The sequence below is a fragment of the Furipterus horrens genome, unplaced genomic scaffold, assembly GCF_987537825.1.
Source record: "Furipterus horrens unplaced genomic scaffold, mFurHor1.1.pri manual_scaffold_7, whole genome shotgun sequence".
NCBI lineage: Eukaryota > Metazoa > Chordata > Mammalia > Chiroptera > Furipteridae > Furipterus > Furipterus horrens.
In genome coordinates this window covers 39,966,767-40,038,855 of record NW_028327177.1, presented here as the reverse complement: position 1 = coordinate 40,038,855, position 72,089 = coordinate 39,966,767, and positions in this window count along the sequence as shown.

Here is a 72,089-nt window from a genome sequence, read left to right as displayed (position 1 = left end):
CCTAAAGGAAGAAAGCATGCACACGTGATTTAAATAGAAAAGACAACTTGGGTCAGTTCTCCACCATCCTCCCGAGACTTAAGCATTGGTTCAGGTTTACATATCTTTCTGATGGAGGCAGTGTAGGAGGCCTGCTCACTCTCACCCACAGTACACTGCAGAAGCCCCTGTAACTCCAGGCAGCCCAAACACACTTCCACTAACATGTGTCAATGTACAATTTCTCTTGCTAGTCTCTCCTTCATTTTTTTTTTTATTTAGAAAAACTGCTTAGTATAAAATAAGGTACTCAATATATATTTGTTAAATAAATTTCAAATACACAAAAGCAGAAAATAATACATGATATATACCCATGGATTCACCAGAGATTAAACAGATGGTACCAGTTTGCCATTTTTGCATCAAATGACTCTCTTTCTAAAAATTAAAAAATAAGATAGAAAATATTTCAGGAGCATCTGACCCCACATCACATTTGTTCTCCCCTAGGTTAGCCACTACTCTGAAATGGGTGAACATTATTCTTTTTCAAGTGTCCAAATACACATGCATGTAACCATAAAATGTACATGTACTGATGGTTTGCCTCTCATATTTTCCATGGATATTAGCATATTACATACATTTACATATGTTTTACACTTAAAATCATGCTTCTTTATGAGACTTGTTCATGTTGATATCTTCAGATCGAGGTTACAATTTTAATTATTGTATACTTTCCCATAATTTCAACAAACAAAAGTTTACACAATCCCCTAATAAAGGACCAGTAAATTATTTCATATTTTTGCTATTATAAACAATCCTGCTTGGAACATCCTCACTCATGTTTCCTTATATACATTGGCCATATATGTTCAAGGGTGGACATCAGGAAGTATTATACAATTTCTGAGTCCTAGACTCTCAGCATCATCAGTTTTACTACATTGACAAACTGCTTTTCAAAGTAATTGTACCAGTTCTAGTTTTCACCATCAACTATAAAAGTTTCTGTCTCCCCACTTCCTTGCCAACATTTTGTGCAATCAAACTTAATGACTTTGGCAAAAATGGCATGTAGTTTGGTTACTTTTAAAAAATTAAAAGAGAAAGATACAATTTTATTATACCACATAAGCAAAGATATAAAAAATTAAAAGTACCTAGTATTGATGAAGTTCTGAATAAACAGGTAGTCTCATAAACTGCTACTGGAAATACAAATAGCTACAACTCAACTAGCAGAAAACTGATCAATACATATCGAACCCTTAAAGTACCCTTTTGTCCCAGTAATGGTACTTCTAGACTAGAAATTTATGTTAGGCAATAACTGGATAAGTGTACAAAGATATATGCAGACATATTAACAAAGTCTCACCTATAAGAGTAAAAAACTCCAAACTTATATGATCACCAGCAATAGAAAAATTATTTAAAAAATAAAATGGCATACCCATAATAGAATTTATGCTATTAAAAGTAACTATATATATATGTAACAATATAATCTATATTTATGAACATACAAAAATGTCTAAGATTCAATTTAAAGTAGAAAAAGGGGACACTATAAAACAGTATTATAATAGGAGTACATTTTTATGTTTTTAAAAACTGTGTTTTGTACATAGAAAATACCTAGATGGTATACAATAAAATAGTAACAGCAGTTGTTTCTGGATAGTAGCATTACAGAGAAAGATTTCATGTTTTTAGTTTTCTTTTTTCCATATTATTGAATTTATTGGGGCAACATTGTTAATAAAATAATATAGGTTTCAGATGTACAATTTCACAGCACATCATCTGTATGCTGTATTATAGGTTGATCACCCCAAGTCATCTCCTTCCATCACCATTTAGCCCCACTATACGCTTTTTGTTGATTTAGTGTTCAGCTCCCTAATTATCAGTGGGGTAGGGTAGAGCAGTTCTTCTTAGGCTTATTAGACATTTTTTTTCTTTGTAAGTTGCCCATTTAAGAAAAATTGTTTGCCTTTTTTATAATTGATTTATAGAAGTTTTTCTAAATATAAATATTATTATCATCTTCTTGAAGCCTTGACGTACCTGAAACATCTGCCAGCCACTTCAGTTCACAGGTATGTCATGCCCACCCACATCTGGTGTTACTTTCCATGACCTTTCAGATAACCATCTTCCTATATTTCAGGATAACTCACCAGTTGAAACTCCTCTGATGACCATTCCACAGACAACCTTTCAAGTTTTTCAAGGTAAAGTGCCTTATCTACTGTAATATTTATGTATTTTGTAACCATCAAACATTTGAAAATTTGTGCTTCCAGATTTTTCCCAATATTTCATTTTTGTGTGTCAATAGTAAAGTTTATGAGTATTGTTCTCTTAATCTCACTTATCCCCTAAGCCTTGTGCTTTTTATTGAGTTTATATGATGAGGTGATTTTCAAGAACACATATATTTCAGAATAACAGAACTCACTTATGAGGTGTATAGTCTTGCACTTTCCACCTAGCTCTTTAATCCATCTGCTATTAAATGTCATTAACATTGTACTATCAGTGTAATTTTTTAATTTAAAAAATGACAGCCTCCATTTTAATTATTACATGTTTCTTTTATTTTTCTTGTCTCAACTTCACTAGCTAGGCCTGTCAGTAAAAAGTTTGATTAAGACTGAGAACACTGGTATTGGTGAATTGGAATGCTTCTTAAGTTTCATGATTTAAAATATTTGCTGTAAGTTTTTGGAGGATATATTTTCTCAGGGAAATGAAATTTCCTTTTATTAATAATTTACTAAACAACATTACCATGAACCACTTTTGAATTTTATCAGCTACTCTTTCTGTATCTATTGAGATTATCATATGGTTTTCATCTTTAATCTCCTAATATAATGATCTATATATATATATAATAATGGCTTTGTTTAATATTAAACTATCTTTGTTTCTTTTGAGATAAATCCATATGAAATAGATATATGTGATTGACATTTATAAGTGTGTATATCTATATGTGTGTTATAAGTTGTATAGTACATTATTTTTTATGCAGCTTTATTTTAGTATAGTCTATAAAAAATAAAAATTATTCATTTCAACTATACTGTTTGAAGAGTGTGGGAAGATGCATATAGTTATGTGACCACCAGCATAATCAAAACATTCCATAACCCACAAAATTTTTGTCTTCCTGCATTTTACTATAAGGTGTTTTGTTGTGGGTTTTTTTTAACTTCATCTTACATGAATTCACTGAGCTTCTGGGAACTGTAAGTTAATGTTCTTGATTAAATTTTGGAAATTTTTACCCTTTATTTCATCAAATAATTTTTTACACAATTCTTCTGAGACTCCAGTAACATGTATGTTGTAATTATTAATATTGTCTCACAGAGCTTGAAACTTCATTTATATTTAAAGTTTTTTTTCTGCTTTTGCATTGACTAGTTTCTATTAAACTATCATCAGGGTCATTGATTTTTTTGTGTAATATTTAAAATATCTTTTATAGTCCATTTGGTGAATTTATTTCAATCATTATAGTTTTCAGCTCCAAAATTTCCATTTGATTCTTTTCACAGTTTTCATTTTGCTGTGGTGATTTCCTACTAGTTCTCTCATTTTTGTAATGTTTTCCTTTAACTCTTTGAACATATTTTCATTAACTCCTTTAAATATACAAGGTCTGTCCAGAAGGTATCCAGCCATGTAATATGAAAAATAGACATTTATTGAAGAAGATAAAAGATATAAGAAACATTGTACATAAGATAATGATGCCTCAGTCCCCTTCAAAGCAGGTACATTGGGACCTCACACTATTCTCCCAGTTGTCATCAGCTGCCCTGTTATATTTTCCTGAATCTCATCAACAGTATGAATTTTATTCCCATTCAAAGGTGATTTTAGTTGTCAGAAAAGCCAGAAGTCACATTACCAAATCTAGGCTGTTGGAGGATCAAGTCCCCTGGGTGATTTGATCTTTCACCAAAAAGTTTTGCACAAGACATGATGAATGAGCAGCTGTGTTGTCATGATGAAGCTGCCAGTCACCAGTTACCCATAATTGTGGCCTTCTGAATCATATGAATAGTTTCTGCAGAGGAATGTTCAAGCACAACACAAAATTTGATGTAGATTTGTTGCTCTACTTGTTTAGCCGTGTTGAATGCAATGGCCACACAGTACACATGCTCACTCAATGGCGCCTACAACCCCCACTAACTAGGACAGTGAAGTCATCATTGTTCATGCTCCTTGGCTGTCAAGCTACATTGGTTTGTGCAAACCGTTCTCATTATATTAACAATGGCTGGACATCTTCTGGACGGGCCTCATATTTTTAATTTGCTTTGAAGTTTTTATTTGCTAACTCTAATATCTAGGCCCACTCAGAGTAAATTTCTATTAACTATATTTTTTCTCCTCAAGTAAGGGTCAAAGTTTCCTATTTCTTTGGATATCTAGAAAGTTTGGTCAAAACTCAAAATTGTAGCTAATATATTGGAGAGACTATGGATTCTGTTTTGTTCTTCTGACAGTTGGCAAATAACTTCCTGGATTCTAATTTAAGAATCTATTCCTCCTATGGTAGACAGTCACTGATGTCTATGCTTAGGTTTTTTTCTTTTAACTTCAGATTTTTAGCCTGATTCCCTAACCATCTCCACTGTCCCTGGGTTATTTAGTGATCAGCCAAGGATTTGTGAAGATATACACTCAGCCTCAACTTTGTGTTGTGTAAGGAATTCAGTCTGTCAAAGTCTCAGCAAACTCACACTTTTTTCATGAGCTGTCTTGCCTTTCTAAGATAGACCTCTATTTTGCCTGCTTTTTCTCTGGGATCTTGGGGAATTTGTCATTTATGTGAATAATTTAGCAATTAGGAGATAACAGAATATATATATTCATCTCTGTCCCCAGTTCTTACCACAGACTTCCCTATACCCTTAAAAGTTTCTAAGCGACAAGAGTACAGAACCATGTTTTGTTCTAATATTTCATCTTTGGCCCTGTCCCTGACACAGATTCCTGAAATTTCTAAGGAAAGAGCACTAGAAGCACCTATTTCTCTGTTGAGGCAACTCTTGGTGGGATCCTGGATGGTCAATGGAAAGCCATGATTAGAAACTTGGAATTTTCAGCCCTGCCACTCATTCTCTTGAGAAGGTAGAAGGGCTAAAAATGGAGTTAAGGATCAATGAGGCCTACATGATTAAGCCTCATACAATCTCAGAAGTATAGGGTTCAGAGAGGTTCTAGGCTGGTGAACACAGCTTGGTGCTGAGAGAGTAATATACGCCCAGAATGGGCATGAAAGTTCTATACCCCTTTCCACATACCTCGCCGTTTACATCTCTTCCATCTGGATGTTCATCTGCATTCTTTATCATATCCATTTATAATAAACCAGTAAATGTAAGTGAATAGTTTTCCTGAGATATGTGAGCTGCTCTAGCAAATTAACTGAACCTAGAAGGGGTCATGGAAACCTCTGATTTATAGCCAGTTGTCAGAAGCACCTGGACTTGTGATTGTCATCTGAAGTGGAGGAAAGCACAGCCATGTAGGACTGAACCCTTAATCTGTGGTATCTGACAGTATCTTCACACAGACAGGGTCAGAGTTGAGTTAAATTATAGGATACTCAGCTGGTATCACAGAGAATTGCTTGCTGGGGTGGGGGGCACACATTTGGTAACCAAAATGGAAAGAAGTGAACTGTTCTGTGTAAAAGTAAAGGAAACATTGGATAAACTGACTACAGGATTTTTTTTTCTTTTTAAATAGAGGTCAACTAGAGATTTGGGCAATTTTTTCTTATTTTCAGGATCTTAGTCTTACTAAAAATATTTTTATTTTACCCCAAATCTTGATTTATATTTTAAGTATATGTTAAATTCTAAGTTGACAGTTTTTTGACAAAATTTTAAAGATGATATTCCTTTGTCTTCTGTATTATACTGTTAATAATTAGAAATCTGCTGTCAGTTTAATATTTTTTTTTTCTAGAAAATCTGTCTTTCTCTTTGGCTACTTTTGTAATCTCTTTGTCTTTAGGTTTCTGCATATTGACTGTGATATACTTATGTGGACATATTTTTATTTATCTTGCTTGGAACATGTTGCATTTCCTGCACTGGTACTTCATGTCTATATATCAGTTCTTGAAAATTCTCAGCCTTTGTCTTTTTAAATAATTCCTTCTCTCTTCTAATCTCCTTTTCTGGGACTCCTATTAAACTTATGTTGATCTTTCTCATTCTAACCTTCATAGTGTTGAAACTTTCTTTCATATTTGTATCTATTTATATCTCAAACTATATTCTGGGTAACTGCATTATTTCATTTGCTAGTTCAGGTACATATTTTTGTTTTCTAGTTCTTCCATTTTGTTTAGCTAATAACTTATTAATGGATTAAATGTTACTTTTGTTTTCTGGTGATTTAAATCATGCTAATCTTTCCCCACAAAACTACAGCCTCCATGAGAGTGAGGATAGGATCTCACAATTATGTCTCCATTACAGAGCACACAGCTACCCACCTGAAAATGCAAACCAACATAACATTGTTGCAAACCAACAATAAGCCAACAATTGAGTCTTTAACAAGCTAATTTTCATATTTAGAAATTATGTTTGATTTTCTTCTTATCTGCTTATTTTTCTTCGTGTCTTATTCTTTTCTTATGTTTTAGATGCCTTCTTTTATATTTTTAATTATAATAAATAACAGTCTTCATCTGCCATCTAATGCCCCAATCTTCCTGTTTATGTGTGAGTGTATGCATAAATGTATATAGACTGACTCTTGTTCATGATGAATTATTTTCTTATATATTTTGTAATTTTGAATTATGAGCTCATCTATATTGAGGCTTTACCCATAGAAATCTTGTGTGATATGGGTTGAGAAAATGTTCTTCCAGAGTTTAATGTTTGCTTCATCCTGATACCAAATTTCATATTGATTTCTTGGCCAAAGAGTTTCTAAATAATGCTAATAGTATAATTGTAAACCCAAATCCCTCACAAAGTTCAGTTTGGAAGTTTTAAATTCTTATCGGTTTTATTATTATTATTGCTATTATTATTATTGCTATTATTATTATCATTACCATTATTTAACTGATAGTACAGGTTGAGCTTTATGCAGATACCTTAATTCTAACTTCCCACCTCATCTTCTGTCCTGCATGTATATTAAAACCAAAGCCCCTAGATGATTAAGACAGACAGCCTCTTCCAGGATAGCCACAAAACCAGCTCACATGCTTATTTATTTATTTATTTATTTATTTATTTTAATTCTCATACGAATTTCCAGCACTTGATAATTTCCAATTCATTTATTGAAAGCTCAGTCATGTGTGTAAGTTAATGTTGCTGCAGTCCATCCGGCATATGTAAGTGTTTCAAGCAAGAAAATTTTCTGATGATTTTGGTTTGTTGTCTCACCAGAATTCTCATTCACTCTTCAACTCACTCCAGTTAGTTTCCCATCCATATCATGCTCTGAAACTACTCTTGTTGGGGTCACTAATGGCATTCATGTTGCCGAATCTAGTGGACAGTTTTCTGCCCACTTACTCAGTTTTTCAGCATTACTTAGCAAATTTAACTATACCCTCCTTTTGAAAGATCTCTAGTCCTGGGTTGTTCTTTGCCTTCTGTGTCATCGTTTTCTTCTCTCCCTGGCTCAGTCCTGGGTACTTGAATCTTTCTATATTTTCTCCCTAGATGAGCATGCATATGTCAATAATGCCCAAATATAAACCTCTAGCTCAAACCTTTCCTTTGAATGTTATACTCATATATATAATGGCTTTTCTTAAAGTGTAAATTTAGATGTTTCATGAGCATCTCAAACATGTCTAAAATTGAATTCTTGATCCTCACACCAACAAAATTAATTCCTCCTTTAATCTTCCATTTTAGTAAATGGTTCTTCCCTTCACATTATCTTCAGAAGCTCATAGGGAATCTCCCTTGATTCTCCACATTAAATATATCATAAGCTCCTGTCAATTCTTAATCTTATATACTTCTCTTTTCTCCAGTTTAACTGCTATGGTCCAAACAACCATCTCTTCTCTGAACTCCAGCAATAGACTTTTATCTTGTCTTCTGCTTCTACTCTTTCCCTTTTGAATTCATTTTCTACATAATAATCAGAGTACTCATTAAATTTTTTAATTGAATTATTTTACTTCCTGATTAAAACTCTTCAGTGGCTTCCTACTGCATATTAGAAAGCATGTAAATGCCTACCTTGGCCCCTACCCTATGTAATTTGTCCCCTGCTGCCCTCATAAACCCCTCTCGTTATTATTCTCTGTTTTAATTACTCATTATGCTGCAGCATGCTAACCAGCTTTAAGTTCCTTAACTCATGAAGTTCTTTTCCAAATTTAAGCACAATGTTCCCATGTCCAAAATGGTTTTACTCCTGCATTATCATGGCCCTCTTCTTTTTATCTGTTAGGACTCAACCATAATGTCGCTTCTTCCATGGTTCAAGTGGGACCCCAAAGAAGAGGTCTTTTCTGTAACCCTATCTAAATGAGGTTTTCTTCATTAATATCTATTATTGTCTCTTATTACTTTCCTTTTTGGAAATTTGCATAATTTTAAGTTACACATACTTTTATTTGTTTTCTCATTCATTCTTTGCTTTTCCACTTAACATTTACTTTCATGAAGATAGGTATCATACTATTTTGTTCAACAAACAACTATCACAGCAATTGACACTTATTATCTTTAATAACTATCTGTGGAATGATGATGACATTTACTAAAAAAGAAAAAAGAAAAGCATTTGTAATGGTGGCTTTCAAAGGCAGAAGACAGAGCAACTCCCTGAGATTAACTCTCAGTGTTTGTTTGCAAATGTACTTGATGAATGAAGGAAAGCAGAATTTTTTTCTGAGTGTCCAGATGTGCCAGATTTCTTTACATATGTTCTCACTTAATCCTCCCACAGTTATTTGAAGTAGATATTATTTTGTCTAATTCATAGAACTTAGTAACTTGAACAAGAAGCACTGAAATAAAAAGGAGAAGGTGCAGAGTTAAAACTAGTTTCTTGTGTCTCCTCATTCCAAGTACAGAACTCTTTCCATAAGGCAATACCCTCTTTTGAAAACTTTAGTTAAACTGGAAAAGGTATAAGCTTCCTGACATCTAGAAATTGAAAGCATGGGACACATTCTTCTGATTGTCATCTCCATGGACCACCTATAATTTTTATTGAAGTATATCAGAATAACACATTAGCTTGTGCCTAGACATGAAGGCTGCACTAAAACAAACTTGTGAGAGAAAAAATATTTTTCTAACAGCTCAATATTTCCTGGCTAAACTTCTCATTTATTTTTAACTTGAATATATTTTCTAAGTTCTTGATATTGTTTATTTTGTAGATACCCAGATTGCTAAAATTACCAAAGAATTTATAGGATTTTTGATGAAGAAGTTCACAGAGTTTTGACAGTGTGTGAAACAAAGCCATCAAGGAAGAGCCTCCAATGGCAAAACAAAAGGCATATCATGTCTTGTCCAAGTCCAGCCAGTCCATGATAAAAAACGTACACAAAGAACAGAGTGAGTTAAAAACCAGAACTTATTTTCAGGAATTGCACAGTCTATTAACTTGAATATATTGGACCTCTACTTCTTTTTAAAATTTCTTATATGAGAGGAAAAAAGAAAAGTAAAGGAAACTTATTTAAAACCAATAACTATAATAATCACAAATCTTCTCAAGCACTCTAACAGCCAAATCAGTATCTCCTATCAGTATATTTATCCTTAGGATTCTTAACTAAAAAAATCACTTTTGTTGGTATTTTTTGCCCATTAAGCATTTTTGCAAATGTGTTGAAGTTTATGGTATGTTGGGTTTGTTATACACAGGAAAGGCTATGAAGGAACCAGAGCCGCACTGCCCTCAACACTCACCTCTCACCACTTGGGGAAGTTGTAGATCCACACACAGATCACCATGCACCACTGTCTGCTTCCAGCAGTTGCAGTTTAGACCTGTTGTCCCACTGAAGTTATTAGGGTTCCCTTTCACACTCAAAACTTTTCCAATTTGGACAATTTGCGTGGAAATCCACAAATACCATCTTAGAAATTATGTTCTAACTCAGTGCCTGGTAAGAAAAACTTATCATTTTCTAAGAAAGAAGACACCAATTAACTGCTATGCCTTCAGAGAAGCAGAACATCGTCTTGGAGGTGATCCTTTTTAATTCATCTGTACAGATAAATGGCCTTTCTTGGTTGAACACAGGTAAAGTGTGAAGTCACCTATACCCCCAGGGGGAGGGCAAAATGGAACTGACTCTAGAGATTATCAAAGGCTGCCCCTCATGCTCCTGAGTAGACAAAACTGGCTACCAAGGCAACAGGCAAATTTATATTAATGTTAGGGGGAAAGAGAGTAAAATTTTGACCTCTTCTTTTTTTAGGTTCAATCACATGATACTTCCTTGACAGGTTAAAATGTTTCTAGCTGAGGTTTGCTAACAGGAAATAAAACCAAGGGTCCCAAACAGGAAAATTCCATAAAGTGTAAGGAGTCTAGACTTGGGAGCTAGAATCAAAGCCAAAGCATAGATGTTCACAAGGGTGAAGGTAGTTGCCATACAGTTTCCTAATGTACTTTGGGAATGATAACAGAACATGTAGTATATAAATTGATAGCTTTAACCATGAAAACCTAAAAGGCAGTCGATCAGGACAGACTAAACTAGTCAGCATCAGCTTTCAACATCCTAAAATTAAGAGCTATCTAGAACTGGATCTTACTGGTAGACTGAAAAGACTTTCACATTCTCTTCTTGGAAGCACAAGTCATGTCTTGAGATATAGTGAAGGTCTAGAGTTCTTAGATAATTAAGAGTCAAGAAAAACTACAAGAGGCAGAAAGCAAACTGCCTGCTAACATGAATAGATGAAGGGGATTTAGTGATTAATTGGGGAAAATAAAAAGGATAGGACTGTACTGTTAACCATAAAAAAAGATACCACTCCAAACCATCATAATTCATATATAAGACAGTCAATGCATTTTTAAATGCTTGAAGAATAATCAGTTAGTTGTAAGAAATGAAGGAAGCCTCTCATACAAGGTATCTGGAGCAGATAGGCCATTGCTCTAAACAGCCTGCTTAATGCCCAGCTCTCCCTATCAAAATCCATGGACAGTCTGACTTAGAAACAGCCATATGGAGAGAAAAACGCTGTTATAGAGACATTTTCAACTCTGACAAGAAATCTACTCATGGAAGAAGATAAGCAAGCAAGGGCTAATTAGTAAGTGTAACACTGGCTCCTTAATTAAAATCTCCCTTTAGATTCAATCTATTACATGCAATGACATTTCATAATATTGAGTTATAGTTATGAATGAGTTTGCCCAAATGTTTTCATCTTTGATTAAGATAAACATTGCCGATAGAGAAACAACCTTCCCAGGTTAAGTCATCTATGAATAGAGCTTTAGCAAATCTTTTTATTCTGGAGCTCCAATCTCCTGTGAGTATTGGCTACCAAAGTGAGTATACAATTTTCAAAAGCTACCAAGAAAGATCAGGTGTACAATACAATTGCCACACACTTCAACAGTAAGAATATACATATATTCATATGTATACAGGAATATAGTCCCTGGCTGGTTTGGCTCAGTGGATTGAGCGTCGGCCTGAGAGCTAAGTGTCGCTGGTTCGATCTTCCAGTCAGGGCACATCAGAGAAGGAAAACTCTGACTCCAAAAAACCTCCGCTGCCTTGCGGCATACCTCTTCAGGGGAAAGGCTAAGGGAGTAAACCCTGACAGAAAATCCGGAGCCGGAGTCCCTAAGGCGGTTTGACGTTGTAGTCAACACCGGCAACTCCTGCGGCGCACCTGAAACCAAACTGTATTGACTCCGTCTTTCCCTTGGACCCTTCAGCTGCGAAGAGAGGGGGGGTCTGCTGCATGGGCAACAGCAGACCCTCCATATCACCCTGCCCAGGCTCTGTAGCTTCAGCTTCACTGGAGAGGACACTACAGCGTCATCGCAAGATGTCGATTTAACACGGGAGGAGACAGATACCGTGTCACTCCCGAGTCGGACTGCACAGCCATTCTCGGCGGTGCAGATAGACTCTTAAGAAGCTACACCATCGTCTCTCGAGACGGACGGCTGCCGACGACGACATGAATATACAGCCACAAAAGATATCCCTCCAGTTAGAGATCTGTAAGAGACTGAGAAAGAGTAAGTCATATTGAAACATAAGACTGCCATTCCCCATGACATCTTCTGAAACCCTGGTGGCCAAGCTGCTCTGGCTTCCACTAAAGATATTTTGTTGAAGATAGGTAAAGAGCAAAAGACAGAAAGAAGTAGTAACAAAGGTTTGGATTAGAAGGATTTCCTTTTTCTGGGATCAGTTGCTCTTAAACAATAATATTAGTATCCAGACATTTGTATCTACAGTTCTAGTCCATTTCACATCCACTGTTGTTCATGTGGACCAGTTTACAGAAGAACCAGGATTCTATAGAACAATAGTGACAATTGTATTTGCTAATAGCCATATGGGTCTGATTTTTTGACACAGTCAAAACTGGTAAGGCTGGAGCATCAATGATAATTTTTCCTGTTATAGTTAGTTGTGAATGTATCTAGTTAATGAGATTTTTTTTATTAATTATTGTATCCCAAAATAAGCATCTGTGGAACTGAAACTGGACCATGATGTGATCTTCTAACTAGTCTCCAGTTACAAGCAACTAACCCAAATAGCTTCTACAAAGAGGCAATTTATTGGTTCATAAAAGTGATAGTCTGGTAGTTGGATTAGTTTCAAACTTGGCTGAATTCAGGAGCTCAAAGGATATCATCATAACTTGATCTCTTGGTTTAGTTCTCTTTTCCTCTGTGTTAAGCATTATTCTCTGGCAAGTTCTAATGTTTTGAACACAAGATGGCACCTGCACCTTTAGTTTCCTGCCCACTGCCCACCCAGATTAAAGTACAACAAAATAGAGGGAGCATGTTTTCTGGTACCCCATGAAAAGCCTGGAGACTTATTCTAATTGCATAGATTTAGGACTAATGTTAATTCTTGAATTATTCAGAATAGCCAGAGATAAGCATGATCACCACTGAAATCAAGGCCACATCCTGCCCAGAGGTGTCAGGTTGTCTGTTAGCAATTTAGCACCATTTTCCCTCTTTTTTGTTCTCTTCCTTATTGCAGATCTGGAAGCCTGGGAATTACAATCCCTGCAAGCTTCCAAGTTCTGTTAGTGAGAAAACTAGACTTATTTGGAAGTCAGAGGAAACATAGCAGCCATGTTGCTTCTTGGGTACTGACAGGCAGGTGTGTAGGTTTTGACAGAGGGCGGACATAAGGTTTTGAAGGCAGCTTCCCAGTGTCTTCCTGCAAGTAATTAAACTTGATGCCACAAGTGGCTGAGATCATCACCAGAATTTCCATGATTGTGGTGCTTTCTGATTTCCTGTCCACAAGTGACAGCTTCCCTGACAGTCACTTCCCCCATTCTTCCATTGGGTTCATAAGCCTCTAATCCTTGCATTAAATCCTTCCCGCTTGAAGTTCCTCGAGTGGTTTCTGCATGAATCCTTATGGCATACATGAATTCTTACTATCTCCATCAGGTCATATGAGCTGAGAGTGGAGGCTGGCACATCCACAACTCTTGACTTGTAAATAGGGCAATGGAGAAGAGGTGGGAAACAAATGTTTACTCCACTTCAACAGCATCATCCTCACTTATTCTATACATAATAGAAATCAGTCTTTGGAAACACGCCCTTCAAAAAATAAAACACTGAATCTCAAGGATTAAAAAAACTAAGGAAGCACCTCTTTGTCCACCAGTCATATGCTCCAAGATCCTCAGTGTATGCCTGAAACTATAGATAGCATCAAACCCTATATATATTTTTTCCTTTACATACATACTTATGATAAAGTTCAATTTACAAATTGGGCACAGTAAGAGATTAACAACAATAACTAACACTGAAATAGAAAAATTATAACAATATTCTGTAATAAAAATGATGTAAATGCGCCATTATTAAGTAAGCTAAGGATTACTTGAACACAAGCACTGCCATAATGCAATCGCTACTAAGTAATGGGCAGAGTGTCTACAGTGAGGTTATGCTGGAAAAAAAGGGATGCTTCACATCCTGGACAGGCAGAGCAGGACAGAAAAAGATTTTATCATGTTACTCAGAACAGCACTCAATTTAAAACTTATGACTTGTTTATTTCTGGAATTTTCCATTTTCTGTTTTCATTCCATGGTCAACCATGAATAACTGAAACCATATAAAGTGGAACCAAAGATAAGGACTACTGTACAGTATTTTCCATTGTTCACCAAGCTAGAGAGAGGGATCTCAGTCTCTGCCTCCTGCCCCTCATACACTTACCTTTCATCATGCCTGCCATCATGCCTAGCTAGCCTCTCCAATTTAAGAGTTCTATAAACCCTATATCCTCTTTTCACATGTCCCTCAAACTTCATATTAACTAAATGGTAATTTCTTGATTCTAGAATATTCTAGTCTTTTTTCTTTTTTCTTTTTTACTGCTGAAGCAGTTATTTGATATATGAATTTTTCCCAAATGACTTTCTGTCAGGATGTTTAAGGATACAAACCCCACTGAAAGAAATCAAAGCGCATTCCTAAAGATGAAGCCAGTCTTCCAACAACATCACCTGTGATAAGTGGGTGGGTCAGGAAGTCTTAGAAAGTAAGTTTCTAGAAAACACGAATCTACACAATGTGCATCAACTACACACAACTTATATAGTGTGGGGACTTTTTAAAAATATTAGCTCACATTGTGACTTTAGCATGCTGAAACAATGTGTGCACAATGCCAAAAACATCCAGATGGAAGTGGAGAACTCAGCTGCCACCACATGCTTCATCTGCACCAATGTCTTATGGAAGCAGCCAGCATGGATCTCTGGGGCCTGGAAGAGTTGCTGGGCAAAAAGCCAGAGGGGAGGAATATTGCCAATATATGTTTAAATTAAATTAATTAACATTTATATAACTTTCTACATGGCATAAAGAACTTCTATCAAATATAGTGTCTCATTTAATCAGAACAACCACCCCATAAATTGGTATCATTATTTGCTTCATTTTACAGATTTAAAAAAAACAAAAGTAAGTCTCAAAAAAGTTTAGATTACATAGTTAGTAAAGAGTGGAGCCAGGATTCAAACCCTGCTCTTCTTCTCATGGAATCTATAACAATGACTGAGTGCTTGCCATGTGCCAAGAACTTCTGATGACAATGAATCCATATCCTTGTACTGCAATTGATGTCTGCTATAATATATGTATTGTCATAGAGAGGGAGGGCAAACATAAATGGTTTGTATTACATCATAACCCTGGATTACATCCTTACTTTTCTATGTTCCTACAAACTACTAGGAAGAAAAGAAAAAAAGTAATATAAGTGGAGGAATAAATTGGACCTATTTGAAATTCAATGGATTTTGTTCTATGAGGCCCTAACACTACAAACATGAGCCCAGACAGGTTTTGCATACCTTCTTGGATTTTCCACACCTAACATAGCATATGCTTCAGTGAAGACAGATAATAATAATCCAATATGTTTCTAAGATTCTCAAGTTGACAACGTGAGGCAAGTTGCCAATTTTACATTCCTGAAAATTATTCTAAGTAATGGCCCTAGTTTAATGGTATTATGCTCCAGAAAAAGAGTTCTGGGTTTACTCTTATTTCTAAAATCACCCAGATCAATACACCCACCCTATTTGCACTTTTTTTTTACCAATATATTTTTAATCTTACTAGGTCATAAATAGTTATCCATAAGAGGAGCTTAATTCTGGAGGCAAAAATAAAGATATACATAGAAAACACAGCACTGAGTTTGGAATCACCAGTTTCTCTAAATGAAAAGAGGAGAACTAACTAAATTCCTTAGGAAAGAACAAAAAGTGCCATCAGATCAGTGACACCACAGCCAGGTGCAATAAGTTTCAGAGGTTTCATAGCAACTAGGAGATAAAAATGAGTGGCTACTTAAAGGATGCAGCCATGTATCTGTGTCCTGAGACAACTGTAATGTCCGGAAGCCTTATTATACCTCAAAGCCAAATTTCATATTCAGGATGAACAGATTTTTGTACAACATCGGTCACCTCTCCACAACAACTTATACCTCCACCTACTAGAAGATGATTTTTTATGTCAACAGCTATTTATGGATGTTTATACTATGACCCCAGGCTGGCATTCAAAATTCCTCCTATTCAACAGTTTCAGAAAAAAAGATTGTGAGTTACACCCAAACAGTCAGATTTCAGGATAGTTATGTATTCCCTAAGACGCAAAGTATATAACTTGGTAAGGACATATGAGTCTTACCCTTGATACACAAACATTATATTTGAGTATCTAATGTAACATGAATTATATGTTAGAATTTCGTAATTTTATATACTCATGCACATGAAATAGGTGTCCAATGCCGTTTTTCCTATCTACTAAAGGTTTCCATAGTAAACACTATTATAACCTGTACATACCTCAAAACATGATGTTTTACTTCAGGGTCAACAAACTATGTATGGCCAGTGGGCCAAATACAGTCAGTAGTTTGTTTTGTATGGCCCATGAGCAAAGAGTGGTTTTATAGTTTTAAATTTGTTTTTTTAATCCAAAAAACAAGACTATGCAACAGAAATCACATGTGGCCTACAAAGCCTAAAATATTTACCAGCTGGCTCTCTGTAGAAAAAGTTTGGCGACCTATTTTAAATGATGAGTTTCAAATAAATATATTTAGTTTATTTACTTTATTTTAATTATACATTTATTTTCATTTTCTTTAATGTGGTATAGCAACACCACATACCTGAGCTCAGGGATGGGGCTACTGCCTAAACTGTTATGTACAGAACTCTGAGGCTGCACTCAAATGTGGCAGAAAAAATGCTATTATCAATTAGTAAAGCCTCCATAGATGCAGGAGGGTGAAATGGGGGTGCAAATCTCATACATTGCTCTCTTTGCCTTGCCTTCTAAGGAAAGAATTTTTATTTATATATGTAACTAAATATGCAGGGATAAGAAACAAACTCACTAACAATTCAGGAGTATATGAGTAAAAAGCCAGTCTTGGCCTGGAATATATCATGCTACATGTTTGCAGGGTAACTGAATTCGCTTTACAGAATTGCATAAAGGACCTATTAATACTTGAGCCCAGAGGTTCAGATCATCTTTTTCAACTGCACATCTCCCCAAGTGTGGGTTGCAGCTTAGGTACCCTAGAACCCCAGAGAACCTACACTTGAGCTTTACAATCAAGCATTTAGATCATTTTCTCAAATATTCATAAATACTGAAGGAGTATTATGGTAGCCAAGCATGGTCTGGCTGGCTGCTTCCTTACAGCAGATTATATATTTTCATGTGCCGATTTTCTTCTTCTACCTATGAAGGAAGAGTAACCAGTCTCCAAAAGAAAAGGCTATTTCTTGGATCTGCTATAGTTTGGGACCAAGAAGTACACTCCTTCTAACTCTGACAAGGACATAAGCCAGAAGCATAACCTTGTTGTTATACTTCAGTTTCAAAAGCACAGCATGCGGCATTGCTTCAAAATGTATTACCTCATCAATTCATTTCTAAAAAAGTCAAAATAGTGGAGGCAGTCTATTTTGCCAACATTTTGAATCAAAGCTGTTTTGAGTTCTTCAGGCACCAGAACGCAGCATTACTTAATGAGCCACATCCTTGCCCAAAACTGGTGCAGCTTTGAGGTCCAGAGCAGCACACAACGTATCCATTCACCTGTTCATTTGTTCAACAAATGCTCATTGAGGGAGGACCAGTAGACAGATACTTGGCTCAGCTCTGGAGACACGAAAGTGATCAAAACACAGTTTCTGGACTTAAAGATCTAAGAGAGGAGTAGTAAATGTATAAGCAAACAATTAACTGTCAATGTGGAATGTGCTGTGAGAGGAAAAGTTTAAGGTTCCATGAAAGCATGGAGGACGGGCACATGGCCCAGACCTGTGGGGACAAGAATCCAGGAAGGGCTTTCCAGAGGAACTGAAGTCTCTCATGAGCTCTGAAAGTTGAGAAACTGGACAAAAGGACTTTACTTGTGCCACCACCTGCATGCTCAGGGTGTAAAATGGATAGGACACTCTGGGTTTCCAGCGGGTAGCAGGGACTGAAAGGGAAACAATACACACGAGATGACTCAGGACTGGGCCACACCCAGGCATTTAGGGCCAATCAACTTAATGGCACACTTGTGTATGTTCTCCTCAAGAGACTGATTTTTAGGGTTGGGATATAAAGACAATTGCAAATATAAAGACATATAAGAAGACTATGACAAGTTTGGGGGAAAGTATGTTCCAAGAAATCCATCTATATTAGCTTGCTAGTGTTGCCATAACCAAGTGCCACACACGTGGTTGCTTAAAATACAGAAATGTGTTGTGTCACAGTTCTGGAGGCTAGAAATCCAAATCAAGATGGTGGCAGGGTTGGTTCCTTCTGAGGGCTATCAGAAAAAAAAATCTGTCCTCCCCCCAGCTTCTCCTGGTTTGCTAACGATCTCTGACACTTCTTGTAGATGGTGTACGCCTATGTCTCCACATCACTTTCAACCTGTACATGTCTTTTTTTCTTCATACGACATTCTTTTTATAAGGACACCAGTCATATTAGATTAGGGCCTATCCTACTCCAACATGACCTCATTTTAACTAATCACATCTACAATGACCTTATTTTCAAATAAGGTCACAATCTGAGGGATTAGGAAAAAGAACTTCAGATATGAATTGGGGGATTGACACAATTCAATCCATGCAACAAAGTAAGAGGACTTCCTTCCTGCTTCTCTCAACAAAGCAGCAGCAGCAACAATGACAATCTAATGACACCTACAAGTGGAAGGGACTGGGTTTCAGTCCTTGGAACCACAACCTCAGGGTGCCTGGGTGGTAGAGACAGGAAACAGCGGGAAAAATCCTAGCGTGAAGATGAAAATCTCCCTATCTCAGTTCCAATTCTTTAAATCATCAGTTTTCCCACCTTGGCATTTTACCTGTCCTAGTCACTAGACCACAAAAAAATGGAATGAGGCCCCATGGAGGTGAGCAGGTTCCCATGTGCCCCTGTCCCCAGCAATGAGGTCAGGTAGCCCTCTTTAACCAGCAAAACAGGCTCTGTGCTGGAGTCAGGTCAGGAAGCACAAAGCTGCATGCAGGAAGCCGAACCTCCAGCTTATGTGAGGAAGGGAAAGGAGGACAAGGGAGAAGAAAGAAAACCAAAGGTCACCTGGTTGTGTCCCGTTTAAGAGGTTGGAGCCCACGGCCAAGTGTTATTTTAGAAGTTGGTATGTCACACCAGCACAGCATCACCGGCCTGCAGCCACTCTCCTACCAGTGGGGGAATTAGGCTAATTATGTCTCCAGGCAGGTATTCCCCTAGTTTTGGGGGAACAGAGACCTAAGCAGGAAAGTTGCTGTGGAAAGGAAACTATGGTTACAAAAGGTGATGAGTGAACAATGAATGAATGCCTCCAAGCCCTGTCCTCCCCAGAGCCTCTGCATTCACATTTCACAGTGAACTTCCAGAAGCAACAGGACAGAGGAGACCTCAAATGGGGTCAGTTAGGGGGCCTGCATGTCACAGATGTCAGCTCCTATAATCCCAACCTCCTTATTTTACACATGATGAAGCTGAGGACATAAGACATGAAGAGATTTACTTAAGGCCCCCCAGTGGGAGAATAACAAAAAACACTCTATTGCTAAACTTTCCATCCAAAACTCTTTTGACAGCACCATTATGCCTCAAATTGCTTGCTACCCTGTATTATTAGTTCACTAGGGCTGCCATAACGAAGTGCCACACACACTGGGTGGCTTAAACACCCAGAAATTTGTTTTCTCACAGTTCTGGAGGCTAGTAGTCTGAGATTAAGGTGTCAGCAGAGCTGGTTTCCTCTGAGGCCTCTCTCCTTGGCTTGTAAATGGCTGCCTTCTCCCCTGTCTTCACATGGTCTTGCCCCTGTGCCTGTCTGTGTGCAGATCTCCTCTTCTTAGATAACCCATCATAGTGGTTAAAGGCCTCCTCTAATAACCTTGGTTTAATTTAATTACCTGTTTAAAGGTCCCATCTCCAAATACAGTCATGTTCTGAAGTACTGGGAGTTACAGTCTAACTATATGAATTCGGGGGTGGAGGGGGGAGACACACTTCAACCCAGAGCCTTTTCCCAGGAGTTCTTGCTCCACAGCTTGCTTTGCTGGTGCTGGTGTCACAAAACTCTGCTCTTTGACAAAAACTGAACAGGGCGCAGTGAGCTCCTGGGGTTCCATCTCCTGGAAGCCCAACAGCCAGAAAGTTTGTTGTGACAGCTCTGCCCAGTGGGGACAATGGGCTGGACCAATTCAGGTTCTTTGGGGACAGTTTGAACACAAGACATGGATTGAACAATGATCAGGATCTTGGTGAAGCAGAAGCAAAAGGAGCAGGCAATGAGAAGCTGAAGCTACAGGAAGGTGAGTTCTAGAACAGAACCACAGTGCCTACCGCTACTGAAGAGACATAAACACTGGACTCTAGAGCCAGGCTGGATTCTGGACGAACTTGCAGCAGCCACACTGCTTAGCCTGGGTAAGGTCCCCATGCTGCACGTGGGTTTTGAGGCTGACAGTCTATGATCTCTCTTTTATTCAAGAGTATCTTGATGTTAAGAGCCAATCAACAAATAAACATAACCAATACCTAAAGTAATCATGGTAAAAAGCTTTAGAGGCAAAGCCACATTGACAGTAGCTGACATGACGCTGCAGGGTTAGCTGCGCAAATATATACAGAAGCTCCAAAAGAACCCTGATCTGGATAACTCTTTTATTTCTTCTTTGCCTAAGAAATGTGTGTTCCCTCTGGCAAACAAAGCACTGAAGCATGTGCTTTCTTTTTTCTCTGAGCCTGTGACAGTCAGGAGGGGCTGACATAGAGGGGCAAGGGGCCTGCTGCTCCCTGAAAGAGGAGTCAGTGGAAAGCAGGGGCCTGGAAACGCAAGGCCTATGATGGTCACAGCATAGGGGGCTGCTTACTGCTTTCATTCCATTTGTATCTTGAGTTATGTATAAGATAAATCTGATTTCAAATGCAATAAAAAAAGAAAGAACGGAAAGGATGTGATTCATTCAGCAAACCTCCCATGAATAATCTCCTCCCAAATTGTATTCTTCACTTCCCTTTGGAATACATTCAAGACAGATTAGTTTCAAGAATTTCATGTTATTTATCCCATTGCTCCTACATCTCATCCCTTTACGTGGCACTGAATCACTTATCTGCCCTCTTCAGGATATTTCTTTTGAAGTTTTAACAGTTAGAGTCCGTCCTTTGCCATTACATTCAAATGAATGATTTTATTTCTTTATCTTTTTTTTCACTTTAAATTAAGCCCTCTGTTCCTTTGCCAATTTCCACTATTCACTTTAGACTTACTTCTATCTGTGTTTATCTTTCTGATAGTCACGATCCCCAAGTACACTACAAGATCTCAGAGTCATTAATGGCAAGCCCCTCTGGGGTGGAAATCAGATCCCTGGATTCTGCTCTGTTTCTCCACTGTGTCTGAGCAGTGACCCTCACACAGGAGGCAGAAAACAAACATTTCCTGACTCATTTTTATCCAGGCTATTTGTGGCACGAGGGCCATTTCTCCCTCAGGGTAGTGGGAATATTCACATATCTCACATGAAAACACCAGGATTCTAGTCCTCTCTTTCCTTCTAAGTGATAATTAGTTACATCACTATCCTTATAATCTCTTCCCTTGTAGTCACATTGAGGCTACCTATTTGCTTCTCATCCCTGAGTCTTTCCAGCAGCTCTAGAAGAATCCAGATATGTACCCTAAACTCTTTTCTGACCCTAAAGTTGTCAAATTGCCAATAGAGGAATTGGAAATTGGTCAAAACAACAACAAAACTTAACTTTGGTACTATTTCCCCCAGCAACTTAGATACCCTGAACCAAGCCTTCCTTCTTAGAATTAATAATTTCTTGCCAAGAGATGCCTCAAAAGGCTTTAGAGGCAAAGCCACACTGACAATAGCTGACATGATTCTGCAGGGTTAGTTGAGCAAATATATACAGTATCTCCAAGGGCTGGGGGAGGGGGAGACGCCTGTGTTATTGAGGGAAAAAAAAGGTGACTTATTTCTAATCATGCCTAAGTATCCTTTTTTTGTAAAACAGTTGAGCTGTTAACTTCTATGCTAAGGCACGTATGCACTTTGGAAAGGTAATTTGAAAGTGAGTTGAGCCATGACAAATAGGGACAGCTGGCCTAATTGAATCATTTGATCTAAGACAGCTCAACTTGGTTATCCTCACTGCAGCTCACGCTGATATTAGCGAGTGAATCATTAGCCATGAAATCATGTCTACTTTCTCAACTGCGGCATCTTGACATGATAGCGATCGCAATCCACCTTTCATTATAGCCTCAGTAAGTTCTTTTAGTCTTTCAGGAACACCACAGAGCCACTTAGAAAACTTTTGGGCTCAGCCTCAGAGAGTCCTTTGCTCCAACATGCCACATAGCACACATTTCAAAGAAAGATGGTATGAGCTAACGATAGGAGCAAGCGAGGTGCACCAAAGCAAAGTGCACCCAGGCTGGGCGCATTCCAGCCTCTATGGCATACACACCTGCAGCTAGAAGGCAAGAGCTGTTCTATTTTGTAAGCACCCTTTGTGGTCACTCGGGGAAGTGGGATCTAATGGAGTAATGATGAATACTTTAACACTTGACCTACAGGAATCCCTATAGTAGGTGAATCTGAAAAGCAATGACAGAACTTCCTTAAAATAAATATAGAGTTGCAAAACTCCCCCCACTCCAACACTGTAGGTGTCCCCAACACTGTAGGTGTGTATGTCTGCATCTATGAGAACAACTATCAGTCTGAGTCACAAAATTCCAGAGCCGGAAAGCAACTTGGAAGTCATCTCCAGCGTTTCAGATGAGAAAATCAAGCACACCAGATTCCACTGCTAGGTGGTGGCAGTGAATTCTGAACCCAGACCTTGCTTTGCCTGTGAACCTGAACCACTGGACCAGCTTCACCATCTGATGGGAGTGTGGCACACCAAGTGAGAGTGATTTCACATCTAGAACCTGTCGTTTTGTAATACCCCACTGCTCTACATGACAAAAATATTTTCATAGTAACCATGACACAAAATAAATAAACAGCCAGAAAAGAATCACCAACATAGAAAAAAAATTGTAATATACTGCTTAATTATAATTATGCCAGGAAAAACATTAAAAACTTTCAATTTAAATAAATATTATAGGACAAAAAGGGAAAAAATCCCAACCATTTACTCAATGGTTTTTAAATATATCTAACAATTTGAACTTTGATGCATTGGTTATGATTTGATATAATAATATTTTATGTAAATCATTGTTTGGTAGCTAATTTACAAATTTTGATAAAACCAAAATGTACACTGTAGGTTTTATTAAGCAGGGCAATGTGTAACTTTTTATTTTCTTAATTTTTAATAGCTATAAAGCAATTAACTATTTTTATTTTTGATCCTTTTTAGTATAATATATTGCATTCTTTAGTTAACAGAATAATAGCTTTATTATTTATTTATTTATTTATTTAAAATATATTTTTCTTGTATTTTTTTCCATTACCATTTATCCCCTTTATGCTCTCTTCCACCTCCACTCACCACTTTTGCCCTACAATTACCTATTCTCAAAGAATATATTTTAATTTTAAATGCATTTTTAAATTCAGTAAAATATTTCATGCAGAGCTAAAATTTGTCTTTACCAACAAAAATCTTGATTAGGCTGATCTGTCTCCAACACCCCGGCTTGTTTGGAAACTCCCTGTCTGGCAGAGGTTTCATGACCATGGTGGAACAAATTTAGCCAGGACGCTGTATTTTTTCTGGGGAGGATTGGGAGGTGGCTAATCTCTCTAATGGAGAAGAGCACAGAACTTCCATCTCCCATGCCTTTTACTGAGGAGGGGATTCAGGAGATACAAGCTCAAGACTTATGAATCATCAATAAGCTTCCAGATGCTTGGGTTACAGTTGACAGTTACTGATTACAGATATCAATATAGAGAACAAAGAGTCCAGTCTGTGTCAGGGTCTGCTAAATATCCCAATGCCATGCTGACATAAGTACAAGGCTTCATACATTTTTAGCTACAGATTGTTTATAGTTAACTAAGAGGAGATAAGAAAAGTGGAGCAAGCTCTAAAGCATAATATGCATTCTTTAAATCCAATTCCCATAGGACCCCTATCCGTGGCCTTCAGTCCGGTCTGCCTCTCAGCCTTTTGGTTTTCCACTGGGACTTCCAGAGGGGGACCTGGCATGAGCTACAAGTCCTGAAACCACAAGGAGCAGTCCCCTACACACTTGCCTTTTGCACTTAGTTTTAAATGCTAATAAAAACTCCAAGTAGTCACATTAAATAATAGAATTGAAGAAACACAAGTTTTCTTTATCTTAACACCAACTACACTATTGTTGATTGTTTCCAACCTATTGTTTAAACTCCGGGCTGTGTCATACCCCAGGGGCTGGTACACACACTACACCCAAGGCAACACAGGACAATTCTGAACCAAAGAAGCTCTCTCCTGAAATGAACACATTGTAAAATCCATGTGTATTGGGGGTCAACTGTATAACTAGGAATTCTTTAAAATAAGTTCTGTGTAGAATATTATGTTTATAAAGAATAAGTAATTACAATACCCTAAATTAAATTAAACTCAACAGTAATCCCAACAACTGTTAGATCACAACTGGCTTTTTTCAGAGAGTACTTTCTCACTGATTTTGTTTAGAATTGTTGGCAAACGATGATGATGGTTTTATGATTGTGAATTCTCTACAGATTCACCCATTACTGCATGCTCTGGTGGCCTCTGGATTGTAAGCACCATTGTTGAACACAGTTACTGACCTGCTTGACAACAGGGCCGCTCTGGTTTAAGAGCACATAATCCAAGCCTTGTTCTTTTCTCCATGTTTTATAACATTTCTCACAGTGTCTAATATGTGTAGGTGTAAAAAATATGATGTCATTAGATTAAACTTGGGGGGTTTATGTTCCTTCTTTGCAGGGCCTGGGCTCCCCCAAACACAACATTCTAAAGGCAGTGAAGCTCACAAACAGTCATGCATTTGATGTCCTGGCTTACTCAGATGTACAAGTAGAGTGTAGAATCCTATTCATTTCTAAATCAGAGAATATGTTTATGGGGTAGTGTAATTCTTCTAGGAACGGGCCAGAATCATGCTAAAAAATCTGGTAGAGAGAAACAGCATTGCCTCTGCCATGAAGAAATCAGGCTTAAGGAAAGAATCTCATTTTAATGTCAATCTTAAAATGCTGCAACAGAGACCCAGCTCTGTGTAAAGTGAGATACAAAGCTATTGCTATTGAAATAAAACTGGAAAAATTCTATCATTAGGTTGATGCCCTCTTTTATATTTGAAAGAGTATTAATATGCTGACCCCACTCTTTCTATGCTCTCTGGTTGGCTTCCTTTTGCACTGTTACAGGTCTGTCTGAAAAAGCAAACTTATGAATCAAGATGCTCTAGACTGAACATCTGTGTTCCCTAAGAATTCACTAAGTCCTAACACCCAATGTAAAGGATTAGGAGGTGGAGCCTTTGGCAGGTGCTTATGTCTCCAGGGTGGAGCCCACATTAATGTGATTATTGACTTATAAAAGAGGTTCCAGAAAGATTCCTTGCCCCTTCCACCATGTAAGGGCACAACCAGAAGGTACTGTCTATGAACCAGAATCACCAGACACTGAATTTGCTAGCAGCTTGATCTTGAATTCCCAAGCCTCCAAACCTATAAACAACAAATTTCTACTATTTATAAGCCACCCAGCCTGTAATATTTTGTTAGGGCAACCCAAACAAACTAAGACACAGGGAGAGCAGTAAGGCTTCCATACAAGCCCCTCTAAAAGCCATTATCACTAATCAAAAGTTGGTAATAATGGAACCCTTGGCAATGGGACTAGTTGCTTTCAAATTTGTGATTTTGTTTCCATTTTTTAGAATGTAAATACTCCACTGATTTTTCAGGATTAAACAATTTGGAAGGGAATATGACCACTTTTTCAAATAAGTCCAATGTTTTCCCAAAATATTTTCATTCTTTATTATTCCCTGATTTGCACACCATTTTCTCCTGGACAGACAGGATGTCATGTGCCAGCTGGACCTGGACCATAGCAGGTTTGTTTCCAAATTAGGTTCATGTCTAGAGCACTGATGAAAGACCAAAGGAAACTGACCAGAAGAAGGTTTTCTAAAAATGTGCAGAAAAACAATCCAAATCTGAATTGTCATTGTTACACAATAGATGGTGAAAAAATGTTTACAATGTCAAATGCAGATACCCTGTGTCTACAGTTTTTCAACCTAGTATTCCTATTCATTTCTGCCCTTACTCACTACCTCCTAAAAGAAAGAAAGGAAAGAGGGAGGACAGAAAGGAGAGAGGAAGGAAGGAAGGAAAGAAGGAAGGAAGGAAGGAAGGAAGGAAGGAAGGAAGGAAGGAAGGAAGGAAGGAAGGAAGGAAGGAAGGGAAAAAATGAGCTAATTTGTAAAAATGGTTTTAAATAAGACCAACAAGTCCTAGCTGAATCCCTCAACCTTCACAGCATGTTTTAAACATCACTAAATGTTTTGTAATTAATAATGTAAGACCTTTCCTTCAATCAACAACACAAACTATTCCAAGCATTGTCAGTCACTTTTAAGTTATTTTCTACCCAGCTTCTATAAAAAAATCCTGTTGTTAAAAGTTATATAAACACACAAACAAAAAAGTCATGTGCAGTCCACTCAGAGATCTTGCCTTCTTGTTCTATTCTTCAACTTCTGAGAACTATATTATGTAAGTTCTTCACAGATTTGCTCTTCCTGCTCTGTGGTTTCACAATAAGGAAAATCCAACTCTGCATCTGTCATTAACGTTATATTGCAGGAAAAGGCATTGTCCACTGTTGTATGTGGGCCCTCTGCCTGTGCAGTGGTCTCCTGAGAGTGGCTTGCTTTTAATTCAAGGGAAAGAAAAGCTTTGTTTTATCTGGGGATCAATTCTGGGGAATTCATGCTGGGGAAGTGGGTTGATGACTAAAATGAGAAGTCTGATTCCACTTCTGATCTTTGATAGCTGACAGCTTTTCAGACTCTCTTCTCCCTCATCCCCTTTCGCCCACATCAGGACAAGCTGATAATAAAGCTTCTTCTTTGGTGTCTGATGGAGATTCAAATCACACAAGTGGCCAGGAACCTTCACCCAGGCCCCCCACTTACCAACAATCAAAAACTCAGGCCAGCCCTGGCCGGTGTGGCTCATTGTATTGATCACTGGCCCACAAACCAAAGGGTTGCCTGGGTTGTGGGCCAGGTCCTCAGTTGGTGGCACGCAAGAGGCAACCACACATTGATGTTTCTCTTCCTCTCTTCCTTCCCCTTTCTCAAAAAATAAATAAATAAAATCTTTAAATAAAAACAAAAACCAAGGCCAAGTTTCTCTCCTTTCTGCCTCTCAGGCCGCTTCTGCCCAGCTCTCCCCAAAGACCTCATACGTGAGTCACATATTTTTTCATATCCTTCATCAGTTTTGACATTCCAAACAAATTTCAGGTGGGAGTTCCTTCTGCTTTGGCATCACCACTACCTTCTTTCTTAAGTGAGAACTTGATAATGTCACCCTTTTGATCTTGACCAATGTAAACACCAAGTCATTACAGCAGGACAGTGTGGTCCGTAATTTGTGGACACCTCCAAGTCAAGTGAATGGGCACCTTATGATTATTGAAAAAAACTTCAAGACCCAGTTGGAGGTCTCTTCTTTGTGCCCTTTTAACATCCTCTACTCCCTAGTCACTAAGGTATTTGCCATTGTGACTCTCCACTAGACCATAAGCATTCCCAGTACCTAGCACTTAACAAATGTTTGATCCATGAATAATTAAAAGAATTAAATTTAGGTAGAGTAATGATTTGTATAGAAGCAGGGCAAGGATTAATGTGTCACAGGGAGAAAAAGAAGGGTTTCCTCTGGAGCTTAGAAAATTAGAAATACCCGATAGAAAAACTATGTATGGCATTCTAATACAGTTAAGCAGCCACCACAGCCACCTGCATTGACATACTGGTGCAAATCACAATTTACTTCCCAAAAGTTCAACTTCATTAAGTATTAGTTTAATTTAATATTTTGCAGATTAATTCAAGATTAATTTATGTCCAGGAATTTGCACAGCCCAAGCAGTATCTCTCTTTTCTGTCATTTGAATCAGCTCACAGACAGAAAAAAAAAATAAAAAAGGAAATGTATGGTTAAAAAGTTCTATGATAGAGTAAATAGGGGGAGATTTAATTAAACTATTACATATCTTTTACTTGAATGTGAAAAAAAAAAACCCATAAATTTGCCAGTGAGTAGAGTGGTATGCATATCAGAAAGCCTGATAAACAAATCTTTGCAGATATGAAAGTTGTGCTTCAAAATGACTTGAGCTAAAAATCTGATACTATGTTTAACCCTACATTTTCTTCTTGTCTAATAATGTGTATTTATGCCAAAAGAATCTTTTATCTCTTGTTGCTAGTATTTGTTTTTCAAAGAGAATGAGGAAAAAAAGAAAAGATTCCTCATAAATATTCAGTAAGTCTCTTTTTTGTTCATGATTGTCTTTTCCCAAATCATAGGATCTTAGAGCTCAAAAGAACCCTGGGGATAATCTAGTCCCATGGAACTCACACCTATTTAACAAGGTGCCCTCAATCAAATGACATCTTATATGGAAATCAATGTTTAAAACAGATCAAAACAAACTGTTGTGATGAAATTGGGGATAGGGAATTTGAGTCTTCCCCCCAGCAGTGGTACCAAAGGAGACTTCTTATAGCTTTGGGGACAATGAGAAAAATGGGCTTGGTCCTAGTGAACCCCCTTTGTAGTTCACTGTCTTGTTTCCTAAGCCATGGGTAAATTCCCTCTCAGTTCTGAGCTCTGTTTCTTTGTATTGAACTCACTATCTAGTTGGCTTTCCAGTTCAGGGCTTAGCAGGTCAGCTGGAGCTGGTAGAAGTTCCATCTGGAACCAAGTTTCTAGCCCTTGGTTCCATTTATAATTCCCCAGTTGTTTGGAATCTCTTTCCACAGTTCCAGTCCCAGTTCTTACCTACTAGAGTCCGCTGATTTAATCCATGCTGGGAATTTCTGGTGGTGTTCACAGTCCTTCCTTGCCTTCTCAGTCCACAATAACATCTTTTGGTTATGACTGGTATATTAAGGTGCACATGTCTGGCTGTCTTGTTTTATGTAAATAAAGACAATTGCTAGCAGGTATCTCAGAGGCTAGAAAACCTCGAAAATTGGTTGACATGGGTCAAGCATTTTAAGGCTTAGAGCACTTGCCACCTCAAGAAGACTCCTGAGAGGATAAGTTGGTCACAGAATGAGTTAGATTGACAGTAGGTCACCTGTCAAACTGAAGAAAATTTCCAGGCAACAAACTACACTGTAAAACACCAAACAATTTCTAACCCTGCTGCATGTTCCTCTTAGGTGTTAGTTTGGCTTTGAGAAACCCAAAGGCCTAGTTACAAGGAATGGATCCTTTAAATCCAAAGAACTGGGCATGCTTCCTTCTGGCAAACCTGCTTAATTTATGTCTAAATGCTATAGTCCCAGAACCTGCAGCTATCTAAAAAAATGGCAAAATCTGACTAAAAGCAACCTAGAATTACAATGGCCATTAGGGGAATGTTCCAGTTAGACAAGATTATTCCTATAAGAAGTAAACTTAAAGGCAAAGGATTCCAAATTAAACCAACAGAATAGATTCCTCTTTTAATTGATATGCAGAAGCTTTCAAAAGCAAACTTCTAAAATAGGCTCGTTGCAAAAGGCTAATGAAAAATTAAAGAAACAGGAGATAGTAACAAAAGATAGTAAACTGACATGACTCTTACTGATCCCCTCCATCCTTCTTTTCTTCATATTCATGTTTTAGTAATTCTCTGTCTAACCTGCCGTTGTGCTCTGAAGAAACTATTAAATAATTACTTTTTAATGTAAAACTACCCAAGTTTGCAGATAAGCCTCAAGAATGCTAAACCTGTTGGTCAAAGACCAAACTAATAGCCATAGTTAAAAAATTTCCTAAGGCTAGGGAGGAACCCCAAAGATTTTGAAGAATTTAGAGTCATTATGAGGCCTATGCCCCCAGGCTGACAGATCTTTATCAGCTTGTACTCAGTTGCTAGGACCTGGTGAAGCCCAAAAATACATGCAGGTAGCAAGACAGCAAAACTATGAGCATGTGATTCAAGATCCTTGATTTTCAGTATCACAGGGACCAGAAAAAACTCTCAAAATAACAACTGAACTTTTACAAGCCATTCCTAGAGATTTCCTTGCCTGCTCCAACTGGTCTTTTATGCAAACAAGCAAAAATAATACATGAACCTGTGGCTGCCTTGAAAACCCATTTGGAAGCCCTCTTTCTATAGCATTCAGGGTTGCATACATTAAATGAGGTCACTCAACCTGCTCCTGCTGCCCTATTTGTAAATGGATTATTTCCTGAGATAAGTGGACTGATAGAGGCAGAAGATAGGATGAGAGACCTCCAGCCTGTCTGAATTTGTGATTATAGCTGAACATTTCTAAAGGACCATGGAGCAAGACCACAAACAAAAATCCACCAAGCTTTATTCCTACAACAGCTCCAAGGCCAGAAACCTAAAATAACACACAGGCCTTCCATATCACATGTTCTTGAGGCCATCCTCAAAAAGCTGGTCCAGAAGCCAATGTCTCAGTTGTAATCAACTGGGCACTGGAGAAAAAATTGTCCTCAAAGGACCTATACAAATTCTTCAACATTCAATCAAATGCCTCCAAAGAATGTTACCCATCTGGGCTTCTCCCAAACTGTTGGGGTTTCTAGGGGTTCTCTGGTAAACTATTATCAGTAATTCCTTTAAACAGCCAAGGGAAAAGTAAAATTAAATTTAATGGAGAACCCTGTCAAATTTTATTTGATACCAGAGCTATACTTTCTGCTCTAAAGCCTACCCTTATAAGTACAGCAAATCCCTCAAGGAGTGAAAAAGAGGCTTCCATTGTGGAGGTGTCTAATAAAGTGCAGAGAGAATTTCTCTCTCCAGCAGTACAAATAACCTTGGGACTTTTACTGAAAAGCATTCCTTCTCGCCATATAATATTGTCCCAGAAAAGGGCTAATATGTTTTGCTTCTAATGGAGGCCTCACATTAGAATTTTCTGACCAACCTAAATCTGATCTTTTATGTTTTATATAGTCTAGCTTTGATACAGAAGAGGAAGAATTCCAAAAAGTCTCCTAATTTAATCGAGGTGCCCAAAATTCTGTGGGCTACATCTAATACTAACATTGGGAGAGTAAAAACTACAGAACCTATAAAAATTCACATATACATAACTAAACCTCTCTCTAAATTACCTTGATATCTATTAAAGCCTAAGCCATGCAAGGTATCACACCAATAATAGGTGACCTAATTGCCTAGGAGTTGATTATTGCCCATGTGTGCCCCTGTAACACCTCAATCTTGTCAGTCTGAAAAAGGATAGCAATCTGTCCAGAATTTCAGAGCTATAAATATTTTCCAGTTAATCTAAACCCAAACATCTTTTCCCATAAGTCCCACCAGATTCAAAATGGTTCACTGTTATGAGCCTTTGTTCAGCCTTTTATAGTATCCCTGTAGAACCCAACAGTCCATATCTATTTGACTTATTTTGGATTAATCAACAATATAACTAGACAGTCATGTCTCAATGGCTCACTGAGGCCCCTTCTTATTTTTCCCAACTATTCCACCAAGATTTAAGTACCCTCCAGTTCTCTGGGAAATTGACCCTTTTACAATATGTAGACGATCACTTACTATGCTCAGTTATCCAAGAGATGTCTATAAAAGATTCCACTTATTTGCTGCAAAACAGTTAGCTGAAAAAGAACATACCATTATGTCTAGATACTGTTTATTATCTAGGCCATAATCTAAGGGCTAAAGAAATTCCACGATCTCCAGAAAGAATTAAACTAATCCAAGAATGACCTAGGCCCACAACTAAGGGACAGCTTCATAGATTTCTACGTCTAACTAGCTATTGTTAATTGAGTTTCTGATTTTTCTCTATTGGCTTCCCTACTTTAGAAACTTATTAAAACTTTAGTCCCTGAGCCCCATCCTTGGGAAAATAAATCTGAGCAGGATCTTATAAGACTAAAACAAGCCTAGAGGAGCCACCTGCCCTAGGGCTAACTGTTCAAAACTGTTCAAAACTGTTCATCTCATTTGTACATGCAATAGATAACTAAGCCCTGGGAATGCTCACACAATAACATGGCAATAAACATAGGCCTTTGCCTAATACAGCATAGAACTTAGTTCAGTTGCTTGTACATATCCAAGCTGCCTTAAGGCTATAGATACAGTTAGTAGAAGCCTCAGAAGATTTGATCCTAGAAAATAACATTTATTTACAAACTCCTCATGCTGTCCAAAGTCTTCTTAACTCTGAATTAACTCAGCATTTTTCTGCAAGCCTACTGACCTCCCATGAGTTCCTTCTGCTTTCACTACCTAATCTACATCTTAAACATTGAAATGCCCTTAATCCTCCTAAATTACTACTTCTGCCTAAGGAAGGTGAGTCTATATGGGGACCATTACATCCTGATGTACAAGACACCCATTTAACTAATCCTGATTTAATGTTGATGGGTCATACTGTAGAAATGAACAAGGGAATTTCTAAGCTAGTTATGCTATTACTACTCAATAGAAACTACTTACAAGAGGAAACCTCCTTTAAACTAAATCAGCCCAACAAGCAGAGCTCCATGCTCATGCCAAAGCATGCCAGTTATCAGAAGGACAAACTGTAATTATTAATAGAGATAAATAGTGTGCCTTTTGGATCATCCTTGATTTAGAGATGTTGTAAAAACAAAGTGGTTTTCTTACATCCTCTGGGACCCAAATCAAAAATGAACAAGTAAATAAACTTCTTACTACTGTTCTCTCACCTTTAGAAATTGCTGCCATCAAAATTATGGCTCACACTAAAAGAATGGAACCTGAGTATTAAGAGGATGCCCTAGTAGCTGAGTTTCCTGCAAAGGCAGCAGTAACAGAATCCAAAGATTGTAGCCCATATGGATGAAGCACATTCTGCTTCTGCAAAAATTGACCCCTTGCAAGCAGGCCTTTGCCATCCCAATGTCCTTACAACATGGCAACAGTTTGCTCCTGAATCAGAGAAATTAAGATTGGTAAACAACGGTTGGAAATTAAATGAACAATCAGGCTATGGAAAATCCAGGATGGTCAGTTGGTTCTTCCAGGCTCCGCAGCAAATGCCATTTTTTGGTTTTTACATGCCTTCACCCATCATGATGCAGTTAAGATTATTCAAATTATACATAAACACAGGTAGGAAGACTTCTCTAGAATTGTGAGACCAAATGTCTATCAAATGTCTGACCTGTCAGATCCATAATCCTAGAAAAATTATTTTTGTTCCCAGAAGCCTCAGTCTCCTTCCTCTGTACCCTTTGAACCCCTTCAGCTGAACTTCATTCAGTTGCTACCCAGTATGGGTTATCAATATATCCTTGGTATTGTATGTATGTTCTTCAATGGGTTGAAACAATCCAATTACAGAACAGACAAAGGATCTGAATTGATATTTTTCCAAAGAAGACATATAGATGGTCAACGGGGACATGAAAAGATGCTCACTACCACTAATTATTAGAGAAATGCAAATTAAAATCACAATGAGATATCACCTCATGCCTGTCAGAATGGCTATCGAGAAAGAAAGAAAGAAAGAAAGAAAGAAAGAAAGAAAGAAAGAAAGAAAGAAAGAAAGAAAGAAAGAAAGAAAGAAAGAAAGAAAGGAAGGAAGGAAGGAAGGAAGGAAGGAAGGAAGGAAGAAAGAAAGAAAGAAAAAGAAAGAAAGAAAGAAAGAAAGAAAGAAAGAAAGAAAGAAAGAAAGAAAGAAAGAAAGGAAGAAAGAAAAAGTGTTGATGAGAAGGTGATGAAAAGGGAACCCTTGTGCACTGTTGGTGGGAATGTAAATTGGTACAGCCTCTATGAAGAACAGAATGGAGGGTTCTCAAAAACTGAAAAATGAACTCCCATTCAAGCCAGTAATTCCTCTCTTGGATAGTTACCTGAAGAAAATAAAAACACTGATTCGAAAAAATATGTGCACCACCATATTCACTGCAACAGCATTTAGAATAGTCAAGATATGGAAGTAACCTAGGTGTTCATCAATAGAGGAGTGGATAAAGAAGATGTGGATGGGTGTGTGTAAAGCATATATTTTTTATATCTAAGTTATATGTAACTCAGCTATAAAAAAATAAAATCTTGCCATTTGTGGCAACAAGGATGGACCCTGAGGAACTTATGCTAAGAGAAATAAGCCACACAAATACTATATAATTTCATTGATATGTGGAATCTAAAAAACAGAAAACAAAGAAATGAATAAACATAATAAAACAAGACTCATAGATACAGAGAATAAACCGATGGCTGCTAGAGGAGAGGGATGTTGGGGAGTGGATAAAGCAGGTGAAGGGGACCAAAAGATAGAAACTTCCAGTTATAAAACAAACAAACATGAGATGTATAGCATTTATAGACAATAATATTTTATCAATTTTGTATGATACATGGTAACTGGCCTAATTATAATTATTTATTTTATAATGTTTATGTGTCAAATCACCACATTGTATACCTGAAAATAATATAATATCGTATGTCAATTATAGTTCCATAAAGCTAATAATACATAAAGCTAATTCCATTTTTCCAAACCCAGGCAAAATTAAGCAATATATTGCTTAAAAGTACCTACAATCATAAAGAGTGAAACTGTAAAGAAAAGGAAGAGACTAATTCACACAAAATTCATTACGATTATAACTCTGGGAATGAGGAAAGAGAAGGATGTGATTTTAGAGGGGCATGTGGTAGGCCACAGAAGAACTGGTAATTTTTTTATTTCTTAAGCTGGGTAGAAGACAAATGGGTTCTTATTCCTTAAAGTTCATGTGTTATATGTGCTCCTTTGTATATAAAATATTTAAATTTCATGTAAAAATTATTAAGTTTAGTGTCCATAAGAAGTCCTGTTTAAAACATGTATTCACAGACCCAACTCTCAGAGGATTCATTTTAGTAGCTTTTGGGAGCAAGGGGACACCTCAGGTTCAGCTTTTTAAAATAAACATTCCAGGCACACCTGCAGGTGATCGATGCAGGGCCATGTACCACATTATGAGAAATACAAGAGTACTCTTCCTGAGTTACAATGTTTTATACCAAAAATTTATAGACTTTCTTTTTCAAGTAAAATGTTATTAAAAAGAAAAAACCCAGTTTGTAAAATATGTCAAAACAGAAGTGTTCTGGTTAGAGTTGAAAAAGAGGCCCCAAGACTTATTTATTGGGCCTTCCTCTCTCCTCTACAACTGCAGTGTCAGAAGCAGCTCTAGAAGTCTATAACTTTATGGCCAATGCCAACAATACCCTCGTGTCAATCCCGCTGAATACATTTCAATTTAGAGAAGTAACTATGTAGACTTGACTGTAAGTCAAAGGGAAGCTGGAAAATAAAATATTGGTATCACATACATTTTTTTCACAATAAAAAATACAATGTCTGGCACATAGTAGGTCTGCAGTACAACTTAAGTGAATAGGTGCCTGATTCATTCAGAACTTTGGATAAAATGGAATTTAAGGAAAGAGACTTAACATTCTGTGATTCTAAATTTTCAGTGCAATTCACAACATAGTTAACAGCCACAATGTCTTCCACTGGAATACTTCCAGGCAACAAAAGTAATGAATTTGTTAAGTAACCAATGGCAAACCACAGCACCCTGAACACCTGCTGGAAGAAAGAACTCTCTAGTTACAAGCATACTTTGAACATGCTGTCTAGAGCACACTGACTCTGCATGAAACACATAGCCAAAGTGAGAAAGAAATGTAATAGAACATTCAAATAGGAATAAATAGGTGGGTGGCTACAACTTGCTGTAGATGGAACATCATGTAGAGAAATGTGTGCTTTCTTTTCTAGATTTACATTTTATACACAAATCACATAATTAATGCTTGGCCATGAGCAAAATTTCATGAAATGGCTTTGAGGATAATTTACTAAATTGTTGCCACATTCAGAGCTCCTCTCTCCCCAAGATTTATACTATCTATACTGGCAAAAAGAACACAGAAGTTAGCATTCTCTGTGAAAACCCTTCTCCTCATAAGCCCATTGGTTTCTGTGAATTTTCTCAGCTTTTATTCAAGAGAAGCTGGCATGGGATGTTGCCTAGCAACAGCATGCAGTGCACTTCTCTACCAGTCCCTGGAAATGCTGTTTCTGGACCTCATGCCATTCAACACCATGGTTTTGTAAATAGTGGATATCTCTTAGGAACTTCTCTTCCCTCCCTCTAAATGAAGGCCTGAAGAAGTTTATTTTCATACCGATTGCTTCATTATAAACATTGAACTTGGCTTAACAAAGACCAGGAAATAAGAAGGCAACCCTCAAATTCTCTGACCATTGACAGCAGAAACAATAGGATTATATAACTTACTGAGAATTGCAATATATTTGCTTTGAATGAACTGTGACTGTTTACTATCATCCATACTAATATTTAATTAATGCCCCTATGTGCCAGATATAGTTCTAAGTGTAAACCATGGTTTATATTTTATCTGTAACATCTTTTCATATGATTATATTTTAATAGCATCAATTCAAATTAGTCACTTACATTTTCTGTCCTAGTGGGTGGCCCATGGGGTAAGGAGGAAACTCGAAGACATGATGTCAATATTCCCCACCTTATCATGGGTAGCCAATACCTTACAATAGTTGTTAGGTGTCCAAGTGACTATAATCAAAAGAAAAATAAATGTTGTTGGAGTCAATTGTGAGGAAGGTACTGAATGGAATAGGACTGGAAGGTGAAGTTAGCAAAACCAAGGAAGTGTTTTAATGATGGATTCACTTTTCAATGAGATGAGCTTTTCCCAGGCCCTACCAGGTGTTTCTTTCAGGTACCATGATGAGTCATTGGTTTTACAAAGCCTTCTCCCACAACTTTGAGGCAATAGAAGGTTGTCAGAAAACTCACACTTGTGGTGGAGATCTGTTTTTGAAGTTACAGAGAATTACCAGTTAATGAGTTCTCATATTATTCTCTTATAGCTGGGTGCCTCTGAGTGAGACTGAACCACAAAGGAACCCAGATTTGTATATCATTAATTCTAACTTCCATAGATGGTTTGGTCTCTATTATGTTTGTCTTTCAATTTTGGAGACCTGATAACTCCAATTAATAATCTGATTGGCAAAATCTTTAACTCTTCTCAAGTAGCTTTTTTTTTTTTATTACTGTAGATGCATCAAATCCATTAAGTGGTGCTATAAAGTATTTTGGCTGTATGTCTGTAAAAAAATTTGCAAGACAAATGCCTATGTGCCAGGCCATGGGCAGACATGGAATTATAGAATGGATCACAAGTTCTGAAAGCTATTTTGCTGTTAGTAAAGATCCCCTTGGAAAAAAAAAGACACTTGGTCAATGTATAATACTCAAAGGGTCAGCTTGGCACCTGGCAGGTAATAGATGCTCTAAAAATATTTCTCAAGTAAATAATGCTGTTAATAAATCCTCTACCATGACATCAGTTATGGTATTCTTCAACTTGCTCTCAAGTTCCCACATGACAGAGATTGTAGAGAATAGATTTTCTTTTATCCAGAATAATTTTTAACTTTGCCTAAAAGTGCAGAGTATAACATAACAAGTATCCATTATTTCATCCACTCATAATTAATCAGTGTTAATTGTTTGTCACACTTAAGATTTTCAATAAGAGGAATATTGATAATTAATATTTATTGAGTGTTAACCATGGATAGACAATATTCCAAGTGCTGTGCATACACTAATTTGATTAAATCTTACAAAAATCCTGTGAGGTAAGGTTATTATTATCTCAATTTTACAGAAAAAGAAAACCAAGGTGTAGAATTTTAAGATTATGCCAAAACACACAGATTTAAGAAGTTGAATTAGTCTTCTAGGGCTGCCATAACAAACTACCAAAGGCTAGGTGGTTTAAACAACAGAATTTTATTTTTTCATAATTCTAGAGGGTAGAAATCTAAAATCAAGTTGTCCGCATCTTTTTTTTCCAATGGCTTCTCTTCTCAGCTGGTATAGATGACTATTTTCTCCTTGTATCTTCACATAGTCTTCCTTCTGTGCATGTCTGTGTCCTAATTTTTCCTTTTCTTATAAGGACACCAGTCATATTGAGAAAGGATAGTGAGAAGCTAGGAAAATTCCTTGGCAAGAGGAATAGGGAAACTGAAACAGATAGCTGAATACAGCGGTGGAGCAATTTACAGCCAGGTGTAAGTGGTCATCATGGAGGAAAAGATTCTGAGTGCCTGGCAGGGGGCAAAACTGGGTAAACAAGGATCTTGCCCATGGGGTAACTTTTCCTCCATGGAGATAACACCTAGGCTTCAGTTGTGTTTCTGCTCCAGTCCCAGAAAAGCAGAAAAACCAGGTGGGCTATGTCAGGACCAACTGCAATGACCAAAGACCCCCTGCCCTGTCACTGACCAGTCAGTGGAGACCATGACCCTAAAAGGGCACACCTGGAAAACTGATGAATATTCTACTGAAACCCTCCCCTAAGACCTCCCCTAAGATTGCCGCCTGCAAGAAAGAGATAAAAGCCTCAAGCCAAAGGACCTAGCATGTGTGTTCTCCCTCTGGGGAGAAGCCAGTGCCATTTCCTTTTCCTTCTTCCCCAGCCCACTTCTTTCTTCACAGGCATGGTCTCCTAAAATCTAAGTCAATGGGCAGCTGGCAGCTTGTCCCAGGCTAATCCCCTGAACCTGTCCCCAAAGCCCTTTTCTCTCACTTCCCAGTGAACTCAGGCAGCCCAGCCTAGGCTCTCCTGTTGCTTCTTCTAGGCTAAGCCTTTCCTTGTTTCATTCTCTCCAGCTTTAATAAATGTATCCTCAGAGTCACATGGACTCGTGTTGTGAAATCTTTCCTACACGAAGTCAAGAACCCACACACTATAGCTGGCCCTAGGCAGACCCATTCAGTGCCAGGCCCCTGTCCAGTAACAGTGATGGATTAGGATTGAATTAGGACCCTAATAACCTTAACTTAATTACCTTTTTAAAGGTCTTGTCTCCAAATACAGTCATGTTCTGTGGCACTAGGGTTTAGGACTTCAGCATATGAATTTCAGGAGGACACAATTCAGCCCCTAACAGAGGGAGAGAGGGCATTCATTCCTAGAATACTGTGACCCAAAACCCTGTACTTACTGGTCACAACATAGTTTCCTCTAATAACAGTGACATCCCCATTGCACACTTTCTCAACCTCCAGATCCCATGCCCTCCTCACTGAGGGAACACTATCACAAGGTTCATGTTTCTTTTAGAAGTTACTCTATATAACATGCATTTTTAATCATATGTTTTTCTAACAAGTATTAAGTTAAAAATATACCACCTTTCTCCCAAACAAAACAAGAATCTTTTAAATGTTTTAACTTATCTCCAAATAGCATCACTTGCTCACACCTTTTATATTATTGGTGTCTAGTATCTTAACCATCATTTTAACCATCTCCCACGCAAATTAGCTAATAGTGTGACTATTCATGAGCTACTGTGTATTTAGGTTTACCAACATGCTTGACTGATTTCCTTGGTCATGACTTTTTTTTTTCCCATTTGGGCTCATTTTCCTTGTTACTGAAGTGACTGCATGAGCATTTCTTTCAACAAGAGTCTGAAAGTAGGAATGTACTTCATCTAAGTATATGTGGAATTGTCTATCACTCTTACTTGATAAAATTTAAGTTCAAGTTATTTTCCCTCAGTGCTTTGGGATAGGATTCCATTATTTTCTAGGATCTGTTGTTTCTGGTAATTAACTCCTATAATCCTAACTATCATTCGTTCCCACATTTACCAGTAACCTGACTTTTCTCTCTGGTGTTTTTAAATGGTTTTACTTTTTTTCCTTAAACTTTGACAGTGTCTAGATGTAGATTTATTTCTATTTACCCTGTTTAGGACACGTGTTATTTTTTCCATTCTAAGAAACTCTCAGTCATTACCTCTTCAAATATTTTCTCATATATTTATTCTATTGTTATATATCTATAATATAAAAAGTAGTAGGTGTGCATTGTATTGTCTGTGTTCATTTTCTTCAACTCCTTATGTCTCTGTAGTGCATCCAGGTGATTTTCTCAACTTCGTTATTCACTCTACTTTACTAATTCTCTCTCTTCCTGTACCTAAACAATTGTTTAACCTGTAACGTGAACATTTCCTTCCAGACACAAGTTCTTTCCAAACTTCTCACTTCTCAGCATCCTGCTATAAGCTAAAATTCATGTCAAATAGTGTTGTTCACAAAGCCAATAACACTGTAGTAAAGTGCTTTCCCCATAAACAAAAACAATAAAAAAAAGCCTAAAACCTAATTCAAGTAATCACTTTTAAAGTAGTTCATAGATTATCTATTGCATGCATTGCAGTCATTGAGAATTTGTACTAAGAATGGTGCTATAGTAAAGCAAGCATTTCCCAGAAATGGTAATAAAGTGCAGCCAAAATAAAGATAATTATTTTAATTAATGGTAATGATTTTAATAGTTGAACATTTTAACTAATTAATTATGATTGGTTGCTTATTACTAATCAAGGGATATGATTCAAGGTTGTAATTTAAAAACTAGGAGCAATAGGTTCCGCAGAGAGTATTATCACAGCCCTACTGAGATCAGGAGCATGACTTTTGCCTTGAAACTGCACTCTGGAGCATTTCAGTCCTCTTTCTTGCATATATTCCTTGTGATAAACTGCTAGGACATTGATTTTAGTTCCATGTTAGGATTCTTTATCAGAAATGGAAACAAAATATGAAATGTGAATACGTTGAAGAAATGCATGTATTATTTTTATAGCTACAGTCTTTTTTAAATTTTTATTATTTTTCTATTACAGTTGTCCCAATTTATCCCCCTTTGCTCTCCTCTGCCCAGCCAAGCCCCTGATCCCACAGTCAGTCCCACACTGTTGTCCACGTCCATGGGTCATCATAAATGTTCTTTGACTAGATACTTCCCCTTCATTCCACCATTATCCTCTTCCCCACTCCCCTCTGGTCACTGTCAGTCTGTTCCTGATTTCCATGCCTCTGGTACTATTTTGCTCATTAGTTTATTTTGCTCACTAGATTCCTCTTACAATTGAGATCATATGATATTTGTCTTTCACTGTATGGTTTATTTGACTTAGCATAGTATTCTCCAGTTCCATCCATGATGTCGGAAAAGGTAGGAGTTCCTTATCTCTTTCTGCTGCATAGTATTCCATTGTGTAATGTACCACGGTTTTTTGATCCATTCATTTACTGATGGGCAGTTAGGCTGTTTCCAGCTCTGCTTTGAACATAAGGGTACATAAGTTCTTTGGAATTGGTGATTCGGGATTCTTAGGGTATATTCTCAGCAGTGGAATCACTGGGTTAAAAGGAAGTTTCATTTTTAGTTTTTTGAGGAAATTCCATACTGTTTTTCACAGTGGCTGCACCAGTCTGCATTCCCACCCACAGTGCACTAGGGTTCCCTTTTTTCCACATCCTTGCCAGCACTTGTTGTTTGTGGATTTCTTACTGATGGCCATTCTGACCAGTATGAGATGGTTTTAATTTGCATCTCTCTGATGGGTAGTGATGTTGAACATCCTATGGGCCATCTGTATATCCTCCTTGGAGAAGTGTCTATTAAGATCCATTGTCCATTTTTTAATTGGATTGTTTGGCTTTCTGGTGTTGAGTCATATGAGTTCTTTATATATTTTGGAAATCAAACCCTTGTCTGATGTATCATTGGCATATATGTTCTCCCATACAGTTGGTTCCCTTTTCATTTTGATAATGGTTCTTTAGCCATGCAGAAGCATTTTAATTTTATGTAGTGCCATTTGTTTATTTTTTTTTCTTTATTTCCCTTGCCCTAGGAGATACATTGGTAAAAATATTGCTACATGGGATATCTAAAATTTTATGGCCTATGTTTTCCTCTAGGACTTCTATAGTGTTACAACTTATACTTAAAACTTTTACCCATTTTGAATTTATTCTGGTGTATGGTGTTAGTTGGTGGTCTAGTTTCATTTTTTACATGTACTAGTCCAGTTCTCCCAATATCATTTATTGAAGAGGTTATTAATATTCAATTGTATGCTCATGTCGCCTTTGTCAAAATATAGCTAGAGTTTTTAATACCATATTTTTTATCTAAATTTTATTCTTGCTAGCCTTTAAATGTAAGCCTTCTTTTCTTTGGGTAGAGATTTTGGATACAAGAAGGTACTCAGTTGACTTCCAGCCAAGATGGAGGCATAGACAGAAACGCTGTGTTTCCCTCCACAACTAAGAAGGAATACAACTACCTCAAAACAAGAAACAACCAGAAGTTCCAGAAAATCAAACTGCATGGAAGTCCAGCAAAAAAAGATATAAAGAAGAAATATCCAGACAGGTAGGAGAGGGGGAGCTGGGGTGGAGAGGATGTGGTGTGGTGGCGGTGGCAGCGGCGGCAGTGGCAGACAAGCAGAAAGTGCAGTCACATGTTTTAAAAAGTCAGTGGGGGACACCTGGGGAGCATTCCCAGCTCCTCACCAGACCTTGCAGCTCACGGTCCCAGCACCAGGAAAAATCAAGCCTCATTGCTTCTGACTGAAGACCAGTGCGCATTGGGGTGGAGGCAGAAACTGCTGGTCTCAGCAGAGTTTGCTTGTTTAAAGGGCCCTCATGGTCCTAGAATGTCCACAGACCCACCCACTGAGGGAACCATGGCCAGAGCAGCAGCTAGAGGGGCACCAGTCTGGTGCAGAAGTGGGAGGGGTGCCTGGAAAAGGGGCAAAGTCTGGGCAGGTGGCATTGTTCCCTCTCAGACCCCTCCCCCACTTACAGTGCCACAATGTGGTGAAACAAGTCACCCTGTACTGATGAGTTCCTAAGGCTCCGCCCTTTACAATATAACAGGAACAACAGCTCTACCTGGGATGCAGAGGCAAACAAACACAGGAGCCTGTCAGAATGAGGAGACAGAGAAGTATGGCCCAAAAGGAGAAATGGCTCAAGGTTCCAGTAGGCGAACTAAGTGATGAGGAGATAGCCAGCCTCACAGATGAGGAGATCGACAACCTAACAGATGCAGAATTCAAAACACTGGTGATAAATATGCTCACAGGCTTGACAGATATGCTCAAGTATGGCAAATGCATAAGAGAAGAAGCGAAGACTATGCTAAGTGAAACGAAGGAAAATCCACACAAAACCAATGGTGAAGGGAAAGAAACCAGGGTTCAAATCAATGATTTGAACATAAGGAAGAAAAAAACAGTCAACCAGTGCAGAATGAGGAACCAACAATTGAAAAAATGAGGAAAACTTCCCAAATTTTACAAAGGAGAAGGACATACAGGTCTAGGGAGCACGTAGGGTCCCAGGGTGTGGACCCAGAGAGAAGCACACCAGGACGCATCAGGACTGAGATGCCAAAGGTGAAAGATAAAGACAGAGTCCTGAGGGTAGCAAGAGAGAGGTGGAGAGTTGCCTACAGAGTGCCTTTGGGACTATCAGCTGATTTCTCAGAAGACACTTTGCAGGCAGGAAGGGACTGGCAAACAGTATTCAAGGTAATGAAAGGCAACCTGCAACCAGGATTACTCTATTCAGCAAAGCTATCATTTGGAATGGAAGGGCAGATGAAGTGCTTTCCAGACAAGGTGAAGCTAAAGGAGCTTATCATCACCAAGCCATTATTATATGAAATGTCAAAAGGACTTATTTAAGAAAAAGAAAATCAAAACTATGAACACTAACATGACAATAAACTCACAACTATGAACAACTGAATCTAAGAAATAAAAACAAAATCCAACTAGGCAAACCAGAATAGGAACAGAATCATAGGTATGGGGATCATTTGGAGGGTTATCAGCTGGGAGGTGGGAGGGGAGAAATGGGGAAATGGTGCAGGGACTAAGAAGCATAATCAGTTGGTACAAAATAGACAGGGGGATGTTAAGAATAATATAGGAAACGGTGAAGCCAAAGAACTTATATGCAGAACACATGGACATGAACTAAAGGGGGTGGGATTGCTGGAGGGAAGGGAGTTACTGGGCAGAGGGGAGCAAAGGAGAATAACATTGGAACTACTGTAACAACATAATCAATAAAATATACTTAAAAAAAAAAAGAAGGTACTCTGTCTATTCAGACAATGTGAAACTTATTTTAATAAGCATGTTGAGTGATACTTAGTTTTCCATATCATTTATATGTAGTACTTTAGGCATTGAATTGTAAGCCTTTTAAAATCTGACAAACTAAAAATATCACAATAATAAACCTCCGAGACAACTGAGATAAGCTTCATTTCACTCTTAGTCTATCCCTCTAATAGTTCTAATTGAGGCAAGTCAATGTCTCGACATGACCTGGAATTTATCTCGTGATTAAGTAGCACTCTTTTTTTTATAAGGTGGCTATTTTTATCCTAAATAATTCTTTCATAATAAGGAAAAAGTCATGTTGTTCTATTTCTATTTGGTAGATAAAGAGAGGTAGAGAAAGGAACAGAAGAAACAGTAGAGGGATAACAGAGAAAAGCTGGTTTGGAAAAGGACAGAGGGTCTGTGTGTGTAGCTGTTGTGCAGAAAGTAAAGACAGCAGTGGCAAGAAATAAGACCAGAAGGCCAAATTGTAAAATCCCTTTGTCTTGTTGTAGTAATTAACAAGTTCTATGGACAAAGAGGGACTACTAGAGGTCACTAGGGAGGGAATGACATAATCACATTTATTTTAAGGAAGACCATACCAATGCACCTCTTGGAAAATTAATGGGAATGAGGACAGAAATTAGGAAGGAGGCTGTTCCTAGAGTCCAGGTAACAGACAATGAGAACTTGGACTAATGCAATGACAGGGGGCATTCCTAAACAGAACTACTGGATTTGGTTAACAATTAACTGTGTATGTATATAACTAACAATTAAATGTATCATTACTACAGAGGAAATTTAAGTATCAGGGAGAAGATTGAGCTCAGTTTAGGACATGTCAAAGTCAAGGTGCTGAGCACACTCTGGTTACTTATGTTGTATCCTCTTCCTTTTACCTGTCCCTTCCAACTGCACTTCAACAACTTGTTGTGTGCAGCTGTGGTCGCCTGAATCACATGTCTGCCTTTCACAGTGGACTTCACCCAGAGACAAAGCCAGGTTCTGCTACCAGGGGAAGCAAGTCTGAGAGCAGGGCCGGTGCATTGATTAGCATCGGGAGCAAATGCACAGAAGTTTGCCAACATTAGACTATTTTTTCACACCTCATAGTCTGATCACTGATTTTAAATACCTTGATTTATATTTTCTCTTTTAATATTACTTTAATCATAGTTTTTTTAAAAACATTGGCTATGAGTCACTTTTGCAGAGTGTGTTCAGAAAGAATGGCTGATCTCCCTTCTTTTTTTCCTAGTAAATGTCCATACCTAATTATCTATAATTGTTCTATCTCCCATTGCCCAGCCCATCCTCAGAAGAGTTTACTTCCAAATTACCAGACTTCTCCTCATTTTCTCCACCCTGCTGTGGCCCAGTTATGGAAAATTCCATCATGCTGAGGCCCCCCAGAGGACTAGACTCAAAGTCCCTGAAATTCTTCCTGTCTATACTCAGAATTGCCTCCAGGGACTCTAATATCATGTGGCCTGCAGGGTCAAGTGACCTAAATGTGAAGAGATGGGAGTTCTAGGATGTAGAAACAGGCAATTCTCCAAAAGGTTTTATTTTTGTAAACATGTCTCCTTTTCATAATCTTGTGCTGAAACTCTGGAGACATAGAAAATATTTTTATTCCTCTCAGGTATTATCAAGGTTAAAGTGCATTGTTTGTATGTCAGCCAAGAATATTTTTTTTTTGCAAAATCAAGGGGGAAATGGACACAGATTGAAGGGATAATAATATTCAGATCATCAGCTCTTTCTTTATCTTGTTGCAGATTGTCCACTCAGTAATTTACCCTTGGACATTTTTAGTCTCAGGTCAAACTTCCTCCTGCCATTTGGCATTCTCCCAGGCACCATCCTTTTCCATCAGTCAGTGTAAACATTAGCCAAGCATAATTAGGGAGGTAAATCTGCTGTAGAAATGATCATGATTTCATTTAGATTTAGCCAATGTTAAACAATGGACAGTCAGTTAATTTTCTTTTCCTGAAAATTTAAAAACAAATAACAGACTAATCATCTAGACACAGCTAACGTGGGTCTAAGTCATCCACTGCCACTTGTTTTTCTGATAATAATACTTTCAGTTATGCTCTTCTTTCAGTGCTTAGAAATGAGTCTTTGGGCAGTAAGAAAGAGCACAGAGTAAAGGGAAAAGTTGAAAAGGACAGCAATAGAGACCATTGTGTGTCTTGAGCCTATCAGATAATGTAAGTATGTCAGCTGTACACAAAACTTACTACTTATATTGGTTTGCAGAACTGACTGTCTGTTTTGCCAGAATGATCAACATTAGCAAGCAGCATCCCACTGTTCAGCTGTGGATTTAGTCTGGACTCATAGAAGAGGATAATATGCTTATGAATAGCACCTCTCAGAGTGTGAAGTGCCCCTCCTGGGCTGGCAGTCTAACCCTGGATCTGGCAGGGCCCCAAGCAAGGTGAAGGAAAGGGAAGGGGAAATTAATGAATAATATTTCCTCTTATACTTCGGATTTGCCAAAACTAAAACCTGGCATTGAGTATTCAGAGCTGAAATACTCCACAGATAGTTGCTTTCACAGGCTGGATTGAAATTAATATGGCTTAGTAAAATACAAAAATGAGCACTGGATCCTCCAGCCATATGGTAAAAGTAAGAGCCTGACACCATTTCCTTTTCTTCTCCCTCACCAGGTTTTGCATGTTTCTAATGTTCTGCTATCATAAAATATCTGTACCTGAGATCCCGGTCATTGAGTTTTTAAAAGCTCCTATGGAAATGTCTTCAAGATCATGACATAGGCTAAAAGTCCCCAGAGAGAGTGAACAGCAGTATTCTCTTATTCAGCTAGCCATATCCACTAACCACAATGAGTTAAGTATCTCACAGTAAATAATCCTGCTGAAATAAAAGTCTTAATTTTCTCAGCCCCAAGTGAATTATAAAGATAATTCATTTATCAGTTACAAATATGCCCAGTGGAAACTATTATGGTATAGCAAATATGTATTGTCTATCCAAAGATGATGTTATTGCTATATTCTGTGATAGGGTTTTCTCTTCAGATCATCTTTCCAGCAGTCATAATGAATTTACATACAACTACTCACATGCTGTTTTTCTTGTTGCTGGTGACCAAAATCCTCATTTGTTAGATAGTTGGTCAGAATGGGAGCCATTATAGCAAAATAGGTTAAAACTTGTGGATTACTATTACTATCTATGTTAATTTTTTTACTACTAACAAAACTTGCATAGCCTATAGGGTATTTTTTAAATGTTGTGTGCTACTCTATAAAGCCATTAAAGCACATTATGTCACATATGTACATTATATTGATTAAGGTAAAATATTTTCAGTAAATAAATTATTATTAAAAGAATAATTCTAGCCCTTGGCTGGTATGGCTCAGTGGATTGAGTGCCAGCCTGAGACTTATTCAACTCTAGTCAGGGCACATGCCTGGGTTGTGGGACAGATCCCCAGTTGGGGGTGTGTGAGTAGCAACAGATCAATGTTTCTCCCCTTCTCTTTCTCCTTCCCTTTCCTTTTCTCTGAAAATAAATGAATAAAATCTTTTTAAAAAAGAATAATTCTAAAAAGACTTTCTTATATGTGGAGGATAATTAAATTGAGTTATAAAACTAACCAATAGACCCCTTCTCAAGAGGTTTCTTATATGAATCCTAATGTTATTGCTTTAGACCAAGACTAGTATAAAACTTAGAAAACAAAACCTAGGTATAGAGTGATGCTTAATTAAGTTATTAAAACTAGGTAAATTAAAGTTAAATTACTCAGTGTTCATTATAGAAAACAATTATACAACTACATCACCATCTCTTTTAAATTCAAATAACTTCGTCTTAGGTTTTTTAAGACCAGTGTAAATAATGTCTCCAAATTCTAAATATTTTGTCACTGTCAGATAGTAACATCACCCTAATATTATCAAAAGTAAATATTAATTATAATTTTATTTAGTACCTTACCCTATGGTTTTAGATAAAGAGATAAATGAAAGATGACAAAGAAATTTTCCTATCTTGCAAGCTCCAGATACAGGCTCACCTACTTAAGAGGCAATATATGACTAAACCAATATAATATTATAAGGACATGCACTATATAATCTCCTGAGGATGTTTCTTCCAGCTCTATGACTCTATATTTAGATAATAACCACTAGAAGAAAGTATGTTGTCTTTTTAACTTGACATTTTTATCCTCCTCTTTCCCCATTGACAGGACATGTGCTTTGAGGCAGTATGATAAAGCAAGAAATAGAGAGTCTTTACTCTACCATTTACAAATTCAGTTTATTTATAATTATAATGAAAAAAGAACAATACCTTCCCTGCATACTTCACATGGTGAGTTTCAAATGGCACAGGAATATGAAAGCAGTTTGTAAAACTTAATGTCCTATATTAAGGTTAAAATTGCACATTTATTTAGTTCTCGCTTATTGTCATAATGATAGATAAACACTAAATCAGATTTTATTGAGATTGGTAAAGTGCATTTTCTCAATACATGGCCATAATGTAGAAATGTGATCTGACATTGAATGAGTTTGGAATTATTTAAAACCAAGGGACAAAAATACAATATATGTTATCAAAGACTCAAGAGGTGAGTTTATCATCTAACTGGATATATCAGAAGATAGGATTAGTAGGCTTAAAGACAGAACAATAAAAAACATTACAATTGAAGCACAAGTTAAAAAAAGAGTAAAGGGGGAAAACATGATAAATATATGAGAAACATGATAAAATGTTCTAACATGTGCAATTGGAGTTCCAAAACAAGAGAGAGGAGCAAAAGCAATATTTGATAAAATAATTGTTGAGAATATTTCAAGCACATCAAGAAGCTCAATGAACCTAAAGCAAAATAAATAGAAAGAAATAACACAGTCATATCCTACTTAAAATATAAAAATAAAAAACAAATTAAAAAATTTAAAGCAGTCAGAGAAAAATTATTCAAAGGAGACTGCAAAGAATCACCGTTAAGACTGATGACTGGAAACAATTACTAAGATGGCAGCAGAGGCAGACATGGCTCGCCTCTTCGCACAACCACATCAAAATCACAACTAAAATATAGAACAACCATCAGCCAGATCCATCAGATATCGACTTGGATGGAAGTCTGACAACTACAGAATTAGAGAAACCACATCCATCCAGACTGGTAGGAGGGGCAGAGACAAGGAACAGGCTGGTTTCTCACCTACATGTGGTGGGTAAAAATTCAGGAGGGATACCTCAGGAATGAGGAGTCCCAACCCCACACAACGTTCCAGCACCAGGAATATAAATTCCCACAACTGTTGGCTGCAAAAACCAGCAGGGGTTGAGTCAGTGGAAGAAACTGCTGGAGCCCCAATAAGTTCCTCTTGAAAAAATATACACACAGACTCACCTACTCAGACTCACTCCTTCTGAGCTCCAACACCAGGGTAACTTGAAAGGCATGGGGGTATACAGGGAGAAACTGAAGTGTCTGGTATCAAGGCAAGAGGAGGCCATTGTCCCTTTTCTAAACCCTCCTTCCATAGAGCTGACAAGTTAGTGCCATATCTGAGATTCTATCAACCTGGCTAACACTGTTGACCCACCTTAGAGATCCCCAGAGACTCCTCCCTGCCCAAGTTATGTGCCTACCCAAGCTGCTTTTCCATACAAATGGCTGGTCTTGGCTCATTCTTCACAACTTCCTAAATCCTATCAAACAAGCAACAGCTGGCTTCAGAGAGCCCCAAGTCCTGCACCCACAGTAGCCAATTTAGATTCACAGTTTGGCTTCTCCTGGGAATCTCCAAGCCCAGCACAAGTAGTAGCCATCTCAGATTGCTTTATAGCTCAAGCAGGGTGCCCCCGGGCAAAACACAGGTAGGGGATGATGTTGGCATGAACCATCTGGGAACTCCCAGGGCCAGCACAACCAGTGGATAGCTACAGACCACATCGGAGCACCACAACCCTGCCCCTGCACAGCCGACCCTCCACAGAGAGCAGAGGTTGGTAGTCAGTGGTCACAGCCAGTTCTTGCAGCTGACTGGCCTGGGTAAATCCCTCACATTGACCTGCCAACAGCAACCAAGGATCAACTACAAGAGGAAGGTATTCTCAGTCCACATGAAGAGCTTACTTTGAGTACCCAGCTTGGGTGTTAGGGAAGGCTGTGCCACTGGACCCTACAGGACACCTACTACATTAGGCCACACTACCAAGACATGGAGTCAAAGTAGCTCTACCCAATATATAGAAACAAACACAGGGAGGTTGCCAAATTGAGGAGGCAAAGAAATATGGCCCAAATGAAAAAAACAGAACAAAACCCCAGAAAAAGAACTAAATAAATCAGGGAGAGCCAAATTATTAGATGCAGAGTTCAAAGCACTGGTGATAAGGATCCTCAGAGAAATGATTGAGTACAGTCACAAAACAAAGGAAGAAGCAAAGGTTATACAAAATAAAATAAAGAAAAATATACAGGAGCCAACAGTGGTGGGAAGGAAGCTGGGATTCAAATCAATGATTTGGAAAAAAAGGAATAAATAACCATTCACCCAAAACAGAAAGAAGAAGCAAGAATGTAAAACAAATAAACAAACAAAAAATAAGCAAAGTCTTAGGAACCTCTGGGACAACTTTAAACATACCAACATCTGAATCATAGGGGTGCCAGAAGGAGAAGAGAAAGAGCAAGAAATTGAAAACTTATTTGGAAAAATAATGAAAGAAAACTTCCCTAATTTGGCAAAGGAAATAGACATACAAGTTCAGGAAGCACAGAGAGTCCCAAACAAAATGAACCCAAAGAGGACCACACCAAGACATATCATAATTAAAATGCCAAAGGTGAAAGATAAATAGAGAATCTTAAAACCAGCAAGAGAAAAGAAGAGACTTACCCACAGAGGAGTTCCCCTAAGACCATCAGCTGATTTCTCAAAAGAAATCCTGCTGGCAAGAAGAATTCAAAGTGATGAAAAGCAAGGACCTACAACCAAGATTACTCTATCCATCAAAGCTATCATTTAGAATGGAAGGGCAGATAAAGTGCTTCCTAGACAAGGTAAAGCTAAAGGAGTTCATCATCATCAACCCATTATTATGTGAAATGTTAAAGGGACTTATTTAAGAAAAAGAAGAAGATCAAAGCTATGAACAGTAAAATGACAGCAAATTTACAACTATCAACAACTGAATCTGAAAAACAAAAACGAACTAAGCAAACAACCAGAATAGGAACAGAATCATAGGTATGGAGATCATTTGGAAGGTTATCAGCTGAAAGGGGGAATGGGAAGAAATGAGCAAATGGTGCAGGGATCAACAAGCATAATTGGTAGGAACAAGATAGACAGGGGGATGTTAGAAATAGTACAGGAAAGGGTAACATCAAATAACTTACATGTAGGACCCATGGACATGAACTAAGGAGGGAATTGCTGGAGGGAAGGAGGATACGGGGTGAAGGGAGACAAAAGGAACAGAAATTGTGACAACTGTAATAGCATAATCAATAAAATAAACAAACAAAAAAAAAGACTGATGACTGACTTTTTGCCAGTAACTATAAAATCTAGAGGATAATGGAACATTTTTAATGTACAAGAAGAAAAATCCATCAAGTTAGAATTTTACACAGAGCAAAAATTATCTTTTGTAATGCAAAACATATTTTTCATAAAATACAAAAATATACAATTTACCACCAGCAGATATGTGTTACAAAAATACTAAGAGGAGTTCTTTAAAGGTAACAGAAAATAATTCCAGACAGAAATACAGAATGACAGGTAGAAATGCGGAACACCAGGAAGGACTTTGTTGCATGAATATACAATGTTGGAACTTCTTCAGCCATCTAGCAGGCATGAAAGATATATTCCTGACACACAGAGGGTGGCCAAAAGATAGAAAAAGTCCTTATGGCATCATTGAACTACTGAACTAACCCTGAAACTGCCTAGTACAGACATCATAGGTTAAATAATTGTTTAAGAAAATATATTTTTATACTTTTAAAAAGATAGCTATACTTGCTTCTAGCATTATGATATGTTAGATGCAGTGAGAAATACTTCTGCAAGAGAAAAAATATATTCCGGATAGGATACATGCTTTGATGCACTGTTTTTCTTACAGGAAATATATGAAGCCTCCAAAGACCACCTTCTTTCCTCCCAAAATAATCAACTGTCAACTAGTTGGTTAGGGTTGCCTGTAGAGTGCATAAGATAGTGAGATGTTAAGGTGGAAAAACTGAGCCTTGGAATCTGTGCTAGTCAAGACCATGGAGGAAGTCTGAAGGAAATAGTAAGTGCTCTGTGGAGAAAAACTATTCTAATTTACATCCATATGACTCCCATAGGTTAAAATTAAGCAATAACCTTGTAATTTTAAAAAATCACCAAGCATTTAAGAAACAGAATATGAGAACATGTATGAAAGGTTTTAAATTTTAAAAAAGTAAAATAAAATGCACGGTAATGAGTAGGAGGAAATAACAAGAAACTATCCAAATGAACAGGCAAGCCTGGAAAGCAATGACATTTTAGAATATGTATATATATTTATAAATAAATATATAAAACTTTTAAAATAAAAGAAAGTTAATGGACAGGACAAACAGCAAATCATATACTGCTACACATAAGAGAGCAATCTGATGAAAATATCTACAAAGAAGTACAGTGAGATAATAAAATCTAAAACAATAGGATAGGAGATATGAAGTGTGAAATGAAGGCACAACTGATGTGAGACCAGGGGAGTTAACGGGAGAGTAGAGGGTAAGGCATTGCATCTGTCTGTCTTCTGTCTCTCACAACCACTTTTAGGATCCTTGCAATTACATCAGGTCACCCAGATACTCCAGAACAATCTCCTTATTTTAAGGTCTATAACCTTAATTCCATCGCAAAGTTCCTTTTGACATGTAGATAACATATTTGAAAGTTCCAGGAATTAGAACACGCACATCTTTGGGGACCATTATTTGCTGACACTCAGGTCTGCCTGCTAGGGAGATATCAGCTAGGAAGCAAAGTTCAGACAAGATTAGGGGTGAATTTAACATTAACTGTGTGCACATGCCAACAAAATGTCTCAGGCATATCCTCACGTAGTCATAACAAGGGTTTATTGAACATCTATTGTGGACCCAAAATCCTACAGTGAGTGCTAAAATAAAAGATGGCCATGTCCTGGTCCCTGCCGCACAGAAGATGACATTGAGGAGACAGGCAGGAAAGGCAACCAAGGACAATGCCATGTGGTAAGTAGGTTATGAAGGAATGCAGAGAGGAGAAGACACATGGAGAAGGAGACACAGAGGAAGCTTTTAAAGGAAGTTCAGCCTGAATATGGGGATGGCACACATACAAGCTGTGAGTTATCTGGTGTGATAAAGTCTGGGACACATTTGGTGGAGTGATAGGAGGAGAGCAGGAGAGGAAGGCAGGAGACAGATCCCCAACATTGTGTATGTACATCAGAGTAGAGAGTCTGGATGACACCTCAAAGGCAATGAGAATCCATTAAAGGATTTTAAGCAGAAATATAATCAAATTTTCTTTTTTAAAAGATTACTATGAAGCAGATAGGAAAAAACTAAAATAGTAAATTTGAAAATAATTTCTACCCATTCACTGTGTGAAAGAAATCTACACAGCCATGCATAAAATTAAACCATATCTGCTGGTAAGAAGAACTGTTAAATGCTACTTCCTCTTTCAGCCTTCATTTGTGAATTATTTGTGGTAACTATATAGGAACAATCTGAAGGAAACTTTTCCCCTCAGATAAGCTGTTTTGACAATATTCCAAGACCTGGAAATTGTCACAGCAGATCTCAGACTATTCCACCACCCATGAGCAGTAGATCTTTCCCCACACAACTCATCTTTGCCGTCTCCAAACCGTTCCCTTCCCCTCTCAGGGACCCACTTAACTTCCTCTGTAGACAGACTCTGGGAAACTATGCCATATTTTAAATCAGCAAAAGACATTTATATTTAAAGGAATTCTATAATTTCATATTTTCTGAATATTAAAAAATACATTTCATAGTCAAAAATTTGAAAAAAATATAAAGTTTTGATGTAAGTTCTTTAATCTTTTTTCTATTAGAACACACACTTCTAAAAATATGATTATACTCTAATGCTTTTTGTTTCCTCTTTTTCACTTACTATATTTTACTTAATATATTTTTCTTAATAATTTATTTCTAATGTTTAATGTTAATATTAAGATTATCCTAAAACATTGTTTTAATGACTTATAGACATCTACTGTATGAAAGTATCATAATTTAACTTAACCATAATTAGTAGTCTCCTAGTATTGGTTTTACTTTTGCGTTTTTTGATACTGTAATCAGTACTATAATAAAAATATTTTAAACCTCTTTGATTTTCCAAGAACAAATACTCTTTCTGAATATTTTCCTTTTACATGTATCCTAAATTTAATTTTTTTTTAAAAAGCTCATGAAAGTATATCTTATTTGCTAGTCTCCTCTCAAGAAAAACAACAGAAAAATGAAATGGAGATACTACTGCCTCAATCCTGTTTGGTGAACAGATAGCCGGAACATAGGCAGTGACTAAAATCTGCAGGGAAAGATTATTTTAGAACCAGGGATTAGCAATACAGAGGACACAAATGTTTATTAAGTACCTATCATGGAACAGCTTCTGTGCTGAGCACTGGGAATATAGCCATTGCAAGACAGCCTCACCCAGAGTTCTCAGTCTAACTGAGTAGAAATGCTTAGAGAATCATATTACAACCAATGCATAAATGCACCTATAATTTTTTCAGGTACTGACTTTTAAGCCTATTATCTACTATTAATCCTTATCCTTCACAAATATTTACCAGTTACCCCTACACCTGCAGTAGTTTCTTTCATTAGGTCTTAGACCCTTCTGTATCAGAGAACATTGTACCTTTGTTAGGACTATACTATCTTGTCTTGAATTTTGAAAGACGGCTCCTTTCTCTGATAGAAGTTATTTAGCATCTCTTTGCCATACCCTAGCAGTATTTTTACATCCCAAACTGCAGGATCAGTGTTTAAGGAACACAGAATGCTTAGGTCCCCAGTTGGCATCTTCTAGGCAACCACAATCCTATATTTGTCTTGTAAAAGGTTGTCTAATTCATGTTTCTTAATTTAAAACTTAACTTTTAAGCCTCAAATACAATTATTTCTTTCCCTCTTTGTACCAGCCTAGGCAATTTTTAACTCAAAAGCCTCTACTGAAAAGAATATTTGCAAAAATGGGGGAGGAGAAATAGAAGGGAGGGCTGGTAAACTTTTTTCTGAAAAATGTGCTAACTCTTTCACTATTTAATAGATAAGAATGAATACTGCTGTTTGACCAGATCCAGTCTCTGAAATACCTAATTAAAACTGATGTGCTTATTTAGTTTCCAATTCATCACAGGTGGGCCCACATTAATGTGAAAATGAGAGTAAATTACCAGCATTTGGCAATCTCACTGAATGTCATTCACATTATTAGTTCAAACCTCAAAATGCATTTTAAAATGTGATTCACAGGTAGCGCACCGTCTCCCCCCACAAACAAAACTTTTCACTGGTGGGCTGATGGAATTTAACTTTTTGGTAGCGGGGCCCCCAATGGCAAAGTCCAGCTACTTAAAACATCTCACCTATGATCAAAAGAAGCTGTGGTGCAGAGAAAATGGTAGGAAGGGAGGAGGCTCTCTCTTCTCAGTCATGAACATCTCCTGGGAATGACTGTCTAGTTTGGCCCAACTCTCCTCTACCTTGTCAACCAGAACTTCATATAAAATTTAGCTTATTTAACTACAGGGGATGCTTCTCTAGCAGTCCCCACATAGGACTACAAAGGGAGAGCAGCTCCAATGGCATCCCAGCAGACAGCGTGTCCCTCCAGCTGTGGGCCCTGAGCCCTGTATCCTTTCTCTTTTCACATCTACAAAATGTGAAGTCATCCTCCATCTAATTTATACTTGAAAGGCTTGTTACAACAGTGTGCTGAAGTGTATTGCAACTTGCATAGATCAGAATCTTGGATGAGGATAGGACAATGCTCAGCTTTGTTCAGTCTATATAACATGTACGGGGACTCATCAGTGCCTCAAAATCACTTTCACTTAATCCCAGTCTCCCACCATCTTTTCTGTGTATGAAACATCCTAGTTACTGTGATGATTTGTAGGGGTTGGAGAAGGTCTGGAAGGACGGTCAAGCTCACTGTTACATAGGAAGCCTGGGCAGGTAGTTAAAGCAATAAAACATAGTAGTGTGATGGAAAGATATTCATGGCCTCTTGTAAATTAAAAGAACAATTTTTTCCTCTTAAATATATCGCTTCCATTTTCTACTTTTTCTACAGCTTCCAAATCCACATGGAAGATCATTTATTTCACCATTAAAGCATTCATTGTTCCAGGCTAATTTATAAACAGAATAAATTATTCTAGGGACACAGAAAGGAAGCCAAAAAGCTCCCACCTTAAATATGCACTCACACACAGTCATAGCCCCTTTGCCTGCTCTGAATGCCTAAAATCTAAAATGGAAATTTATTCTTGTAGCTTAAAGTTCTGAACCCTTCAGATTTCTTGGCAAAGATATGAAAGACCAATAAATTGATGATATAGTGCTCAATCTCACCAGGAGTCTGGGAAATACAAATTAAAGCAACAGTGCAGTACCCACATTTACCTACCAGCTTGATGAAAGTTTACAAAACCAGGAACTTGCTGTGCTGGTAAGAAAGTGGACAGACTCCTTCTCATACATTAGTGGTGTGAGTTGAATTACAACAAACTTTTCTTAAAAATACTCTAGCAAATTTGTTATTTCATCACATTTATATTCTGCTGCAAGAAAGGAAGGCAGAGTGATCAATTTAGCCACTTCACTTGGGACTGTCTGGGTTTAAAGACTGAAAGTACCATGTCTCTGGAACCCCCACAATCTCAGGCAAACCAAAAGAGATGGTCATCCAAAAAGAGAGCAAAAGCCAGAAAAGAAACTGCCAGATAGGTCTGTTCCACTGTTTTAAAGATCTTTCCCAGGAACTCTACCCAAACAATTTCTGCCCAAAGGTCATTGGTCAGAACTTCGTCACATTTGCAAAGAAGGCTGGGAAGTGCCCATTGCCACCTAACTAAATTTTGTGTCCTGGTAGAAGAAGAGAAGATGGATATTGAACATATCATTTCTTTTAAATTTAGTGAGCCTGGAACAGCACAGTCTATGGAACACCCTGTCATTCCTTAACCCTAAAACTCGACTCTGAGCCCAAGAGCATTCTTAAGAGTTCAGTAGTATTACCATGATAGAGGTCGTAATGACTTGAGAAATCAGAGCACCATTTAGTTGAGAAGAGTTGAAGTGGGCCATTAGAACTGTAATTGCATGGAGGCTCCCTGTGGGTACTGGGTCTCGGAGTCCCATGAAAAATAGCCCCAGGGAAGGGGTAGGGACTAGTTTCAAGAACACCCCTGCAATGAGTGTGCATCTCTGTCTTGTATCTAAGCTCCAGCAAGCAGAATAAGGAAGAAAGATGCACATTACTACCAGCATTGACAGGGCTCTGATTAGGGATTAAGCTTTCTCTGATCCTGTCTCCACCCAACCACAGAGTGTCGTTTTGAAGAATCATTTGTGGTAAATGAAGAGAGAGGAACTATAAGGGCAAGAAATTGGTAGAAAATAATAGGAAAGTAGTGCTACCGTTTGATGAGGGTAATAACCTTTCTAAACTAGTGTCCTACTGCATTAGATTTTCCATGAAATTATTTAAAACAGCAGGGAATCAAACATCCCCACATTATTAACCTCTAGTGCATGCTTACTGAAGAAAATCCAAAGGATATTTATGTGTCTCGTGTAGAGGTTGAAACTTAATGTCACAGACTGAAGCAATGAAGCTATGGAATCCTGCTTGTATTGTCTTTTGTAGATCATGGGAACCGCTGTATTTCTTGCCTGGTGAACATGCAAAATCATTCTTCAGCCTATTGAGATAAGCAGAATGTCAGTCATCATTTTCTAGCTTTGGGCAGCTTCTTCTATAAAAGAATAGGTCTTATTTGCCGCTGGTCTTCACTTTTCAGGGAGTCTTGGTTATGAGAAACACTAAAAAGTTCATACACAGAGTATTGCTTTTTTCTTTAGATTCCTTTCCTGAGTAAAAGCAATGATATGAAAGCATCGCCACCATAGCCCTGATATTGTGATAATGAACCATCGCACCACAGCCACATATAAGAACATCCAGCCACAGCTCATCACATTACCTGGGAGTAAATATGTCACATCGTGAGTCACTGTAGAAGTGCTACAGTCGAACATGTTGAATTATAGCTAGGTTTCAGCATAAATTATCATAATTATATTGTAGCCATTTCATCATAAAAACTACTTTCATTATGACATTCTGTCCTTTGTTTTAGGACTTACAAAATTCCCAAGTTGCAATGGGAATTTTAAAATAATGTTTGATCAAGGTTACAAAAATGTAAGTTTTTACAGATTTATGGTTTTTTAAGATAGTATTTAAATAACTGATAATTAATATGCAGGAATCTTACTAAAACTGATTGGATTCTGTCCTCCCTATAAGTTAGATGGATTTAATTTTTGCATTTTTAAAGAACCTTGCATGTATAAATTATAGGTAGCTGTGAATTCCAAAGCTATAAATATACTGAAGGACCCTGGTGGTATCATACTGAACAGCTGTTTGCAGAGAATAAGCCTCTTCAGTACCCTGAGGAAGACACAGAATACTGAAATGTTGGCCAAATGTTCAAATTGTTCAAAGAACGAATAACTCTGAAAACAAAAGGGAAATACCAGCAAGTTATGGAGAGTTCTCACAGAGGGGGTACAGGGCACAGGTGAGGTCAGGAGGGCATCTGTGAGTGAGGACAGCACAGAGCAGCAGTGTGGAGCTGAGAGGCTTGACAAAGCCTCTATTCAAGGGGGAAAAGCAGTATGGATCGCCAGAGCCCAAGATAGAATAGGTAGGCCCTGCTCAAGTTGCCTACTTGTCCTCTCTTGGGCTCTGGCACCCATGCCCAGGTTTCTGAGCCCAAGCTGGGTGAGGAGGACATCTAGGTATATAGCCCTAGAATGGGGTGTCAGGATAAAAAAGTTGTCCAGATCGGGGTAGGGGAGTGAGAAGGCCAGCAGGGATTAAATGTATGCATGAAAGGGTGAACCCAGTGTAGCATACATTGGTCCCCTAACAGGGGAAGTAAGGCATTTATAGAGAAGGGGGATAGAAGATGGTGATGGTAACCATCATGGAATCACAGAACCAAAGGAGGGTGAAGAGGGTGTCCAATATGGAGGTTGGCTCAGAGCCAGTTGCCGGAGTCCAAGCAGGGAGAGGAGACTGAATCCTCAGAAGAGCATCTAGTGCAGCTTATTAGAGCCTGCACAGGTGAAAGGATGAGGAGGACATTCTTGGGGTGTGGTGTGGCAGTGGTACAGCATAGAATTTTGGATCCAAAAGTAGGATCAGGTGGGTGTACTAGGAAAAGATAGCATCACGTTGGTATTGGAGACTGAGCCGGGTAAGCATGGTGCCCATGAGTGGGGGCAGGGATAAACCCTAACATGGAGTCAGAGCTAGCAGTGTGTCCACATGGGACTGGAAGGAAAGGGGTGCTGCAGCAGTGGTGAGAGGAACTTGGCTACAGACAGGAATTGATCAATTAAGTAAATGTGTTAAGAAAAATGGGAGTCAGTTTTCTCACTGTCAAAGAAGAGAATATGAAAAAGGAGAAAACAAGAATGAGCCATATTAGATTAGAATTCAAAATATTGATATAAATTCATGGTTTTAAATATATATAGATAGACACTGAAATACATATTTAGATAGATACTTTAGATAGATACAAATGTTTGTGTGGGTGTGTATATACAAACATATAATACCTGACCCAGCCCAGTGAGAAGACCTGGGATGAGTGACAGCCCACAGCAGTGAGCACACCCAATTCTCCAATCTTGATTCGTAAACACAATTTTCCAATTAAAATAGCATGGCTCCTTGCAGAAATGTCTGGTTTGAGAGCTGGGATAGAGATATTATAGAATGAGCTGAAACATTTGTGTGTGTGTGTGCCAGAAAGAAAATGCTCAAAAAATTAAAGAGATGGATCAAAAGGATGCCAGATTGAAGGGATTCCTGCTGGGTGAATCTGAGATAATTCGAGCAACAAAACAGGCAACAATAGTAATAAATTTCTAACTTATTTAATAGTAACAGGAATCTATGAGGTTCATACTTACATAAATAAATAAACAACTGTATTAGTAAATAAATAAGTTTAATGGGAAGGGGGATAAACATGTCTGACAGACACCACCTTAATCAAGTGATCAAAATGAAAAATCACAATGCAATAAGTCAAAATCATGTGCCACCTGATAGAATACAAGAATAGTGCAGCATTACTTCTATGATATTTTCACCAAAAATGCATAATGTGAATATAATCATTGTGAAGAATCAGACAATCCCATATTGAAGAACATTTAACAAAATAATTACACTGTAATCTGCAAAAGTAACATGGCCTTGGAACTCAGGGAAAAACTGAAGAACTAGTCCAGATTGAAAGTCTCATGAAAACTAAATGCAATGCATGGGTTCTTCTGCCTGTACAGAATATTACTCGAACAATTCTCTAAATTGAATGAAATCTAAGAATTAGATAGAAGTGTTATATCAATCTTACTTCCTGGATTCTGACTTTCCAAATTTGGTCACATGGGCATATATCCCAAGTCATAGGAAATACACTCAGAAGGATTTGGGGTGGTCCATCATCATGTCGCAATTTACTCTCCAATAGTTCAGGAAAAACAAAAACAAATTGTACTATATTTTCAATTTTTCACTGAGATTGTTTTAAATGCATTTTAAAATAAAAACTACTTAGTTCCCAGTCAGATTTTTTTTCTCACAAAAATGAATGAATGACCTGTTAGAGAAAATGTGTAGAATAACAATAGAGAGAGAACTGAACCCTAAGAGAACAGAAAACATATTGAGATAGGATATAACCACTCTAAGACTTCAGAGACTTCAAACACGGTTGGGTTATATTCCATATGAACTTTCCATATGCACTATCAAACCACCCTTAGTAATTTTCAAAAAAATTATAGAAAATAAGAGGCTAAAGATTGCACAGGGATAAATACTCCATTGTCACAAAAGATCAAAAAGACTAACTCAATTCCCTGTATATGAAATGTAATAGTTGCCAGTGGTCCCACTCCTAAACAAATTAGTGAATAAATGAGTCTTTAGAAGAAACAAAGATATTCACTTAGGTTTAGCATGGTCACTTATGAACAAATATGTCAAACTAATCTCATTTCCTGTTAGTGAGCCAGGCAGAAACAGGAAGAGATACCTGAAGTTGATAATGTATGCTTTTTATTAGTAGGATTTGAAAACCCTTAAAACGTTGTATGCAGGCATTTTGTGCCGAAGCATCATGGTGGGAGTGGGAGATTTTTTGAAATTTGCACGTGAATTTTGTAACTATGTAAAATTACTATAAATTGAAAACTACTTTGAATTTTCTTTATGAAACTTTGATTTTCTTACCTTAGAAGTTATTCTTCATCATTATTATGAAAGATAAAGGCACTCTATACACAGTCTACAAAAAATGTAACTTTATGTGTCCCACATACACTAATATCTTGGTTAAAAATATAATGGCCAACATAATGGAGCTGCCATTTATTGTGTTCTTATTATGTGACAGGTGCTTAATCTCCACAACAAGCCTTGGAAGTAAATATCATTATTCCCTATCACTATTTTTTTTCCAATGAAGAAAACAGAGCTTAAGAACTTAAGTAACTTACTCCAAATCATATAGCTACTAGCTGAAAGAGTAGAGATTCAAACCCAGAACAATTTCTCTCCAAACCTTAGCCTCTTAATTCTTATAATGAACATTACAGTTAAGTATAATAGTTGAATAATTATACCCAAACAGCCCATATTCATTAAGGTCAACTTAGAAAGAGTTAGGCTGACTATACCTGGTAGAAATCTGAAAACACTGATTACATTTTAAAATTACTTGTTAGTTGCCCATACTGAATAAAGTTAATGGAGTTAAGAGTCTACATGAGAAACAATAAAGATATGAACAAGGGTGGGGTGTTCAAGGCTATATTCAGGACAAACTAGGTACAAAGAGGAATAAGGCTTGGTCCTTGCCCTTCAGAAGTTTACAAACAGCAGTTATAAAACCAAAATTTATGTGTCAAAAGAATGGGGGAAAGAGCAACAGAAGTTCCAAAGATGAAGACAATCTAGTCAAAGACATCAGAAAAGCATCATTGGAAAAGATGACTTTACAGGTAGGCAACCAGGAATGAATGGTGCTTTACAGATGTCAGGAGAGAGAAACCCAGATGAATGAAAATCTTAAGCCAAGCAAAAGAGAAGAAATGTGTGAAGCTTCGTTGGGAAGAATAAGAAATCTAAGTTCATGAAAGAATAGAATGCAAAGAGTAATGCTATAGCAGAAAAAGGTAGAAATTGATTATACCATAAATTTCCTTCTCATATATGTGTAATTTTGTTCAGGAACCACCACCAAAAATGAGTCTTAAAATGAACAAATAACTGGCAGCAGTTTTAAGAAGAGATTAGGAAGAAAAGAGAGTGAAATTTGAAGAGGGCCCATTTTAGGTAAAACACAGTGTCTGTTCTTCATATTCCCCATTGATCTAGGGACTCAAGTCTGAATTATGGGAGAGAGCTGCTCTAAAGAACTGTAACAAACTGCATGGGTTCTTACTGAAGTTTCTATGAACTATTCATAACCCCAAACAGGTTGCTTTTAAAACTATATAATGGCAGTTATTACATGAAGGCAAAGAATACCTTTCAGATGCACCTGCTGTTGCAATGTGTAGAACAGATTCAGTAGCTGGAGTCAACCAGCCTATATCTAAGTTAAAGATGGGCTCGAAGAGAACACCACCCCAGAACCTGCTTTACAGATGGCTGGCCAGTTGTGGCAGTAACAGCACAAGCATGGAAAAAGAACACCAGAGTAATCCAGACCAGGCCAGAGAAAAAGGCAGAATCCCTGCTGAAGACAAAATGAGTAGTTTATGATCCCACCTGAGACACACTCCGGGAACTCTAAGGTGAGAGGAGCTTGATTTTATTACATCTGAGAAGTCATCATAACATTGGCATTCTACATATTTGTTTCTAATGTTACTTTTATACCCAGCTATTTACAACACCTGCTGTTAATAATTCTTCTATGATACAACGTAGTAGCAAATAATTGTAACTAGACACTCACACAATCCCCCTCTCTGCCATGCATAATTTTTAGTCCTCTGAATTAATTTGTATTAAAGACCTCTCTTACACAAATTGTGTAGTGTATCTGTCACAAAATGCTTCCTTTTAGCTTTTCATTTTGAAATACTTATAGATTCATAGGAAGTTGCAAAAATAACATAGTGATCTCGTGTACCCTTTACCACATTTCCTATGTGTTACATGTTAAATAACTGTAATGCAATATCCAAACCTGAAAAATGACATTGGTAAAATGTGTGTGTATCATTCTATGCCATTATCTCTCGTGCAAATTTGTGCAACTGCCATCACAATCAAGATGCAAAACCAGCCCATCACCACAAAGGTCTCCCTCAGGAAATCTACATTTTTATAGTCACACTATACCTACTCCCCCTCAAAAAAATTCTTCTGAAGACCTGGAAACCACTAACCTGTCATCCCTATTTATAATTCTGTCATTTCGAGAATGTTATAAAAATCAAATCATATGTTATATGGCTTTTTTCACTTTGCATAATGCCCCTGAGATCTAAGTTGTTACATGTATCAATTCAGTCCTTTTTATTGATAAGTATTATTTGATGGTATGAATATACCACAGTTTGTTAACTATTTACCTATTATAGGACACTTTGTTTCCAGTTTTGACTATTACAAAGAAATCTCCAATGAACATTCATGCACAGAAAGAAGGGGGTAAAAATGACTCTCCAGTGAAGAAAAAATAGTTATAAACAATGTTATTGGAAATTTTTAAAATTTTGTATATGGCTTGTGGATTAGACGTCAGTGTCATACAAATGTGAACTGTCCTAATTTTGATAATTTTATTATCTAAGACAATGTTCTTGCTCTCAGAAAATACACTGAAATATTTAGGAATGAACAGACAAATTCTTCATTTCAAATGGCTCTTGAGAGAAGTAAAGCAAATGAGGTAGAGTTTAAACAATTCATAAACCTGGGTAAATGTATACAATAATCCTCAGTTCTATTTTTTAAACTTTTCTGTAAATTTGAAATTATATTAGAATAAAAAGTTACAAAGAAAAGTACTGTCAGAATGACAATCTATACAGCATAGTTAATTTAAAAGTTCTTGAAAAGTTGAATAGGATATTAAATGTGTTTAGTTTATAGAACCTTCAAGAGTCCTGAGGCTAAACAAGTAAAATGTAATGCTAGATTTCTCTTTCTTGCCCTCTACTAAGTTACTGCCATCAAGAAAATGATCTGATCAAAGAGGTTTTTAAATGACATTAAGGATAAAAGATTAGTATAGGCTCAGTCAACTCTATGTTTGATAACAACATCCTCACAAAGGCCATGCAGCACAGAGGTTTGGGGGATCTTGACTCCAGAACCATGAAGCTTGGGTTTGAATCCGGACTCTGCCACTTAATGGCTGTGTGACTTTAGGCAAGTTGGTTGACCTCTCTGTGCTTTAATCTCAGCATTGGAAAATAGAATTAAAAATACCTACTTCTAAAGGGCTTCTTGAGTTTTAAAGTGTTTACCTCTAAAGTTATTAGAAGAGTGCCTGGCATAGAGTGAGTTTTGTATAGGAGCTTGCAGTTAAAAAGTGAGGAAATTAAAAACAAGTTTATGGACAGATACAAATATTGCATGCTGCTTTTTCTCCTACACATTATTTTCTTTACCTCATACACCCCTTTGAATTTGTATCCAACTCCATCTTCTTTTAGAGTATTTTTATTTCCTGCTCTTTGACAAAATGTTTCTTAATCTTCAACAGTAATATATCAATATGGAGTGACAGTTTGACAATATGGTTCTCACTTTTCTTAGTATAAATTCAAAGACAAATTGTGAATGAGTCAAGTGAAACTTGTAATTCACAGCTGTGAGGTCGCACTAGTAAATTATAAGCTTTTCATTATGTCAGAACTGTGAATTAGAAAGATTTTTTTCTATATTTCCTGTCAAATAATTTATTAGCTACCCCTTTATCTCAGGAGTTTGCAACATGCCAGAGCCAAAGAGTACAGGAACTATATTGTCACATTTCCAGAAAGAACAATAAGTATTCAGATATTTAAGAAAAAAGTTATGATTTTTAAACTGTACTCTTCTCAAGTTTAGTTATTCCTGATGAGCAGTTAATTTTCTCTAAGATGGAGCCATTGCTATCCAAACTTGAGAAAAGTTATCTTTTTATTGTCTCCTTATTAACACCATCAAATATCATTTCTCAAAAGCCACTAAGGGTATAATTCTATACAGTTTAAAAATTTAAAAGATATTCTTAATATTAATAGCTCTATTATTACTGTTATCATGAAACTCTGTATAACTCTGTAATTTGCATAACATGTTTATTTCTTATTTATTATTCACACTGGCCGAGAGAGAGAGAGAGAGAGAGAGAGAGAGAGAGAGAGAGAGAGAGGGAGAGAAACAGGTACTATATCCTTATTTACTTATGAGGAAATTGAGGTGTGGAAGGCTCTGAGAAATGACAGAGACTTGTCCAAAATCATGTCACTACTAAATGTCAAAAGCAGGAATCATGCATGTGTAGTGCAACTGAAATTAACCCCTGCCACGTCATACAATGCAGTCTCTTTAGTGTCACATTTGAAGAGTGAAGTATTCTAAAGTGATTTTTAAAAGAACTCCAAAATCTACACCTGCAAATATTAAAGAAAATTTACTTGTTTCAGTTATCCTACAGCCACATTAACTCTTGTTTTCTCTTCTCCCCTCAAAGCTCTCCCTGCTGAGTCAACATGACTTTTGTCATTTGCTCCTTTTCCCCTCCCCTTTGGTCTCTCCAATCCTGTCACTCCCTCAGTAGGACTCCTGAATCTATACCATAAGAGCCCAGGAACTAAGCACACACATCCAAATTCTCTTTGAAGTTCAGGGAAGTAGACAGACAAAGGAGACAAAAATAAAATCATTTTCTATAAATGGTGTTGGGATAGTAAAAGCTTGTAACACTCACCCACTCATAAATTCTATCCCTATTCCTGTAGTTTTTGATCTTGCTAGCTTGAAGATTGCACTCATGAAAATATTGCTGTATTGAAACCAATGCTTTCCTTGCCTCATACAGCTCTACCTTTGCACAATCCCCTAAGTGCATCATGCTTTTTACAGCTTCTAGACCAATGTCTCCCTTTTTCATGGGCTATATTGGGATGAACAGCAGAGCTCGCTCAACAACCAGGAGGCATCAGAAATAACCTATTTGAGACACTCCAGTGTATTGAAGCTTATTGATTGGGGCACTCAGTTTTATGTCTTACATGTTGCTTTTCTACCTAGAATAATCTTCCTCATTTTTGTTTGTTTGTTTGTTTGCTTTGTTATTGTTGTTGTTGTCTAGTCATCTCCCCACCATCCTTCAAGAAACCACTTAGGTGTTACTTCTCTCACAATGTCTCTACACTGTTCTCCCAAGGGCAAAGAAGGTGATAGGCCCACAGCATTTCTGTACTTATCCACATCTTAGCATCCCACATTAACTTTGTATTTAGTTCCATCTCCCATTAGACTGTAAGCATCCTGAGCATAGAAACTTCATTCTATATATTTTGATGTTTTTAGCATTTATATTGTGCCTAGTAAATAGTTGACACTGGATGACTACCGTTTAATGAATTAATGAACTAAGGAACTCTTCCTAGATTCTAGGTTCTAGTTGTCATTAACAGGGCTTGCAACCTTACTTCTAAGAAAGAACTCACCTCTGATACTTATGGCAGGAAATACTCTGATAAAGTTTCTAGGTCCTTGCCCAAAGGATAAAACAAGTTTAGCTAGGCTATCATGTACCATGTCGTTTTTCTCATGGCACCGTGTTCTTTGCCTGCATTATAATTTGTAACTATTTATTTACTTGTTTAACATCTATCTCTTCCACTACACTGTAATCTCAGGACAAGGACAATTTAGATTTGCTCCTACATTATACCCAGCTCCTGTAAGAGTGCCTCACTTAGTAGAAATAAATGAATGAATAAATGAACAAATTAAGTCAATCCTTCTTTAACAACTGAGGTAGCTTGTTATCACCTCTTTTGATGGGCAGTTCCTAAGTTCTAAGCTCTGCCAGGACAGAGGCTATGTATATTCAAAGGAATCAAATGGATACTTTGCTATTGGATTGGAATTTTTCTTAAAATGCCTTAAAGAGAAATAGAGGAGGTGAAAAACTGGGAGGGGAGGAGTATTATTGAGAGACTGGAGGGCCTGGATAACATCCAGTCAAACCACCAAAGCTGAGCAGTATTCCCTATGTAGTCAATAATGTAAGCAAGATGAGGAGCACAAGGAACAGTTAAGATGTAGTCACTGTCTTCACTAGGCCTCTCAAGAGAGAGGGAGAAAAATAGCACTGTAATTTTTAGACATGATTTATTTTAAAACTGTAAAAATATCAAGATAATTGAGCCACCTCTAAAATGGTGCACGTACCTGATTTATAGGATATTTGAAATAGTTAAATATACGTTGTGGTATATGGTCTGATTTAGTATTTTTAAATTGGATGGTATTGACTTTAAAGCATATTTCTCCCAGTTTTCAAAATAGGCAATGCTGAAATAGCACCCGTCAAACATGTCCCATGACTGTTATAACCAGCTTGTCCTAGATACAGGAGAACTAATTGCAGAGTCTGTTTTTCTCTCTTTTCTATAAATACATTTAAAATAACAGGTTATGTGTATAATTAAATAAATTTTAAATGTTCCTTGAAAAAATAAATGTAAACCATAAGATTTCATTCTTTTGGCACTATCTCTACAATAACCAGAACAATAAGGATTTAAACTTGCCCAAATGTGAATTTTCAGTGACGCTAGAATGTCTGGAAAGCAATCATTATACACTAGCATGTTGAAGGAATGCCTTTTACCCAAGAACTTGACTGAGTCCTCTCATGAAAAAGTTATACACACTTATGTTTGTGCATTTAGTGGTTAACTGATCTTATGGCCTTCTAAATAACAGTCATTTATTTTCTAAATCCTGAGATTAACCAACCTTTCAGAAAACTATAAAACTCTGGCCAAGATGGAGGCGTAGACAGACACGCTGCGTCTCCCACCACAACTAAGAAGGAATACAACAACCTCAAAACAAGAAACAACCAGAAGTTCCAGAAAATCAAACTGCATGGAAGTCTAGAAAACAAAGATATAAAGAAGAAATACTCATTCAGACAGGTAGGAGGGGCAGAGCCGGGGTGGAGAGGATTCAGTGTGGTGGTGGCAGCAGTGGTAGCAGCAGTGGTGGCAGCATCAGCAGGCTGGCAGAAAAAGCCATCATACATTTTAAAAAGTCAGGAGGGACACCTGGGGAGCATTCCCAGCTCCTCACCAGACCTTGCAGCTCACGGTCCCACCACCAGGGAAATCAAGCCTCATTGCTTCTGACTGTGCAGACCAGTGGGGGTTGGGGTGGAGGCAGAAACTGCTGGTCTCTCAGCAGAGTCTGCCTGTTTAAAGGGCCCTCATGGACCTAGAACATCCGCAGACCCACCCACTCTGGGAACAATGGCCAGGGCAGCAGCTAGAGGGACGCAGGTCCATGTGGAAGTGGAAGAGGTGCCTGGAAAAGGGGCAAGTGCTGGACAAGCGGCATTGTTCCTTCTCAGACCCTTCCCCACATACAGCGCCACAACGTGGTGAAACCAGTCACCCTATACTGACAAATCCCTAAGGCTCCACCCTGTACAATGTAACAGGAGCGACAGCTCTATCTGGGATATGGAGGCAAACAAACACAGGAGCCTGTCAGAATGAGGAGACAGAGAAGTATGGCCCAAAAGGGGGAACAGATCAAGGTTCCAGTGGGAGAACTAAGAGACGAGGAGATAGACAACCTAATAGATACAGAATTCAAAACACTGGTGATAAAGATGCTCACAGGCTTGACAGATATGCTTGAGTATGACAAACACATAAGAGAAGAAGTGAAGGCTATGCTAAGTGAAATGAAGGAAAATCCACACAAAACCAATGGTGAAGGGAAGGAAACTGGGGTTCAAATCAATGATTTGGACCATAAGGAAGAAAAAAACAGTCAACCAATGCAGAATAAGGAAGCAAGAATTGAAAAAAATGAGAAAAAGTTCCCAAATTTGTGAAGGAGATAGACATACAGGTCCGGGAAGCACGGAGGGTCCCAGGCGAGCTGGACCCAGAGGGGACCACAGCAGAACACATCATGACTGAGATGCCAAAGGTGAAAGATAAAGAGAGAGTCTTGGGGGCAGCAAGAGAGAGGCAAAGAGTTGCCTACAGGGGCATCCCTTTGGGACTATCAGCTGATTTCTTAGAGGACACTTTGCAGGCAGGAAGGGACTGGCAAACAGTATTCAAGGTGATGAAAGGCAACCTGCAACCAGGACTACTCTATCCAGCAAGGCTGTCATTTGGAATGGAAAGGCAGATGAAGTGCTTTCCAGACAAGGTGAAGCTAAAGGAGTTCATCACACCAAGCCATTATTATGTGAAATGTCAAAAGGACTTACTTAAGAAAAAGATCAAAACTATGAACACTAAAATGACAACAAACTCACAACTATCAACAACCGAATCTAAAAAATAAAAACAAAATCCAACTAAGCAAACCAGAATAGGAACAGAATCATAGGTATGGGGATCATTTGGAGCGTTATCAGCTGGGAGGGGGGAGGCGGAGAAGTGGGGAAATGGTGCAGGGATTAAGAGGCATAGTTGGTTGGTACAAAATAGACAGGGGGTGTTAAGAATAATATAGGAAAGGGTGAAGCCAAAGAACTTATATGCATGACCCATGGACATGAAGTAACGGGGGTGGGGTTGCTGGAGGGAAGTGGGATACTGGGCAGAGGGGAGCAAAGAGGGAAAAAAATGGAACTACTGTAACAACAGAATCAATAAAATATACTTAAAAAAGAAAAAGAAAAGAAAACTATAAAAATGTAATTAGAATCACAGGACCAACCCCATTGTAAAAGCAAATAATTTTGAACCTGCTAGAGGAATATCTGGAGTTCTAAAACTGAATATTTTCTTCATCATTAGATTTGCTTGTCACTTTAGAGCTGAAATTAGATAAAAGAAATAACTTCATATCTCTTTCCTTAGGATCCTCAACATATTTTGACAACTAATGGAAATTTTATAAGGCAGTCTGAGGTCCAGCAGGTAAGAGCATGGATCCTGGAGTCACATTGACATGGGGTCAAACCCAGCTTTGCCACTCACTGGTTGTGTGACCTTGAGAGTTATTTAATCTCTCCAAGGCTTAGTGTCTTACCTATAAAACAGTGATAATAACTAAACTATATTACAATAATGTTGTGAAGATCAAATAAAGAAGTGTAGAGTACTTAATATCTGGTATATGTAAGTGTTCAGTAAATATTAGCTACCTGTTATATTATTTATTATAGTATGTATTACATACTACTTTTTATTATTTCCATTGTTATCTATTGTCCATGATTCCAGCTACCTTTATTTATCCATGTACTCCCGACCCCCAGAGAAGGAAAACTCTGACTCCAAAAAACCTCCGCTGCCTTGCGGCATACCTCTTCAGGGGAAAGGCTAAGGGAGTAAACCCCGACAGAAAATCCGGAGCCGGAGTCCCTAAGGCGGTTCGACGTTGTAGTCAACACCGGCAACTCCTGCGGTGCACCTGAAGCCAAGCTGTATTGACTCCGTCTTTCCCTTGGACCCTTCAGCTGCGAAGAGAGGGGGGGTCTGCTGCATGGGCAACAGCAGACCCTCCATATCACCCTGCCCAGGCTCTGTAGCTTCAGCTTCACTGGAGAGGACACTCCAGCGTCATCGCAAGATGTCGATTCAACACGGGAGGAGACAGATACCATGTCACTCCCGAGTCGGACTGCACAACCATTCTCGGCGGTGCAGATAGACTCTTAAGAAGCTACACCATCGTCTCTCGAGACGGACGGCTGCCGACGACGACGACTCCCGACCCTACTCCCCAAACTTTGTTGGACACCAAACCAATAAAAGATTTACATGAATAAAGGTCAAGAAAGGTTGTTGGAGACATGGAAACAGAGTAGATCAAGAGATAACCTC